The 71,914-nt window shown below is 37.3% G+C and overlaps 6 protein-coding genes and 1 long non-coding RNA gene across 7 annotated transcripts; 6 read left to right on the top strand and 1 right to left on the bottom strand.

Moving 5' to 3' along the window:
* Window positions 1-2,270: 2,270 nt before the first annotated feature.
* On the top strand, window positions 2,271-6,292 carry LOC147760543 (C-reactive protein 1.4-like). The gene is made up of 3 exons (XM_087018817.1): window positions 2,271-2,358; window positions 5,063-5,452; window positions 5,752-6,292. The coding sequence occupies exons 1-3, from the start codon at window positions 2,271-2,273 to the stop codon at window positions 5,976-5,978; spliced, it is 705 nt and encodes a 234-aa protein (XP_086874943.1). The 3' UTR covers window positions 5,979-6,292.
* A 5,250-nt stretch (window positions 6,293-11,542) lies between these two features.
* LOC147760542 (neuronal pentraxin-2-like) lies at window positions 11,543-13,608 on the top strand. The gene is made up of 3 exons (XM_087018816.1): window positions 11,543-11,558; window positions 12,208-12,600; window positions 13,382-13,608. Exons 1-3 carry the CDS (start codon window positions 11,543-11,545, stop codon window positions 13,606-13,608), a joined length of 636 nt encoding a protein of 211 aa, XP_086874942.1.
* An 8,538-nt stretch (window positions 13,609-22,146) lies between these two features.
* LOC147760541 (neuronal pentraxin-1-like) lies at window positions 22,147-27,853 on the top strand. The gene is made up of 3 exons (XM_086994602.1): window positions 22,147-22,287; window positions 26,276-26,665; window positions 27,339-27,853. The coding sequence occupies exons 1-3, from the start codon at window positions 22,218-22,220 to the stop codon at window positions 27,563-27,565; spliced, it is 687 nt and encodes a 228-aa protein (XP_086850728.1). The 5' UTR covers window positions 22,147-22,217; the 3' UTR covers window positions 27,566-27,853.
* A 4,625-nt stretch (window positions 27,854-32,478) lies between these two features.
* LOC147760540 (neuronal pentraxin-1-like) lies at window positions 32,479-35,908 on the top strand. The gene is made up of 3 exons (XM_087018815.1): window positions 32,479-32,527; window positions 34,632-35,021; window positions 35,682-35,908. The coding sequence occupies exons 1-3, from the start codon at window positions 32,479-32,481 to the stop codon at window positions 35,906-35,908; spliced, it is 666 nt and encodes a 221-aa protein (XP_086874941.1).
* Window positions 35,909-39,356: 3,448 nt separating this feature from the next.
* Window positions 39,357-46,133, top strand: LOC106155005 (pentraxin-4-like). Its single transcript, XM_086994452.1, has 3 exons — window positions 39,357-39,489; window positions 45,055-45,444; window positions 45,649-46,133. The coding sequence occupies exons 1-3, from the start codon at window positions 39,420-39,422 to the stop codon at window positions 45,873-45,875; spliced, it is 687 nt and encodes a 228-aa protein (XP_086850578.1). The 5' UTR covers window positions 39,357-39,419; the 3' UTR covers window positions 45,876-46,133.
* Window positions 46,134-50,655: 4,522 nt separating this feature from the next.
* LOC147760539 (uncharacterized) lies at window positions 50,656-58,252 on the top strand. Its single transcript, XM_086994210.1, has 2 exons — window positions 50,656-50,973; window positions 51,228-58,252. Exons 1-2 carry the CDS (start codon window positions 50,658-50,660, stop codon window positions 56,528-56,530), a joined length of 5,619 nt encoding a protein of 1,872 aa, XP_086850336.1. The 5' UTR covers window positions 50,656-50,657; the 3' UTR covers window positions 56,531-58,252.
* Window positions 58,253-58,390: 138 nt separating this feature from the next.
* LOC106157905 (uncharacterized) lies at window positions 58,391-60,800 on the bottom strand. Its single transcript, XR_015330821.1, has 3 exons — window positions 60,612-60,800; window positions 59,503-59,546; window positions 58,391-59,252 (listed from the first exon to the last, which is right to left on the bottom strand). It is a non-coding gene; the product is annotated as an uncharacterized LOC106157905 (long non-coding RNA).
* Between the last annotated feature and the right edge of the window lie 11,114 nt (window positions 60,801-71,914).

Here is a 71,914-nt window from a genome sequence, read left to right as displayed (position 1 = left end):
ATGTGGCTGTCTTCAAGCCTATATGACAAACTGAATGTTATGTTACGTTTAGGCATTAAGCACGACCCACTGGCATTGTCAAATCTAAAACAGTAGAATGTTACACGTGGTCGACTAAAAAAGATAACAGCCTTGAGTTTTTCAATACCAAATATGTACTCCACACCATTGTAGTTGCAACTCGGCCCGACCACCGCCAAGTTATATAAGTCACTGTAACCAGTAAGGATTTTTCCAAAGAACAGACAACTTTCTCCACCCAGTCCTTGCAGCATAAAAGAGGGTGGTATCAAATAGAGAAAATTGCTTTCCAAACTGACCGTCGAATTTGAGAAAAGATCGATATCATAGCGAACTAAGGGTGCAGGGGTTACAGTTCGAAAAACCGAAATGTGGTTACTGAGGTTTGTACAAGACGTGTCCAGGCTGCCGTTAGCGTTTCTTGAAGATTGGCATACTGTTCCGGGGGTATGGCGTGTTACAAAAGACGTGTAGCGGGCAACGAACACCCATGGCGTAGGGCCCGTTGTGTGCCTTTCCTCAGTTAAGTTAAAAAATGCATTCCAACCTATTGTGCTAATGGAACCATTTTTCAGAGGTATATGAGTGTCAGTTGGATACAAAATTATCCTGGATCCTGGGGGTCCTTCGTATACCTGCAATGTATACGGTACAGATATGTTTGAAGAAATGCTTGAATACATTTCCCAGAGCAGTGAAATCTGATCACCACCTGGAGCACTGATATGGACGTGATATTCCACTTTACTATCGCACTGCGTCGAAATTAGCCCAGTTTTTGGATGAAACTCGCCTTGGCGTGAAGACAAAAATGTAGGTAGTTGAACCTGATGACATTCTGAAAATACAACCTGATATTCGATGTGAAATTTGGTCCGTTCTGCAAAACCATAATTTTTGAAAAATTCCAAGCAGAACTTATTTCCGGGTAAGGTGAGTTCCGTTGAGTTGAGATATGTCATAACTCCACAAAAATCACCGTAGAGACGAGAGTCATTACATGAGCCGATAGATATAGAAAGATAATCGAACAAACAAAGTAGTATGAAATAGTTAAATCTTAACCTTAACCCACTGCCCTTAGAAGTAGTTATCTCCCATCTCATGAGTATTTCATAAGAACCTTGGCCAAAATTTGGACTATGAATAACACCGCATATCCCAGTAATGTCCAGATGGATTGTTCCACCCTCTATACGTCCATACGTTTGTTTCTCACACACGTCCCAAGCACATTGTTCAATTAACTTCCACGCTTTATAATTCGTCAACGCCGGTAATTGCAACACAGAAATCTTCAAGCATTCGCGAATTAATGAACGCGCATTAGACGCTGTTAAGTGAGCAATGCCATCACTGACACCACATACAGAGAAAAGCGTGAAAACTGAAAGGAACATGCACCACGTCTTTTTGATTCCCATCGCCAAGTCTCAAATCGACTGCCGCCTAAGTAGTGCTGCACGCATCTGACACGCGCGAAAAAGCGCCGCTCTTTATCTTTTGTAATCAACAAATGGTCGCCATGCAATCTAATGATGGTTCTTTTATTGATTCAGCTACATTAAAATTAAAAAGAATGAGACAAATGTGTCAAAAGAGAGGAAAGTCATTAATAGTGTAGTGGATATGTGTGTATTATGGCTGTTTTAGAAGACGCTGTTTCGCTGCCGTACCGGTCTGACTTAACAGAGAGTCCCCCATGATAAGATAAAGAGTCCTGTTTCCAAATTTCCACAGGTAACCCTCTGCCGAATTTTAACCCACTTACCACAGGCTAACCCTAACCTGTATTATTAAATGGAGGTTGGGCTCGCTGTCCGGTGTGACGGACCCTCAGGTTCGTCACACCGGTGTTAGTTAATTTTTTTCTTCTTTTAATCTTGTTCCCAAGTACGCTTTTATTATTCCTAAAGTATGACAAATGAATAAAAAGTGAACACGCAGTATTTCAAACAATTGAAAAATAAAGTTTTGCTAAGTAAAAGGAGCCAGTAGTATGATACAACATGTCGACAATGTTTAATGACTTATTTTTGTTTTAATTTTGAGAGGACAAAATCGCCACTCTCTGCTCCAAGGGAACTGATATACCACTACTGTTACGGTTACATATTTCATGAAATGCTTTTCCTAATACCAGCATCTTTCAAAGGTCGATTGCCGATAAAATGTACAGTTTGGAGCAGTTAGTACATTCAAATGTTTCATCATATAGGAACAAAGCGCTGACGTGCATTTCGTCCACTATGACTAAGAGACGACACAACGTCACCCTGAGCGTCGGAGATAACCTGAAAACCAACCTTTACTATGGCATGTCCTTGCCGTCTAGAGGTTTGTTTCAAGTTATCTCTAATGCTCTACCAGCATTTTAACTGTATTTTTTGGGGTAAAGTATATGGCTTGAAGTGATCACATTTGTACACTGTTTTTTTCTCTTTTTTTAATCTAATCGGATTTGGCTGCTAAACAACCTGAATATGATTGGCAATATGACGCCTTTCGGGAAGATGTGAAATTTATTGAATCACACCAATACATATCATCAATACAATATAATAAAAAAGGGAGAGTTCACTTCTTATATACCGCACTACTGATGAGTCTCCGTGCAGTTGACGGACGCCTGGTCATTTTGACCCTGGTACAGTCTGGGTGTTGACTCTACTGCCTCCCTGGGGAGGTTATGGCCCAGCATGACGTATGAAGCGTTGAAAGCTATCAAACGAAAATATCTTTCTCTGCCAGACCATGAACGTTATCCCTGCTTCAGCACCTAAGTGATGAGAGCCAAGCACAACAGGTACCGTTTATGATAATTAAAATTATGATCTTTATAAGCTCTAGATTATTTTTACAAAGGTTTATGACCACACATAAGTAGCTTAATGAAATATGTAAAAAATAATGTATATACTTACATATAAATTATAATATACAGGCATTAACACCTGATGAATTTACACAGATGAAAACAGAGCTACATGACACATAAGCATTGCTATTTATATTAATATCTGATTTATTATGCTTTTCTCTCATTAGAAGGTAACGTATTGTTATTATTAGCCAATCTTGCTGGATGTTTTATTGTACCATTGTGTCATACGGTTTTAGTTGGTTTTACCTAAAAAGAGTAGTATGTCCCTAGGCAGAGTAGAACCCATGTTCTCCAGCTTCAAAAAACGGATTTCTTCTCGAGTTTATCCAAATTTTAATAGTGAGGACCTCTGTTAGGTTGTTATTCTAATTCCTGGAGGTAAAACCTCGCCTTTTCCAAAACCCTATATCCGCCTTTATGAATAGAATGCCTTCTACTTACCAGTTATCATTTAGGTCTAAAGTAAAATTATAGTTGAATATATTAATAAGCAGGCAGAATACTTTAATACCATGGTATACCGCTTGTAGGGTGGTGGTGGTGGTTAGCTATTTCTTCCCTTAATTACAGGATTTTGACAAAAATAACTTAGTACTTTTATTAAAAAAGACATATTTAGAATAGTGACAAGTTATTGCAAGGAAGTCCACTAGGTATCCAAGCAGGCTGCTTCATGTGTTTAGCAGCTCCACGCGTTTAGCTTTGCGATCATATACCGGTGAAACTAAACACATAGCTAAACGCGTAACACTGCTAAACATGTCTAGCATTTTCTTCTGTGAGAATCATGGCTTTTCTAAACTTGTGTTATATTTGTTTAAAAGCAAAACACTGTTTTTACAGTGTAGATTTAATGAGACCCTAGAACTGAAATACTTGAGGTCATCTTGACGCAAAAAAATCTACATACCTCCAACACAGCCATAGACGCATAAGAAATACATCACCAATGATACCAAAGGACATTACAGTGAACAGGGCGGAGTAAATTGCTTGTGAAAAACGGAAAAACATGGTTCCCTGATGAAATGAGACAAAAGAAAAAATGACGACAACAAATTTGAATATGATTTTTTAAAAAATAAATTGTACTGGAGGGGATTGGGGGTTACTTGTCACCTGCAACCCCTCGTAGTCTACGACCCCACATTATTGAAATAATTCTACTTCCTATAGACCAGAGTGGATACGCAGGTGTAAAATATCTTAAGGGGTATTCTGCATGTCATATTGAATTTTACTTCAACAGCCACGACCTTAGCAAAGATGGTATGTATGATATAACTCAATTTACATAAGGTTATCCCTTCATGTTATCGAGAATCTAATATCCAACAACATATAAGGAGATACCAACTGTCCTTTTCCTTTCAGAGCGCCACCACCATGTTTGGACAAACTCTACTTGTAGCGTTGGTTTTGACATTTTGTTTCTACAGAGAAACGGGTAGGTAAGAGTGGAACTGGTTGGAAAACATTTGGCGTTTTTTTTTTTTTTTTTTTAATATTTAGAATAATTTTAGACAAACGATTTAGGACTATTTTTCACCCATAAATTAAGCAGTGGTAGTCCAATTAAATGAAATGTTAATTTGCTTTATGTCAGGTTAATATATAGATAATGTTTGAGATCAATACTTATATATTTGTATGGAATACTATTGATTTTTATGACACGAATCAGAACAAAATATTGGTCTTAAACTCGTTACAGACAGCTGACTGAAATATTTTGTTGATTTTGTACTTTGGCTAGTTACCAGGGTCTAAATTTTGTTAGTAGCAACGTTCTTGACCATATGGACAGTAATCAACAGAAAGTTAAGAATCCTCTTTCATGTGACATAGAATTTCTATGTCACAGTGTGCGTGTGTTCGTTTGCTCAAAATTCCGACATTTGGTCTTTTACGTAAATGCGTATTATCCGGGGCTGACTGTCACTAATGCCACCAGTTTAGGTGCTGAATGCTTAAAGTACATCTGAAATGGATCAAGATTCAAAATTGTGAAGAATGCAATATAAAAAAAAAAACATTTGCGTTAATTTGTAAATGGTTGGACAATTTATAGAATAGTTTTTTATCATTCATTCAATCACTGCGCATTTTTGTCTACTTTTTGTCTTGCTTAAATTATTATATGTGTTAAATTTGTAGCTGGCCGTAGGGTACTACACTTCCCAGAGCCAGCTAACACGTTGTCTCGGTCACTGCTGGAGACAACTACCCCCGATTTGGAAGCTTTCACTGCCTGCGCCTGGATCAAAACTATCCGTACCACAAGCGGCCCCATTCTCTCCTACGGCTCTAAACGCCATCCCCGGAGTATTGAGATATCATACAGTCCTCATGGTCATGGGTACTCTGTCATTTTAAATGGGATCAGCATGTTGGGTGGGTATTACGGTGGCGAAGCGCCTCTACCAGCGGACGGAAAGTGGCATCACATGTGTGTCATGTGGAGCGGTGTCAAGAGAAAGATAGATATCCATAGGGATGGTCTCCACACGTTGAGATTTCCTGTGAATGTATCGCACATAACTGGAGGTAAGGCCAGAGATATGACATCTGAAAAATAAAGACTTACTGAAGACCTTATTTTCACTATGAGTACAACATCAACAATTGGTTTTGATTGATATAAGCGGTTTAATTCTTTCAACCACGTTTATTCGAATGATTAAACACTGTCCTGAAGGTCATGACTAAATATTATTATGTTTTAACGTCTTTAACACTAATTCATTGCAGCAAAAAATATTTCTATTTGATTCAAGTTGAAACATTGGCTGACAAAGTGAAATGACAAGTCAAATGAAAATTATCTTTTCATTTTATAATTTCAGGTGGTGATTGGGTTGTTGGACACACCCATTTGGAGGCAATGTCTGATGGGTATCCTAAATATCCGTCATTCGTTGGATTTGTCGGAGATATCAATGTCTGGAACAGGGAGATGGTGGACATTCCCGGCCTGGCCGTATGCGCCAATGGTAACGAGGGTAGTCTCATATCCTGGGATACTGTCACCAAGACTAACTTCAAGGTCGCCACATATGCTGCGCATTGTTAATGTTTCACTACATGCGTCACTTTGTTTTGAGGCAGAAAAAATGCGGAATAGAGAGGATGTCCTAATTTTGCGGAAAGTATGACATAAATTAACTCTGCAATATTACACTATGACCATTTACCGTATCACGTCAAGATCATGTGGCTGTCACGTGATTATACATCTTTTAGGAAAACCCAAAAACCAAGTGCTTCTCTTTCTCGTGCACCTTAATGCTGAACTGTGAACTGAACTTGTTATCAATCTGTACTTTAGGCTAAGCCGTATTGTAGAGGCAAGCAATAAATATGTTTTTCTCGCATTGGAGCCTTTTTTGCATACACAAGATTACAAGGACCAATGTACCTTGGTATGTATACACTATTACGCAAGGAATAAAATTGCAAAAACCAAAAACCAGACGGAAGGTAAATTATTTCTACAATTTGATATAATGAAACAATTGCAACTAGTATTCCCTGTAATCGCCATAAAATGCATTGCATTTTTACACATTGTTATTTTATTAAATTCAATTTTAGAGTATATGCTGAATAAGTACTTCAAATGAAGCAGAGCTTATGATAACTTCATTAATATGCATGAGTTAAAAAACATAACAACAGCCCAAATAGCTATGAAAAAAACTTTTTTTAAAATTTAAAATGAAATTCGGTGGTATAAAACAGTTTTAATGAATGATAACGAATAATAAACTTGTTTTCAAAGTAACTTAAAATGTCAATCTCAAATTACCATTCATTTCACAAACTCTTAATTTTATAGAGTTCTCTTGCACGCAATAGCTTGTGGTCTATGTGAGGGTTCAACCTGCCCCGAGCAAGGTGTCTTTTTTAAAGGTTGACAGCAGTTTTTGGTACTTAAATGGACTACGATTAGACATTTCTGTGAAATTTGAAACAATTACCTTTCATTTGATGTTTTATTGGAACACAAACCAATGAAAATAAGAATTAAAAACCCTTTAACATACTTACTTTTAAATGCAGAAATCTTTTGTTTAGACTCGCCGCTTCAGTGAAACCTTTTTTTTCTTTACTCTTTTTTGGCGTCGTTGGATAGATCACTTTACAAGATGTGATAATTGTTTTTTTGTTTGTTTTTTTTACCTCGTAGTTATATTTTCATTAATTGACAAGGGGATTACTTAACCCCGGGGTCCAACTAGCCCCGGTCTCCAGTAAGTTAATTTTCATATATACGTGTACAGTATAACACAAATTACACATTTAAGTAAACGAAGAAAGTAAACTTTGATGAAATAAGTAGAAAATGGCTTTGCGTCAATAGGTTAAACTAAGAGCACAACTAAAGGTATGGAAATTAAGATGTAGTGATATATTCAAAATTGTTCTGTGAAGCCGTAAACCGAAAGATTTTAAACACGTGGGGTAGGGAGCCCCCCCCCCCCCCCCCCCCCCCCCACTCCCCAAAGCCGCAGCAAATAACTTTGACAACCTGTTGGAACAACTTCGCTTTCCTATGAAATATCTCCATTTTGCATGCATATACATTTTGCACAATATAAAACCTACACCGTGTTTGTAACTAAGCCAACGACAGGGTATTTAGACGCACATTTGATAAATTGCTATGTGATCTCCCATAGTCTGCTTTATGAAAATTTCAAAAGCACCCTGCTACCGAGGGAATGAAAATTTATGTTCTTACCAGTTTTTGGACACTTCACATGGCTGCACAGTCCCATTTGCTAAATTACAGAAACACATTTTAAATTAAATAAGTTATCGCGTATTTCTTCACGCCCTTCAGCATGCGTGATTTATCTGAGAGACGAGATCCCAGTAAGGGAAAACTTTATAATGCTCTCCCGGTTAATGGATGCTTCTTAAGGGGTTTAGGTCTATTGCATCCTTCCAAAATGGTTTCGATGCCTTTTGTTTCATAACGATGATGAAATGGTATCATTATTGTATATCTTAAACACATGTTCCAATAGGTTGTTTTTCTCAGTCGGTTGTTTCAACTAAATTTGACATTTTCATTGAGATATTCGAATGAATATCATTTCAAATGCATCAAAAAAAAAAGTCATGAATTTATCCTTTAAAGGGTTGTAATCTATAAGATGTTGTTTCAAAACGTATTTGACTTGCTGGGCGTCGCATTAATGGAGAAGGACAACATTGCATTGCAAATCCAGTTTACACTCTTCCATGTAAACAGGAATCATTGTATTCGTCGCAAAGGCTGATCAGTGCCTTTCTAAATGATTTCTAGTCGAAATTTGACTTTCTAAAATCCATCTTAAGTTCTTAAACATTAATAACAAGCAGAACGGTTTAACGGTATCTTTGTCAACTAATGAAAGATTAGCACGGAGTTTTCTCGACTATTCTTCACTTCAAAACCACAGTTAGAAGTAGCGAGTTGGTATTGAAAGGTCGGACTCGGGGTTTCTGACGCCGTCCAGTGGCACACAGAAATGTCGAGGAGATAAAAGAACTCAACCTTGCATGTAATCAGACGCCATTCTCGAAAAATATCCAATTCACTCAGAAGCATTGATAGCCGAACGCACATGTGTGCCTATAGTCCATTTTTTTGTCAAAACTCATGAGGGGGTAAATACATGTATGACAGTAATGAAAGCTTATGTTATGTTATATCTACTTTTCTCACGACTGCTTATTTCTCTACGAATTATCTGCCATGGACCACTGTTATATATATTCTTGTCATTATTGGTAGTCAACCATATAGTAACACTTGGCACAGGCAAATAACAACATGAATCATTTAAACTAGACTGATGGTTTTATGATCTCTGACAGGAAGTCACTGAAGAGTCTCAGTTTTGATGAATGTTTCCTTTTCATTGTTCGTTTGGAGAAATGCTGAGGAGAACTGATATCGATGTGTTTTTAATAATAATGCAGGGAGTGGTGCACCATTTATCTGTGGTGGTAACCAAACGAATCCAGAAATGAAATATTGATTTTTTTTACCGTTGGCCCTTTTCATGATTTTTCCGTCACTACAAATCTCAACGGAGGCAAACTGACACGGAATTAAATTCAAAGTCAAAGTTGCATATGTATAATATATAGGCCCTATATAAATTTTCTGTTGGTTGGTTAAGGTGTTTAAACAATATGTTTGTACACATTATTCATCAATTTGCATGATGGTCTAAATTTTGTGTCATAACTACCTGTATATACACAATATTCGTATATTAATGGTCCTATATTTCTGTAGGATCCTGTTTGGCCTTAAATGGCGGAATTGATTGTCTCTTTCAAACAACAATAGAGACGCTGCTGCTGCTCATGCATCTTAACTGTGTTCTCATAACAACTGCTGTCAATCAGTGAACAATTTGAATCCCAAACATAAGTCACACCAAACGTCTGAAACTACATTTGTATGATTCACATACAGAGAAGCAGATTAAATGAGTTCAAAGCATGATTTGTATTCACACGCCTTTCTGACTACGTTAAGACTGATAATGCCCGCCGAATTGACGCCGGTGGCACCATTTGCGTTAAAAGTTAATGGTCTAACAGCATGTTTTACTGCATTTTTGTAAAAATTATATGATCTGAGATACACATGCACGTAAATCACGAACTGGTGTTTGGCTCATTTTTACATGAAAAAAATTTACATCTCTCGGCTATGGCGGCATAAAAAAGACACCGCCAAATACATTACAACTGATAATAATCACCACAATGCCTCCGATGGCGCCATTCATGTTAAAATTCAATTGTTTTACAGCATGTCAAACTGCACTTTATTGGAAAAACGTATTTGGTCAGAAGTGCCTTCATACATGTAAGTCGATGACATGAAGATCCCTGAGTCTTTTATTTCATCTTGGCACATGTACGTATCTCTATTTCGGACACAGGGGCATACCAAATACATGACCGAAGGACATTTCAGGTCGGTGGGCGGAGTAAATTGGTTTTGGAGCCCTGGTTGAAAAACGAAAAAAGAATGGTCCTCTGATGGTGTGAGATAAAGTAAAATGATAACACTTTATAAAAATTTGAATATCATTTTTCAAGATTACAAAATAAGATCGGGCGAGGGGGGAGTGGCGGTCCTCTATCCCTCTCAACTCCAGATTATAAAAAACACTGGCTGTTTTAACATCAGACGGCGAGATGTGCTTGACTTGCGTCGTTGACTTCCTCTTTCAGCGCAGTAACATGTGCAGCATCAAAAGGTATATTCCATAAGTTCTGAAAATACATTAAGAAAAGAACAATGCAATTCCATTATTGCCAGCGTAAAATATTGGGAGTATCATAAAATGTACAAAGTCCCAAAGTTATTTTTTTTCGTTCGTTAACTTTACATTCCTGACATTATGCCATAGTTTGACATTTTTTTCCTTTCATATTGCCAATAGAAGCAGTTAAATTGTGACCTTTGCCGTTACTATAATAAACAATGTAAAGAACAGTCAGGAGAGCGAGAGTGATAAAGATTAAGTCTAAATTAACCTTATGACCAGCAATAGAGGTTTTTCTATTGTCTCAAAGGTATTGTCTCTTTTATTATAGACTTTTTGAAACAAATTCTATAAACGTCAATTACACCATCAATCATCTAAGTGGCATGAAATAAAATCAAGGGACATCTTATAGACAAGAAAGGAACGTAAATATAAGTAAGGCACAAGTTACTGACAGTATGAATCGACGGCATTAAATTTTGTTACATTGTCATCGATTATACTCAAGACGTCACTTAAAAAATGTGAAATATCGTTGTCAGTCATTTTTGTCAATTAGTTCATTTTTGATGCCAGACACATGCCACATCAGTTTGTATGACGCATGGTTACACGTACAACTTATATAAAAAAGATATTACCAGAAAGCTTCGTTCCACTATCACAAAGCAAGGTATTAGACCAGATGCATAACACTCACTTACATGCATTAAAAATTTGGGAACTTTATAGTTCATGTGGGTTTTTTTCGGGCCTCGTTCCTGGTTAAGCGTGAGATCAAACACCATTGACACATTCTATCTCTGTGTTTTTAAGATATTAGAGGAATGTTAAGAAATAATAAAAATACTACCTCCGATAGACCAGCATCGGTGCGCAGTAGCCAAAAATTGACCCTTAAATGTATTTTGTATGTCAATCGACACACACAAAGATGTTCTGTTGTACAGAACTCATTTTCATAAAGGTTATCTCATCTTGCCATCGAGAATCTATCACCATGCTTTATATAAGGTGATGCCAATGTATTCTTTCTGCAGAAACACCACCATGTTCGGACATACACTACTCGCAGCGTTAGTTCTGACATCTTTTCTTCAGAGAGGAACAGCTCCTCCAGGTAAGAGAGAGCGAGGGCAGGTGGCTTGGAACAGTGTTGACTTGCTGGCAGTATCTTGTTTCCGGATATTTGTGTTGTACGCTTTTTTTTTTGGCATTTGTTTTCTAGCATTTACGGAATCGAGAACGTCGGTAATTATAATAACAACGCTAACCTTTTCCATTTATTTCTGCGTTTGGTGCCTTAGCAAGGAAGGACTTAAGGGAGAGTTTTTAAATGCTTTTTATGAGCATGGCATGGGCGTGGAGTAATACTCAGTGATATTTCAACGGACAAAAAAGGGCAAATCACTCCAGAAACCCGGAGGGGGGAGGGTGTCTTGATTTAATTTACCACAACAAACTGCTATATACTAGATCCAATATCTACATTACCTCGGCAGTAAGGCCCTGGTACCCCTGTATACATTGGTCGTGGTGGCTGTTGTCACATTTGAATGCCATATATCTACTGTGGGTTGATGACTTAAAGCATTCATTCTTTTATTTCGATATCTTTATCACCTATTTGACACTCACATAAGGTATATACTGCGATATCTCCATGGGGCATCTTTACCTTTGAACAAGCTGCGGGTCTGTGTGAGTTGTACATGTAGATGGTACATGTAGTATGTACATTTTTGCTCGTCGCTTGCTTATTTTAATAGTGTTAAAACACTGTCTCTGCTGGTATAAATGCTAGATACTGAATATATTCATCTGAAATTGGTTCCAAATTCACCGTTTTGAGGAATACAATTAAACCCACTGTGTTAATTTATATATGAAACACATGCACAATCTTATTGTACAGTTTACCATTTTAAGGACGCGCGGGTGTTACATTTTTTGTAGAATTATTGAACATTTCTGTCTTTCTCTTCAACAATCATACCCCATGTGTTAAACTTGCAGTTTGCCTAAGGGTACTACACTTCCCAGAGCCAGCTACTACGTTGTCTTGGTCACTACTGGAGACAACTACCCCCGATTTGGAAGCTTTCACCGCCTGTGCCTGGATCAAAACCATCCGTACCACAAGCGGCCCCATTCTCTCCTACGGCTCTAAACGCCACCCCCGGAGTATTGAGATTTCCTACAGTCCTCATGGCCATGGGTACTCTGTCATTTTAAATGGGATCAGCGTGTTGGGTGGGTATTATTACCATGGCGAAGCGCCACTACCGTCTGACGGATATTGGCACCATTTGTGCGTGATGTGGAGTGGCAGCAGAAGAGAAGTGAACATCTACAGGGATGGCCTCCACGCACTGAGGTTTCCTGCCAATGTAACGCACATAGCTGGAGGTAAGGGTAAAAACATGGTTCATTGAAAGCTATATGGTGTTACCTCTAGGGTTTGAATTTTGCTACAAGTAAATTTTCGATAATTTATTTCAACGTGAAATGATATTATTGGTCCAACTCCTTCAACGAGGTTAATCCTAATTTTATCATGAGTCATGTTGAAATAACAATCGTACACTGCTGCAAATTATATTATGGAACTTAAATACTTCCATTTATATACGGGGCAACAGAAAGTGTATTACTCCCTCTCTCTCGCTCTCTCTTTCGGCTCCGAGGTTTATTTGCTAGGTCCCTGCAGGCTGGCACGTGTGGTAGACGGGGGGACCATTTGGGGTTATTCGGTATCACTTTCAAGCGGGGTCCGAGGATCAGTTGGTTCAGTTGAGAAGTTCCGCGGATCAATTATGGGTGACCCCACTAAGAGCCAGCGGCGTCGCGTGTGGAGACAGGGGAACTATTACGGGATTAGCGGTCTTGCTTTCATTTAGGGTCCGCCATATTTGATCAATAGAGATAAATAAATCAGATAGATCATCTGTTTTGAATGAGCTCTAAGTGGGGCGGGGAGACCAGCAAGGGAATAATAGACATTGCTTTTAAGCGATCCGTATTTCTGTTCTTCTTAATGCGCTCTATGACTTATGTTATTACGTCTTAATATTCTTTACACGAAATATTGCAGCAGGTTATACTAAACTTCAAAATTTCACATCGTGTCATTGGTAAACAAAATAATGTGCCATTTGATCATTGTTTTTTTTTCATTCTGTAATTTCAGGTGGTGATTGGGTTGTTGGACACACCCATATAGAGGCAATGCCCGATGCTTATCCTAAATACCAATCATTCGTTGGATTAGTCGGCGGCATCAATGTCTGGAACAAGGAATTTGTGGACATCCCCGGCATGTCCGTATGTGCCACTACCAACCAAGGGAGTCTCGTTTCCTGGGAAACTGTCACCAAGCTGAATTTCCAGGTGTCGACTTACGAGTCGAATTGTTAATGCTTTACCACAACTTCACTTTGTTTATTTGAGAGAGATACATTAGCAGAATGAGGAAGATTTCTTTCTGTTAAAATCATTACATGGATCTTTTACAGTAAGAAATACAACGCTATTACCTTTGAAGGCATCATGTGTTTAATATCATTTGGCCGCCACTCAAAGTGCTTTCTTCTATTGTTTAACAATTACTTTGAATGTTTAACTTAAATGCTGAATGTATAATGAGCTGGTAATCAAATGTACAACAGTGTCTCAGTCTCAGCCTTTCTAAAGAGGGAGCCAATAAGAAGCGTTTTTCATGTAATGATGTTTTTTATCGCGCACTGACCGCGTATCAGATAAATTTTTACCAATACACTATAATGCAAACGGTAAAACACTGCAAATAAGATGCAAATAAAATCATTTCTACAAATTTATATATATAGCAGAACAATTGCATTAAGGACATGTTTATGTACAACTGGTACAGTTCACATAAAATACAATTGGCTGCGTTTAAAGAGCTGCTCAACATTTTGTCTGTATTTTTTATTTTTAATTTGTTTTTTATTATCACGTGCATCTACAGGGGTGTAGGGCAGCTGCTGAGGTAGCCTTAAACGAGGTTGTCAGCATTGTGCGACGTCACACTAGACTAGAAAACCTCAAAGAACCCGTGTAAGGTCGGGTTTCACTTTCAGCGACAAAGGTGAAACTCGTGAAAGTGACGTAAAAAGTATAGTCTTGGAAAAAGAACCACAGAAAATTAACAGCCAGCAGGGTGCACACGTACTGTTGTGCAATGAACTGCAAAAATACAGAAATTATTTAAAACAATTTACAAATGTTTGCATTATATTCCTACTTTTTGTGCCACTCAAACCATATATACGTATTTTAATGGATCATGTGATACCTGCTGAACTTGAAATGACCTTTGGCCTTTTGTATTTTGTATTGTTGTGACGCGATCGTGGTTATGTCTAACAATGTTACTTTCTTCACGAGAATCTTCTGAGGAAACCCTTGTAAGAGCACACATCAACTAAATGAAGGCTACGAGAGCTAAAAAGAGCATGCATATTTTTCGAGGAGCCCGTTTTACACGTTATTTACCTGTATGTACACATTCGGCAATTAGCGTAAATAATTATAATAATAATCACCATCATAAACAGCTTTTAAACCCGTAAGTCACCAAAAAGAAAAGACCACGCAGGTTACTGGAAGATATTCAAACAACTACCCCGGGACGTACTGCATTTAAGCCTACTTAAAGCGGCACCTATTGGGGTGAACTTTGTGGACGCTTGCTTTTGCGTCCTGATTGAATATACCATATCCTCCAAATAACTTTCCCAGTCATTTTGGTGTTCATTGACGAGTTTGCTTAATCTGGTCTTTAGCGCCTGGTTTGTCCTCTCATCAAGGCCGTTGGTCTGAGGATGGTAGGCGCTTGTCACAGACCTCTCTATGCTGAGGGAGCGGCAAACCTCTGTATTTACTTCGGCCACAAACTCTCTCCCTTGGTCTGAAAGGAGCCTTTTTGGTGCTCCCCACCTGACAATTCAAAATGAAATCGCATTAAAACCAACCAAAAACATGATTATTAGAAGGACAATTCCAATAGAGCAATAATAAAATAGGACTTAGTATTCAGAATTAAACACCACTGAAAGTTGTATTGCAAAAGTGACTTGCAAAATCTCTACATCAATCACTTATTGACTACACATATTGTTCCTGCTTCATATAAGTTATCATCTAAAATTATTTGGGCAATTGTGATTAAAACAAGGCTTCAAAAAAGCATAAACGTTACCTGCATACAAACGTTCTTATGTGGAGTGCAACTCCGGCTGCAGAGTTCCCTGGCAGAGGATAAAAGTCAACAAATTTCGTGAAATAATCCGAAAAGGTGAGTACATATTTGTTCTTGTTTATGGTTGTAGGCAGAGGCCCTAAATAATATAAAATATAACAAAGACAGTCTTTATCTACAAAGCAAAATAAAAGTCGTGACAAAGTTCTTACTTTGGTATTTGGAGGTAACCAGATGCAACAATTTAAAGATTGGACGTTACCAACATTTGTTCAGATGCTCTAATAAACCACTGACATTACATGACATACATATTGATTATTGATACATTTAATACATTTACTCTATGTAGCACACTGGTAAAGATCAATGCATTGAATAAACACTGACTGAAAACTTGAATGATCCCTTGAAATCCCCAACCCTAATACAGTATATTCCTTTCTGAGAGAAAAAACTAATTTCTGCCAACTTCAAAGCAATAGATACTATACCTATGAGATCCATCCCAACTAATTCCAGAGGCTCACTGACTGATATGGGCTTAAGCTCTGGTCTCTGAGTCTTTATCTTACTTTGTCTTTGGCATGCATCACACGCTTCAATCTGCAGCAAAAAGATCAATTTTACTGACATATATCAATTGTGATCCTTCCTATTATTTTGCAAAAATAATAAAATTACAAGTACACTGAAACCTCCTAAACTACTACAAATTAGTTACTGATACTACATGGGCACTATCTGAATTGTTTACAAACACACTGTCTCTGGAGTGAATATAATAATAAGAAAATTCTTTAAAGCAAAAAGCGAATGTTTAAGTTGGAATATACATGTGTATTAAGTACAATTAGTTGATATGGCTTCTTTTGATCAGAATAGTATCTGGTAATACATACATATTAAGAAATGTACCTGAAGATCTTTATATAGAAGAGCTTAAAACAAAGTGTGCCTATTTTGCTCAGACATACTTACATATTCTTTTACATCCTGTGTCATCTTGTACCATGTAAACTTTTCCCTGATTTTTGCTAAGGTGGCATTGATCCCACTATGGCCGCCCATAGGGGAAGAATGGTATTCTCTCAAAATATCTTTAATTTCCTCTACATCCAAAATAACTCTGTCTGATGCCTGGTTTGTCACCTTTGTCAACATGATAAAGGTCTCCAGAAGGGAAACAAGTTAATTATACAGACTTGACATTTAATATGGAATATTTTTTCCAAATTATTTTTCATCGGTTTTTTTCATATTTTCATGACTGATAAATGAAAATAAGGATTAAAATCGTGTTTTTATAACTTTTATCTATCTCTTTGATGTCATTGTGACATCAGTTCATTAATTGAATTCGCCAGTGAAGCAAACAAAAATGCATTGCCTATTTTAAGTCGTACGACAACCATTGAAAGCGATATTTTGGATCTCCATATTTTCGAAATTATCGTCTTTAAAAGAGTTTTGCGCCCCCCAAAGGACCCTCATGTTAGTGTCTTGTCACAGCAACGGTTACTGTTACACCTGACCTCATCTGGCTGCTACCAGAGCTTTCAAGTGACAAGGCATTCCTTAGGATAGGTTTTTAGAGTTTAATATGGAAAAAAATTCCAGGCAACGGTCAAAACCTGTCCAATTTGGTTCAGTTTTGTTGTAGGACATGTAGGCCGTTAATTCGGAGAGTAATAACCTACCCATGTATTGTCTATGTGGTTCAAATATGGCGATTTTGATGACCAATGTATCTGCTCATTCCCTTGGTTCTGTAAGAAATCTGCCATTAAAAGTGCGCTGTGTGAACCGGCACTCTCATCGTGCAACCTAAAATTGTTCCTAAGTTCCCCCCTATCAAATGATAGTCAAGTGGTTCCCAGATTATCCCTTTATTTGATCTGGTTCAGGTTTTCGTCGATGACTATCATTGGTGTTTTGGCACCAATGTGGTATTCACCCCAAATACTGACGCTGTCAATGACCCTAGTCACTTTAGAAGCGGCACACGCCTTGTCGTAGGCCTCTGCAGGATGTCTGTAAACTTTGTTTTAACCAGTTAAGCGGTACAGGTGAAATCTGACCTCAATAAAGAAAGCCACGCGGTTTCAGTGTTCTACCCAGAAACGGTCATGGTCCTCAATTCATTAGAGAAACAGACGACGCTGTTCTGCTGTTTACAGTGGCTTCCTCAGAGGTCGTTTGGTTTTCTAACCTGCTAAAACCAGTTTGATATTCGCTAAGAGCCTTGAAAAACGCGTTCTGGTCACAATTTGCCCTCATTCTGAACGGACTGGGTGGGTTTTGTTTAGTTGCAGCAGCATATCCTGAAGGACGGTGAATCCTGTGCCCTGGTGGTAAGATGTCGATACATTGGGCGTGGTCTCTGTGTAGGTACATCAGTCTGGGCATAACTTCATAAAACTGTGCAGACTATTCCATTTGACACAATAATCTGTCTGGCAATGTCTGTTTTTTTCGCGCCATTCTGGCACAGATTAACATTTCTGTAAAACATTGTTTGACTCATTTTACGCACTGCAAAACTGACCGCTTACATGCAAAATTTCAAATTCTTCTATGCAGTAGTTGCCGACATATGGATACTTTTTTGACAGAACCATGCTTTGCCAAAGCCAAGCTTTGACCAACCTAAAGGAGCACTACCCAATTAAATCACCGCATATTACACAATGCAGCAGTGCAACAGACTTGGTAGTCAGTTAATTGGTAGCGACACACCTGACTTCACACTTCTCCAGTCAGATATCTTATATGAGATCTGAGTTTTATGAAAAAAAGAACGCATTTTTACCTAGGCATACCTTTCAAACTGAAATATTCCATATTAAATGTCAAGTCTGTATGTATTCCCGTACATCAAATACGCAAGGAATTTAGAACGTATATTCATTGTTTACTACAAAATATAAAGAATCCTGCAAAGGCACAAAAGCCATTCAACCATCTATCTTGGATAATAATTGGATAATAATGGTTTACCAGCCAGAGTGATATCTTTTATAGATATTGTGTCACACATGATGATGCACTGTAAGGGTGAGGTAAGGAGCATATCATGAATCAGAATTGACTTAGATGGAAAATATGATTTCTTTGCTAGACATCTGGACTCATTTTAAAAACCAATCAGATGTGCCAAACTACAACTACTGACCTTCATCATCTAAAACATGAGTCTGTGCTCTTTCTCTTGTTTTCCTTAATTCTTTACGGTCTTCCAAAAAGTCTATCGCTCTCCCGTACTGTATGTACCGCTTCACTCCCCTCATAAATGTAATAAAGTTGTCATTTTTGTAGCCACGCTGGAAAATATACAAAGATACAAATAAAAAACATTAAGTCACAAATAAAAAACATTTCTCGATCATTATGCCTTCTGCAGAAAAAGAGGGACCATAACTTCCATCCAATTAGGTTTTAAATTTGAATGTTCACCAATAGTGTGGCTCCTAGTTTATACTCATATGATAACAAATTTACATCCAAATATTTCAATTTACAACAATAACAAAGAAGTTGCTACACAAACATGCATATAGTCTTAGGAACATCAAAATAAATACTGCACCCTGTAGACATTTTCCCTCTCTGAAAGCTGCTGGGCAATATGAGGAAAAGGAGTTTTTCTTCCTTTTCAAAACCATCATGCTTATAGTGTCAGTCATCTTGATTAGGCTGGTTAAAAAGTAAGTGAAAGTTATCAGATAATAATGCTGCAATAAGACATCTTATGAACAATCAACTGTAACTGGTGATGTTATCTCCTGATAAGATCTAAGCTTATGCTGTACCTGAGAGTTGTCATGTCATTGTTCTCATAATGTCAGACCAAAACCGACAGGTGATTAGCTCTGAGCTTAAGCCAAAAATGACATTTTAACTGAGTCAAAGTGACACAAACATGTACCTTTAATCAAATCAATTCTTCAAGATATTTGAACTGAAAAAGTTCCTGTGTTGCTTGTGTTTTTGCTCATTTTTTACGGTTAGCCTAGAAGTTTGGCACTTTCTTTCAATAATCTGATCGTTTGTTATACGTTTTAGGCAAGTCAAGCTGATGCGGATGTAATTATCAATGTATGATTTTTGAGCTTTGTTAATTACTTGTATTCAGAACGATGATTTAGTAAACACTTAGTTGATATTGTGTAATCAGCATATATGTTGGTTCATATGACTTAAGAACTTTAGAGCGATCAATGATGTGAAGAACATTGAAGTGTGTAACAATTTTGTTGTAATTTTGTCCTCTTACAAATAAATGCATTTTATTGAAGAACACCAAGTGTTCTAGATTACTATCAGAATAGCACGTGTTCTAAATTCCTTTTAGAACACATCTTAGTGTTCTCAAAAAGTAACATTTGAACACGTAAAAAGTGTTCTGAATTTACATGTAACTGTGTTCTAAACAAAACACAAAAAAGAACATAAAATGTGTTCTATATTTCACCAAGTAAGACGGATTTCTACGAGAGAGCAAACATGCGTTTTTATAATTATGGTTCGTGTTTGGATACATTAAAATGAGATGCACTTGACGATTGGTCTCATCAAGATCACTAGATATGCCAGTTCATTATAAATAGTGTGGGACACAGTTATAATTGTACCTACTCTTACTTCTCGTCTTGAGAGGCACCGTCATGCTGGGATATTCAGTTCTTTCAGCGCTAGTCTTGACTTCTTGTATTGTTAGTCGAGCGTTTACTCTTTGGTCAGGTGGAACAGGTATGGTTTTTATATGTTGCTTTTCAGTTCTGACAAAAACTCCATTTAAAGTTATTGGGAATATTTAAGAAATGTGTGCATTGGCATGGTGCAATTTAAATCGGTATTGACTCTTCTACCTATCGATATGTAAGTGGATAACAATTTGCTTAAATGTACATGTACCTTATGCCTCTCCGTTTCGTTCTGGTGTCAGTAAGTGCGAGTAATTTTGATATATATTATATTTATATACGTACTTTGAAATATATTAGAAAGCAGACTTCACAAGAAGCTTGAAGTATGATTCATTAGAGAAATAGAGTGTGTGCTTGGGTACAAGGTATGTTAAAGTGGTATCTTCACCAGCAAAATATCCATTTGACATTTATTTATTTAGTATATTATGCTTGTACTTATTATTCTTTGGGTATATTTAGCTGTAAACCATCATCAATTTTGTACGTATATTCTGTACATCGTAAAGACAAGTATGTTTTTGTGTTTTTAAGTTATTTTGTCTTGCCTTGCTATCATAGGAACAATTATTTGATAGGGGGCGCTTTGTTCGTAGAAGTGGTGAGCACATTGGTGCCACTAGTTCCTGTATCAATCAAACACAGGTATATTGATGATCATGTTATATCTGCTGATCTTGAAATGACCTTTGACCTTTTTAAAGAACAAGTCGCTGTTCAGGTAATGATTTGCACAAGCTATGCGATTCACAGTCAGTGTTCTTTTACGTTTTAGATTTGGAGTTGGGATATAATAGCAGTTTTTCCCTGAAGAAACGCACGTGTCTCAGGAAAAATAAATAGCCCTTATAACTGCATAGACAATTGCACAAATTACTTTATGTGCCTTTTTTTATGAAGTTATTTATTGATTATTCCAATTTGTCACTAGTCATTGACACAAAGATGGTTTGAATATTATTTACGTGTCATACGTCGATATGTCAAATTAGTATCTAAAAAGCTGTCAAGTCAGTAACAACAACACTTAGGCTTCATTCACATGCAATGTCTATTTTCTAAATTCTATTTTCTATTCGCGGTATGTCTTATGATCACGGTCTGTGCCCTGAATATCCCGCGGCGTAATTACTGGCAGCGCGAGCCAGTTACTATAAGTTACTATAAGTAACTGGCTCGAGCTGCCAGTAATTACGCGGCGGGATATTCAGGGCACAGATCGTGATCATAACATAGCGCGAATAGAAAATAGATTTTTAGAAAATAGACATTCCATGTGAACGAAGCCTTATTTTAGTCTTAAAAAGTTAAAAAAATATAATTTAAAAGGAGGAACTAATCCATTTATAACGGTTCGAAATATAACTTCAAAATATAATTTATATTTTAAGGGATATTTGAAATGCATTAAAAAATACATGAGCAACATTAATGAGAACGTGAGACCGATGAGAAAAACATTTCATTACAATCCAGTGCTCAGACAGCGTGCAAAAATACATTTTTGAGATAATTTTGGGGCTGTTACTGCTTCTGTAGAGACATCAGTACAATTAATCTTTTGAGCAATATTTAAAAAATAGTAATGTAGGTCTAGTCTGCAACTTATGACTTGACATTGAATCTACAGGGGGTGACAAAATTATTGCACCAGCTGTGATCATTATTTTTATATCCATTCGCACTATAAAGTGACTCAAGGATTGGTCTTATCCAAAGTATCTTAAGAACCTGCAGCAACATACCTCCCAAAAGATAACTGCACATTTAGCAGTCCATGCCCAAGAGGGTGGTGGCCATAATGACTTCACGCTGCTATCCTAAGGTTATTACTAACATAATAATATGCGTTTCGTAAGGGCAAAGCACAGCTCTGTAAACATGTTGTTAAGGGAACTAACTTGGCATAAATACTGTGCAATAAAATACCAACTGAAAAACCTAGGAAATCCAGCAGTTGTTAAACTTCAAGCGAAATGATGCAATACATTTGTAACCCCACTGTAGTAGAGCGATCCCAGTGTCATATCATCACACATAAATACGTAGATCAGTGCAAGCTACGTGTGCTTTGACCGACGTCGGTTTTGATCATGACTGGGTATTCACTCTGTGGAACGTTGGTCTTGGCTGCTTGTGTTGCTTTTTCATCAGCTTATCCAGGTTAGTACTGGGAAGTTTCTATTTGTGGAATAGACACTGAGAATGTTGTTTTCTTGAATTTATAGTGGTTCGCACCAGGCATTGTTTGGTACTCGTATATCTAACTGCATTGTTCTATCCCTCTAAATCTGAGTATTATGAAATAGGCAGTTGCAGTTCAATTTTCCTTAGGAAATGTATTCGATATAAGTTTACTCTGTTGAAGGGAGAAATGTGGCGGTTACTATACGACACACACCCAGTAACGGTAAACAATTGTAAGGTGGGGCAACTAAAGTTTGTAAATTTGTTCAGTTAAGGACCATTTCCTTTTGATTTGGGCAACGTGGTTCTCGCTGCCTGTTGACACAGATGTATACTATCACTGAACTTTCAAAAGATGGCCCTATGCCAGAAAAGTTTCTCAACGCAATATAGAAAATAAGTCCATCTGGATGTGTTATATATACTATAGTCTTAAGAGATTCATTTCTTTCGTCCAAAAGAGAACGAGACAAAAGATGTTAAAATACCTGAATGTGCGAAGATTTTCAGCTGCTCATTGCTGCAGTATCCCTCAGTGTATGGGCGGCGGTTTATACAAAAATTCAAAACACGATTAGTCGTCGTCGTTATCAGATCAGTCGGCAAAATACGACTAGTAGTCGTCAAAACGCAACTAGTAGAAGCCAAAACTCGATTTGACGCTAGATGGCGCTCATGTCAATGGTCTTGGCCACCATTGTAACGACTTCACAGTCAATACCGCGACAAGCTGACACTGACAATTAAGTGCTTAATTTGTGATTGACATATTGAGGAGAGTTGACAGATGTTGTACTTTTGTAGGCTAGTATGTGATTGATACAATACGAGTTGCAGAGCTGTACGTCAAATAAATACAGGGGTACGAGTACAATGTCCGGATGGCCGGATGGCCTTGTGGTTAGAGTGTCCGCCTCCGGAACGGGAGGACGTGGGTTCAAATCCCGTCCGGGGACATACCAGTCCTTTATAAACGGTACCTGCTGTCTCCCCGCTTGGCACTCAGCACTTAGGGGTTGAAGCAGGGGCCTGGTCAGGCAGTGCAGAAATGTTATATTACATATGAGCGCCTAATATGGCAGCCGAGCTGTATGCTTCCCAGGGAGGTGAGACCGTCTAAGGAGTGCACCAGTGCAAAAAATGACCAGGCTTCCTTGTCTTAAATATTCATATATGTAATTGTATAACTTCAACCTTCGGGTTGCCATTCTCCAATAAAGATTATTATATTATATTATTATGTCGAGCCGCAGGCGAGTTTTGTACTGCTACTACACTGCCCTTGCGATATTTTACTCTTACTTGTTAGGGGCCCTTGTGGTCACTAAGTCCTGTGTTGGGCGATGGAGGGCAAGGCTGAACACGCCTAACAGCTCCCCTCGACCTAAGTCAGCCCTAGCCGCTTCGTGCAGCAGCAGCAGCAGCACCAACACCACTCCCACCACCAGCAGCAGATTAGATACTGAGAAGCCCCTCCCCCCCCCCCCAAAAAAAAAAAAAAAAATAAATAAATAAATAAATACTCTTTCTCCCCCATCAGTGGCGGATTTAGTGTGGGGGTCTGACCCCCCCCCCCTCGGTTTCTGAAAAATATATCACGCCAATATTACCCTCTTGAAATTAGAATTTTGACTAGCTAAATAAATCATAGTTCTTAACCGTACCAAAGGCACTGTTTGCTCTTTAAAACACCAAAGATATTCGGGCCCCAAACTCCACACCAGTGGGCGACGATCGGCTTCACATCGTCCCTCCCCCCCCCTCCCCCCAATTCAAATAATCTTGGATTTTTTTAATATTGTGACGAATCTTTAGACCTTTATATGTCCATCTGACATGATATTCCACATAAATGATCACACTAATACACCTTTTACACCGGGGTAGGCGAAGGTGTTAACACTTAGGACGAGGGGAGCTGGGGGGGGGGGGTCTGGGACGTCCAACACAGGACTAAGTGACCACAAGGGCCCCTAACATGTATGAGTAAAATATCGCAAGTGCAGTGTAGTAGCCAGAGGCCGTGGTTTAAGCCAGATACAACACTCGCCTGCAGCTCGACAATACACTCGTAATATATTTCACGTACAGCTCTGCGACTCGTATTGTATCTATCACATACTAGCCTACTATAGTACAACATCTGTCAACTTTCCTCAATCTGTCAATCACAAATTAAGCACTTGTCAGATTTTCGCTGTATTGACTGTGAAGTCGGCACAAGGGTGGCCAAGACCATTGACATAAGCGCCATCTAGCGTCAAATCGAGTTTTGGTTTCTACTAGTTGCGTTTTGACGACTACTAGTCGTAGTATTTTGCCGACTGATCTGATAACGACGACGACTAATCGTGTTTTGAATTCGACGAATCTGATAACGACGACGACTAATCGTGTTTTGAATTCGACGAATCTGATAACGACGACGACTAATCGTGTTTTAAATTTTTTATAAACCGCCGCCCATATTAGTGCTATTGTTTGACCACGAAGATCTTGTGCAGTGAAAATGACAATCTTAAACGCAGAATCATGGAAAATATCTCTAGCAGGAAATCTACAGTGACAGTGAGCCGTGATGGAGGAGGGGGAGGGGGGACACAGGCCAGGCCAGTCTATAATATTATTTTGACCACAACTCCACCTAGTGGTAAGGAGGAAGACTGCAGCAAAGAGTAGTTTAATATATGTGCACTTAAAGGTATTTTAACATATTTTGCCTCGTTCTCTTTTGGACGAAAAAAAAAACTGAATCTCTTAAGAATATATTTCTGAACGCAGTTTTGGTCCTCTCTTTTAAAACAGTTGGGCTTTTCGCGCAGTAAAATACAATATTACTTATTGTGACTGGAAAAAATAGTCATTTGTAATTGCAATCCATTACCGTCACTTTTTACATGCAATATTCGCCCCACTATACCTTTCCTTCACATGAACCAATCGTAATCTGCTTTGACCCAAGAAAATTAAGTAATAGTCACCTTAATGATATACTGAGCGCGTTTTAGTAGAAAAGGAAATAGTTTATGTACGCAAGCACACACAGTAATTTTATGCAATATCAGCTATGAAATAAGTATTTAATTTTTTTAGTGTTAACAGAAAAGCTGGGGATCCCAGCAAACATCGTGCAATCACTCATTAAGTACATTAACTCTATCAGTGGATCATAATGTAGCGGGTAAAGCGGTGCAGATGGTTATCTGTGACTGAAAACACAAATGTCTAACGGTCAGAAAAACACCATACATTACAACAATTTAAAAATAAATATACAAATAAATAGGTAAATAAGAAAAAAGACACATCGGATTTTTGCCAAACACGCGACGAATAGTGTCTAGAACTACCGGTATATAGTCAAAGCCGTTGTTCAAACTAGTTGAGGAATGGAAAACTTGTGAATATTTTAATTAGAAGTTTTTAAAAAGGTGATCCCTGAAATGCAAGTAATGGCGCATTCATTTATAATTTGAAAACGGCAGCGCAACTTGCTTAGAGAAAGATTGAAATATACCCTCCCCATCGCCTCATTAAATTTGGATGCTTGAAAAGGAAAAAAAGAATAAGTGCTATAATTTTACTTTATAACGAGAAAGAATAAAGGTATCACTGAACTATCATTAACATGCTGACGATATATGGGTGTATTTTCAGGCAGTAACAAAAAGACAATTTTTCCTCCGTTACAAAAATAACACCAACAAAACAACCGCATTCAGGACACACAACGTTTTGCATTTTTTGAGTGGAGATTTTGAAACGACATCATTCATCATAACCATTCTCATAGTAGACACAAAACATCGTTAACATGACAAAATATGACGTCAAATCAGTCTTTTGATGTCCAACTGTAATTCACTGACGTATTTAATAGAATGTCAGCTTTTGTTTTAATTTTTAAAACCTACTTTTCGTTATTGAGATTAATACAATTCATATTGTGCATTTTTCTTTTCAGGTGGCGGTCGTGTTCTTCACTTTCCTGCACCACAAAATGTCCTCCGCTGGTCACACCTGCAGGCAACAACGCCAAATATGGACGCTTTCACGATCTGTGTTTGGATTAAGACCATCCGGACTACAAGTGGCCCTATCTTATCCTACGGTTCAGAACGCTATCCTCGTAGTATAGAGCTTGCCTACAGTCCTACCGGTCACGGATACTCCGTGATTTTGAATGGCGTCCGAGTCCTGAACGGGGTCCCTCATGCCGAAGCGCCCCTACCGGCCGATGGGAACTGGCACCATATGTGCGTCACGTGGAGTAGTGACGAGGGGGAGATGAATATCTATAGGGATGGTCTCCACGCGCTGAGTCGCCCTGTGAATTCTTCTTACATACCCGGTGGTAAGAGATATAAAGTGACATAAAATCGCACTATTCCTTAATCTTATATGGCGAGAAAAGACAAAATAGGAATATGATAAAAGTACTAATAGGATTTATAAAAGCTAATGCTCCTGGTTTCTTTACAATTTCTCATCAATCTTTTGTCCCTAGATTGTTTCATATAAAAGTCAAATGCTGATGACTGACCTTTAATTTAAAACTTTAAAAGTCAGAAGTTGATGTTCCTAATAGAAATTTGCAGGAGGTTCTTATTATAACATCTATGTATTATCGTTCATTTGAATTTCTACCAGCTACAATCTGCCAGTTATCTTTGTAAATGAGACACTATGCACAGCTATTGAGTGTTCATTTTTCAGAAGTCGATAAAATTGGACAATAAATAAAAGATAAGACATATTCCCCAGTAAACACGGAGCGTTAGCATAGCATAACCATAAACTATTTGGTTATATAAATGTTACACTTTCTTTATTATTATTCATTTTTTGCTGTCTTCTCATTTTAAGCTCGTTCGTTTATTTAATTGTTCATTCTCTTTTTAAAACATATTTACCTTATAATTTCCTTGTCCGTATATCTAAGCACGTAACTATGTCCGCTATATGGCTTTCCATTCATTGTGCCAGGTTCGACGACATATTTTGATTATTTTTGATTATTTTTCCAGGTGGCGACTGGATCGTGGGTCACACCCATACCGAAGCTAGACCCGGGGGGTATGTGAAGCGGCCTACGTTTGTCGGGTTCGTGGGCGGCGTCAACGTCTGGGACAGGGTCAAGGTCGACATCCCCGGCATGGCAATATGTGCCAATACTATGGAGGGGAGTCTCGTGTCGTGGGATACTGTCACCAAGTTAAATTTCAAGGTCGCAACATACGAGGAGCATTGTTGAATTTTGCCCAGTTTTCTAAAATATGCCGTCTGATTTTTACATTTTAAGAATCCATTAGTATAGTTCAGGGTCTCAGAATTAGTCCGGTGTGACTAAAGGCATTTCATTTCTCATTTTTAGTTACCTTTTTCTTGAATATCTTTGCATGCAATATGGGGATGGCGCCCTCTTTGAAGCAATCTTTAAGCAGCAACTACACTTTGTTTCCTCATTACAAATATTACTTTTATTATGAACAGATGTCAAGTGTTCAATAAAGATATACAGAAAGTGACAAGATCAATTAAATTGTGTTCATAGTTTTGTTTTGTTTTGGACAGTCGTTTTTACATTAAAATAAATATTTAAATAGATTTAATACTATATGTACTAGTCATCCCGTATTTAAAGCGACATCCTATGGTCTATCCTGAATATGGCTGTGCATTATCCAGAGCAATAAACATAGCAATCGGAGACCCTATATGAGACACATTTGGTGTAACAGATGGCACAAAAAGCTTAGTTGCTATGCCATTGACAAAGAGCTACAGACAACAGCATTCCTTTTCTTTTTTTTTAGCGTTTAGAAGCACCATCATGTTTTTTATACATGTACACTACTAGCAGGATTGGTTTGGCGTACAGGTTTTGGCAGTGGAACAGAGTTAACAAGGAAATATATGAACGTCTTTTCTCTAACAGGGTTATGGCATGATCCACATTAATTTGCTTTTGTAGATGTATAGTTTCTGGCTTAGCCTTTAAACATACAGGTACGTGTAATCCACCTTTTTCTCTATGACGATGAACGCTTTACAAAATTTTTATTTCGGAAAGAACTCCATTTGAATAAAAAAAATCTTAAGAGCTATTCTGCGTGTGATACTGAATTTCCGTGTTCAAACAATGGAGTTAATGCAAAAAAGATTAAATAGTACAATTAAATTCAGCATTAAGTTAATGGATGTGCGCCATCAAAATCCATTACCCAGGGCAATGACATTTCAGCCGGTACCAAATGTTTTCTTGAAAAGTATCAGGGAGTAATCAGAAAACAGAATGCCCATTGCGTTTGGCGTCAGATCCTCAAAGAAATAATAAAAGTTGTGCCACTCCACAGTATCACGTTACTTTAATTGCGTTACATGTTTTTGAATGTTGCTCTTCAAATATGATAATAACTCCATCCACTTTTATTTGCTTAAAAACGTGGTTGTCAGCACTGTGTGACGACACACTAGGCTAGAAAACGGCTAAGAGAGCTAAAAAGAGCATACATATTTTTTCGAGGAGCCATCTTTTCTGCATTTAAACCTACATATAGCGACACCTATTGGAAAAATTGCATACTAATCTTAACTAAATCCTACAAGCTGATATACAAATGTTTGAATTCTACCAACCATATACTTTACACAATCAATTATTGTTAAGTTTAAAGTTTTCATTGGCAAATTATAATATTTTCTCTAATTAAGAAAGCATGGTGTTAAAAAGGCAATTGCTTCGTTACGTTAGTTCTTAAAGGTTCCTCGACTATTTGTACAAAATGATATTGTCCCCTTTTATTTTGGAGATAATTTTCAGTATTTCAATAGGTATCGGCATGTCAATGGTTTCAGGCCGTATCAATGTATTAAAGGGTAACACTGATTTTATCTTAAAAGCGATATTATTATATTATGATATTATACATACATTGTATTATCATAAAATTTAATGTCATTATTATTTTTATTATCAAGGATAATTTCAATCCTTTATCTGATAGTTTGTTCAAATATCTGTTTATGTATTATTTATCTATCTATTAAGCATTTATTAATATATGAAATACCATTAATTTATTGACCCTTTCAATGATACATTTTTATCAGTTTGTCCTTTATTTATATATGAAATAATTTTGGTTTCATCACTGACAGCCTAAAATGTTCTGAATATATGGAGTATATCTATAAAAGCATGCACACGGTTGTATTATTTTCGTCAAATAAAATATGCCAAACCACCTTCATCAGACGTCGTTTATGTATATCAGAGTTTAATTTGCTCTGTCGTTGAATATTGTCCTGTGTGGCATCCCGGTGTCACGAAACACAGAGTCCCCCCAGAGGTGTAGTGGCTACCTTTGTGTAGGCCAGCTGGTAGTGGTCAACGGAAACCTTAACGCAGAGCAACGCACCCAACTCCTGGAAATTCGGTCGAAAATATCTCTTGTGATATTTCAGTATAATAATGTTACTTCACGTACAGCCAACGCAACAGTAGGCTAGTAATATGTGAACCACATCCAGATCCCGAATGGCCAGCGCAATCCTTTGATTGACAGTTAAGGCGTTCAAACATTTTTGCAACCATTTTGTACCAATTTGCAATGTACCCTGCTTAAGTGCCATTAGCCCCTTTATCAATCAAACACAAGTTTATTGATAGTGAAGTGACATCTGCCGATCTGAAATAACCTTAGACCTTATTAGTGAAAAAAATCACTGTTAAGGTAAATGATTGGTACAAGTCATGCAGTTCTCAACAAGTGTTCTTTACAAGTTTAAGATTTAAAGTTGACAAAGTGGATTTTTCGATTAAAAGACGCACGTGAGAATATAATATAACTTATTTAAGTTAGTTCTAAAAGTTCTAAATAAAAATGTGCCAATCCCTTTTTCTGCCCTTTTATTTCGAAGATATATTTTGATAACTTTTGACTAAGAGTCTACATGTTTATTCTGATATAGCTCTCTAAAGTTTATCAATACCAAAATATGTGAATGTCATATACCTTAAATAAGGGTGTGACCTGAAAAGCATCTATTCAATTCGCTCGTTTTACAACTTGGTTCTGGTGTATGTGACTGGTGTTGGTTCACCAGCGTTTTAACATTAAAATGTCCTTACACTACTACCCATGAGTTAATCGTGCTGCAGAGGGATTAGTACGAGAAAGAAAACATGCATTTTTATAATTATGGTTCGTGGTGGGATACATTAAAAAAAGATTCACTTGACGATTGATCTCATCAAGATCACTAGATATGTCAGTTCATTATAAATAGTGTGGGACACAGTTATAATTGTACCTACTCTTACTTCTCGTCTTGAGAGGCACCGTCATGCTGGGATATTCAGTTCTTTCAGCGCTAGTCTTGACCTCTTGTATTGTTAGTCCAGCGCTTACTACAGGTATGGTTTTTATTTGTTGCTTTTCAATTCTTACAAAAACTCCATTTAAAGTTATTGGAAATATTTCAGAAATTTGTGCATTGGCATGATGCAATTTAAATCGGAGGTATTCACCATGCGGTATTGACTCTTCTACCTATCGAAATGTAAGTGGATAGCAATTTGCTTATATGTACCCTTCTTTTTCGTTCTGGTTTCAGTAAGTGCGAGTAATTTTGATGTATTGTAGAAAACGTATTTATATTATTTCATACTACTTTGAAATATATTACAAAAGCAGACTGCACATGAAGCTTGGAGTATGATTCATTAGCAAAATAGAGTGTGTGCCTGGGTACAAGGTCTGTTAAAGTGGTGTCTTCACTAGCAAAATATCCATTTGACATTTATTTATTTAGTATTTTATGCTTGCATTTATTATTCTTTGGGTAAATTTGGCTGTAAACCATCACCATATTTGTACGTATATTCTGTACATCGTAAAAACAATTTCGTTTTTGTGTTTTTAAGTTATTTTGTCTTGCTATCATAGGAACAATTATTTGATAGGGGGCGCTTTGTTCGTAGAAGTGGTGAGCACATTGGTGCCACTAGTTCTTGTATCAATCAAACATGTAGATGACCGTGTGATATCTACTGATATTGAAATGACCTTGGAACTTTTTAGACAACAAGTCGCTGTCCAGGTATTTGGTTTGCCCAAGACATGCAATTAACAGCCAGTGTTATTTTACGTTTTGGATTTGGAATTGGGAAATTCGTTTTTTTTTTTCTGAGGAAGCGCACGCGTCTCAGGAAAAATAAATAGCTGTTTAAACCGCAAATACAATTGCACAAATGACCTTTTGTGCCTTATTATGAAGATATTCAATTTGTCACTTATTATGACACAAAGACGTTTTAAATCTTATTTATCTATCATACGTCAGCATTTCAAATTGGTATTTGAAAAGCTATTTTAGTCTTTAAAAGTCCAACTGAAAATATAATTCAAAAGGAGGAGCCAATTAATTTATAAAGTTTCAAAATATAACTTCAAAATACAATTCATATTTTAAGGGATGTTTAAAATGCAATACATGGACACCGGTAATGATATTGAGGCCGATGAGAAAAACATTCCATTACAATCCAATGTTCAGACAGCGTACAATAATTCATTTTTTGAGATAATTTTGGGACCGTTACTGATTCCTTAGAGATATCAGTACAATGATTCTTTTGAGCAGTGTTTCAAAAAAAGTAATGTAGGTCCAGTCTTCAACTAATGACTTGAAATAGAATCTACAGAGGGGTGACAAAATAATTGCCCCAGCTGTGATCATTATTTTTATATCCATTCGCACTATAAAGGGACTCAAGGATTGGTCTTAAGAACCTGCAGCAACATACCTCCCAAAAGATAACTGTACATTTAGCAGTCCATGCCCACAAGGGTGGTGGCCATAATGACTTCACGCTGCTATCCTACAGAAGGTTAATACTAACAAACATAATAACATGTGCTTCGTAAGGGCAAAGCACTGCTCTGTAAAAATGTTGCTAAGGGAACTAACTTGGCATAAATACGGTGCAATAAAATACCAATTGAAAAACCTAGGAAATCCAGCAGTTGTTAAACTTCAAGTGAAATGATGCAATACATTTGGAACCCCACTGTAGTAGAGCGATCTAAGTGTCATATCATCGCACATAAATACGTAGGTCACTGCTGCCTAGGTGTGTTTTGACAGGCGTCGGTTTTGACCATGACGTTGGTCTTGGCTGCTTGTGTTGCTTTTTCATCAGCTTATCCAGGTTAGTATGGGTCTATTTGAGGAATAGCCAATGAGAATGTTCTTTTCTCGAATTTATAGTGGTCATTGTTTTGATACTCGTATATCTAATTGCATTGTTCTATCCCTCTGAATCTGGATATCCTGAAATTTTCCTTAGGAAACACATGTATTCGACATAAGTTTACTTTGTTGAAAGGAGAAATGTGGCATTTACTACACGACCCAAGCCTAATAACGGTAAAAATTGTAGGGTGGGGCAATGACAATTAAGAGCCATTTCCTTTTGGTTTGTGGAACATGATTCTTGCTGCCTGCTGACACAGATCTACACTATTACTGAACTTTCAAAAGGTGGCCCTATACCAGAAAAGTTTCTCAACGCAAGTAAGAAAATAAGTTCATCAACGCAAGTTAGAAAAGAAGTTAATAAAGTCTTTACAGATTTTTTTCATCCAAAAGAGAACGAGGGAAAATATGTTAAAATACCTGGACGAAAAAAACTAAACCTCTTAAGAATATATTTCTGTACGCAGTTTTGGTCCTCTCTTTTAAAACAGTTTGGCTTTTCGCGTAGTAAAGTACAATATAACTTATTGTTAGTCGAAAAAATTGTCATTCTGAATCGCAATCCATTATCTGTCACTTTTACCATGCAATATTCGCCCCACTAAACCTTTCCTTCACATGAACCAATCGTCATCTGCTTTGACCCAAGAAAATTAAGTAATAGTCACCTTAATGAAATACTGAGCGCATTTTAGCAGAAAAGGAAATAGTTTATGTTTTAATTCCATTTAAAGGTTTACGCAATCACACACAGTAATGGTGATATAATAACAGTGTTATGCAATACCAGCTATGAAGTTCCATGTTTCACCGGAGATGAATGAAATTAGTATTTTAAAATTCTGTAAATGTTACAGACATGCTGAAACTGTCGGTCCGATCGGTCACGACCGGCAAAATTTGTCTGGGCCGGTAAAAAATTGGACAAGAGTTTTAAGAGCCGCAATTTTGAATTTACAGTCATCATTCGACATAAATTATATAAGACCCAAAGCGTTTTTTCCCTTCCATTTCAAACCTATCACATTCACAAAGAAGGGAAAAAACGTAAGCTACCCTAATCATACTAGTAGTATATGTCTCAAACCAACAGAGTGATTTTCAGTCCGACAAAAATCCATTCGGTCCCGCAAATTTTTCATTATTGCCGGTCCAAATGTCCGACCATTCTGAATAGTTATCAGCGTGTCTATGTTAACAGAAAAGCTGGGGGTCCCGGCAAACAGCGTGCAATCACACATTAAGTACATTAATTCTATCAGTGGATCATAATATAGCGGGTAAAGCGGTCCAGATGGTTATCTTGAGTGTCTGAAAACGCAAATGTACAACGGTCAGCAAAACACCATACATTACCACAATTTAAAAATAAATAAATAAATAAATAAAAACGATTTTTTGCCAAACACGTGACGAATAGTGTCAAGAACTACCGGTATATCGTCAATAAAAGCCGTTATTCAAACTAGTTCAGGAATGGAAAACGTGTGAATATTAAGTTCTTAAAAAGGTGATCCCTGAAATGCAAGTAATGGCGCATTCATGTTAATATACCCTCCCCATCGCCTTTTAAATTTGGATGCTTGAATGTTGTATAGGCTATTAGCGATAATACAAATACATGCAAACGGACAAAAAAAAAAAAGAAAAAAAAAACATAATAACTACTATAATTTCACTTTATAACGAGAAAGAAAAAAGGAACTATTGAAATAACATTAACATGCTGCCCATATATGGTTAAATTTAAGGCAGTAACAAAAAGACAATTTTGCACCGTTACAAAAATACCAACAACAAAATAGCCGCATTCCGGGCACACAACCTTCTGCATTTTATGAGTAGAGATTTTGAAACGACATCGTTCACCATAACCATTCTCATAGTAGACACTAAACATCGTTAACATGACAAAATATGACGTCATTTCAGTATTTTGATGTTCAACCATATTTCACATGCATACTGAATAAATTGCCAGCTTTTGTTTTAATTTTTAAAACTCTACTCTTTGTTATTGAGATTATTAAAATTCATTTGTACATTTTTTCTTTCAGGTGGCGGTCGTGTTCTTTACTTTCCTGCACCACAAAATGTCCTCCGCTGGTCACACCTGCAGGCAACAACGCCCAATATGGACGCTTTTACGCTCTGTATTTGGATTAAGAGCATAAGGACCACAAGCGGCCCTGTTTTGTCCTACGGTTCAGAACGTTATCCTCGCAGTATAGAGCTTGCCTACAGTCCTACCGGTCACGGATACTCCGTGATTTTGAATGGCGTCCGAGTCCTGAACGGGGGCCCTCATGCCGAAGCGCCCCTACCGGCCGATGGGAACTGGCACCACTGGTGCGTCATGTGGAGTAGTGACGAGGGAGAGATGAATATCTACAGGGATGGTCTCCACGCGCTGAGTCGCCCTGTGAATGCTTCTTACATACCCGGTGGTAAGAGATATGAAGTGACATAAAAACGCACTAGCCCTTAATCTTATATAGCGAGGAAACACTAATAGGATTTATAAAAGCTAATGCTCCTGGTTTCTTTTCAATTTCTCATCAATCTTTTGTCCCTAGATTGTTTCATATAAAAGTCAAATGCTGATGATTAACCTTTAATTTAAAAATTAAAAAGACAAAAGGTGATGTTCCAAATTGAAATTCCCAGGAAGTTCTTATTATAACATCTACGGTATGTATTATCGTTGATTTGAATTTCTACCAGCTACAGTACAATCTGCCAATCTCTTTGTAAATGAAACATTCTTCACAACTATTGAGTGTTCACTTTTGAGAAGTCGATAAAATTGAACAATAAATAAAAAATAAGACATATTCCCCAGCAAACACGGAGAGTTAGCATAGCATAACAATAAAATATTTGGTTATATAAATGTTATACTTTCTTTATTATTATTATTCATTTTTTGCTGTGTTTCCTTTTAAGCACGTTCGTTTATTTAATTGTTCATTCTCTTTTTAAAACATATTTATCTTATAATTTCCTTGTCCGTATATCTAAGCACGTAGCTATATCCGCTACGTGGTTTTCTATTTACTGTACCAATTTTGATGACATATTTTGATTAACATTGATTATTTTTCCAGGTGGCGACTGGATCGTGGGTCACACCCATACCGAAGCACGGGAAGGGGGGTATGTGAAGCGCCCTTCGTTTGTCGGGTTCGTGGGCGGTATCAACGTCTGGGACCATGATAAAGTCGACATTCCCGGTCTGGCAATATGTGCCAATAGTAACGAGGGGAGTCTCGTGTCGTGGGATACTGTCACCAAGTTAAATTTCAAGGTCGCAACATACGAGGAGCATTGTTAAATTTTACACAGTTTTCTAAACTATGTCGTCTGTTTTTTATATTTTAAGAATTCAAGGGTCTCAGAATTAGAATATTGTGACTAAAGTCATTTGTTTCAAAACTCATTTTACTTATCTTTTTCTTGGATATCTTTGCATGCAATATGGAGGTAATGCCCTCTATGACTCAAACTTAAAACAGCAACATCACTTTGTTCTTCTCCGCATAAATATTACTTTTATTATGAACAGATGTCAAGTGTTCAATAAAGAAATACAGGAAGTGACAAGATCATTGATCATTGTGTTCTTAGTTTTGTTTCATTTTTGGACAGTCGTTTTTACATAAAAATAACTGAATATTTCAAAAGATTAAGTGCTATGTTTAAAAGTCGCCCCATATCTTAGTATGGCTGAACTTAATCCACAGTAATAAATGTATCAACCGAATTTTCGTGTTCAAATAATGGAGTCAATACAAAAATAGATTAAATATTACAATTAAATACTGCATTAAGTTAATGAATACGCACCATCAAAATCCATTACCTACATGTAGGGTAATGACATTTCAGCCGTTACCAAATGTTTTCTTGAAAAGCATCAGGGAGCGGTCAGAATACAGAATCCCCAAGTTTGGCTTCAGATCCTCAAAGAAAGAGTAAAAGCTGTGCCACTCCGCAGTATTGGGTCCAGACAAGGATCGGTTTCAGATCCTAAAAGAAATACTTGAGTTTGCGTAACTTTAAGTTGCGTTACATGTCTCTGAATGTTCCTCCTCCAATTTGATAATAACTTCATTCACTCTATTTGTTTCATTATTACAGGTATATCATTTCATTTGGTTTGAATCTAAGTTATTTTAATTACATTAAAATGTAAATGCATCGCCCAATTGAAATGTGGAAAAATTAACCCCATATGCTTTGTCGTGAGGCATATCAAGGCTGCACGCAAGGCTTTAGGCTAAGATCACAGAGAATGACTGCTTTGTTTAATCTGAAAAGCCAAATTTCGAAATTTTTATTCAGGTTAAGTATTTGTTAAAGGACAACTCCAAAAGGCAGCCGCGAATCATATATTCGGAAATTCTGTTTTCAAAAGAAGATTTATATTCAAACGGTTATTCAAAATACATTAATTCTGATATCACTCAAACTGGGACATGGACACACCTTTAACACTATATTGCAATGGTCATACAGCATGTAAAACTGCCTTTTGTGAAATAAATTGCTCACATCGAGACAAAAATACCATGATGTCCACTAAACAGGGGTATTTTAGATAAAAGTTATGCTATAAATACAATGTCTCTCTGTCCTAAAACCATTAAAAAGACACCAAAGTACCACATATATGTACATAAAATAACAGCTAACGGTATTCTGCATGCGATAGAGAGTTTACTTTTCAAAAATGTAGTATTGATTATGATATTATATCAGATACGCTGCAGTTAACATCTTAGTAAAATTTGTGACATATTATATCCCTGATCTATTTTCCATCATCATCATATACAAATGGGCATTTAAACAGTTTTTCGATACCATCGGAGACATATTACAAAATGTACGTAAAGCTTGGCCTTAGGCTATAAAAGGGATAGCAAATGTTTAGAGTCAGACTGCAGTATACTGGAATCTTCTTCCCAGTTTCAGTAAGAGACGCAATCATGTTTGGTCGTTCACTGCTTGCAGCGTTGGCTTTGACATTCTGCATCAGCTGTGGAGACGCGGCCCCAGGTAAATACATGTACCTTGTATGTGAATGTCACCCCTTTGGTAGGGTTTGTTTACATTTATTGGTCTCTATTTATCTTCCTGATTGACTAAAGTGTGGATGGCTAACGTATTTCCATCATTATTAATTATATGTGCCGTGCCGTTGCAGAAAAACTTGAAGGCAAAATATATTTTATGTTCGTTATGTTTCATTTTGAGACACATTACAAAAATAAAATGCACATGAACAAGTTTGGTCTTGGATGACCAGAGAAAGAGGTCTCATTTAGAGCCATAGATTGCATAATCTGGTCAACTTGATCAATTTGTCTTGACATGCGCTACCATGTGGATTTCCCAATGGATAACTTGCATCTACCTTTTTGTACATTAATAAGTTTCTGTTCATACGCAATGCAATATTTCGTGATTTGTCCTCTTAGATAAAACCAGACAGACAAAAACAAAATAAAATCTAATAACACTAAAACGGGGATGTCAATAACATCATTGGCTGTATAAGCAGTACAATTCAGAAACAGCAAACTATGTAAAACATTTTTTGTGATAAAAAGGGAGATAACCACCAAAATACCGGTCCAATGGCACGGTTCCATTTCATATACCCCGTTTCACGCTAAATTAAAACCAAATGATTTCCCTGTACTCAAAAAGACGAGGACTTCAAAAGAATTTACCGAGGTTTTCTAGTGATGTGGGATTCACAAAAGATGACTGGGACGATGTAGCCTAGGGCGTTTAGTGTAAGTGGAGTGAGTTTGAGTGTGATTTGTCTGCTGTCATCACGTGATCTAACAAGTTTAAATTAAAACCAGAGGTCATTTATTATTTATAGTGTTGAAACAAAATATTCAGTTCGAGATAAAGTCGATAAAGTAAATCAGTCAACGTTCTCAGCCTTCTTGGTCTTTATGTCATGAAGGAATAATTGATAGGTGGCGTTGCATTCAAGGTGGTGGCCTTTTTTTCTTTTCTTTTTTTGTGTTTATTAGTCTTATAGCCCGTTAATAATCGTCACTTGGAAGGTTAAAGCAGGCGTGCAAATATGTTTGTACCTTTTGTTCCATTAAAACTTTTATCCACAAAATACACGTATATTGATGCCCATGTGCTATCTGCCAATCTTGAAATGGCCTTTGACCTTTCTTTAATGTTCAAGTTAATGTACGAGCGTTTGATTTGTGCGAGTCATGCAATTTTCAGCCCATGTTCTTTTCCAAGTAGATGTTTTCCTCTTGAAAAGCGTGGTGCTGAAAAAGCCTAGTGCTTCAGTACTTTAGCTTCTTTTAGTTCCTGAGAGTCTTTTGATAATCTCAGTATTAAAACAGGCATCGACACAAAGGTGGTTTTAGACGTATTATTTATTCATATATTAAAATTAATGCGTTTTGTCATATTTAATTATACGTTCATTTATTAATTTGCAATATTTTAATGAATATTTTAACAGATTTATTCATTGCGTTTAGTAATATATTTCTACATTCAGTGGATTCATTGAATGGTAGAGCTACATGTACAGTGCAATTACCTTTTTACATTCAATGCTATCTCAGACTGTTACATGTTATAGGAACTTACTGCGGAATTGAAAAATGAACCGCGGCGCAAAAAGTGACATGTCTTCCCTTTAGCTGCCACAAATATTGTACCCTTCTCAATCAATCAGGGACAGAGATAAAGCAGGCGATGTTATCTCTCGATGTTACAACAAAACAAAGAGTTTTATAGTGCGCTTTTTTCACATTTTGCGTTGTGCAGTGATCCAACGCGAGGACGACACCATGCTGCGGGGAATACCGTTTGTCCTGATCCTGGGTTTGTGTATATTCCCCCAGTGTCTTTGTATGCCAGGTAAGAGGGGGGGGGGGTCTTTATCACCGATCAACGCTTACATAAAAGGAGCGTGCTTAAACGTTTTAGTGTGGCATTTTTAAAAATATAAGAGTCGTCGGTTGGACTCCAAGTAAGATGCAGTGCGGTTTTTTTTTTAAGTTTGACCACACCGGAACGTATGGTCTTCCAGTAGAACCTAACTACACTTGAAACTTGTACTATCTGGATCTATCTAACTCAGCGAATCGCATTCAGTGCAAGCGAACTTTGAAGATGCAAGGAGGTAATTAACGATAGTGAATTTCCCCTAGTTACAGCTGATAACACTGAAAGCACTTTAGCAAGAAGCTTCGCAGAAATAGATAGCTCCGGCTAATACGATGGGTTTATGGGAACGCAGTCTTAGATTCATACATATCTGGATATTGAAATAATGCTTCCATGTCCGACTCTGTTAACAACGTCTGGTGTCTATCAGTACTTATGACCATGATGATAATGATAAGGAGTATACGAGTTCGAGGTCCATTTAGATGCTCAGGGCAGGGACTTTTCTGGACTGTTGTGTTTAAGGTAGATCGGTCGTTACGTAATTTGACGATTTGCGCAATTTCAGCGCATCGTCAATCGTCTCTAACGACACTTCGGTCTGTTTTATCAATTTGAGGGAATAAAACAGTTATCTATAAGATAAACACACATTATCAACTTGTATGTAACTCTGTATGATCGATACAGATTTTCAACAACGTTTGTCGACTATGATTCCATACGACAACTGTAGCACGTTCATAGACTTGCCCTTCAAGAAATCGTCGGAATAGCTCCTTCTCCAATTTGATTTGGCACTAGAAAATGTATGACAGCTAAAGCTCACAAATTATGCAGTAGGTGCTATATCATGTAAAGAATAAGTGTTGTAAATTCCAATCAAAGCGGCTGCGTACATTTTGAGGTAGAACGCCCTGAATGTGCTGCATACCGTAGCTTAGATTTCGACGAAAACCGGAAGTGCGTCGTAACGCCACTCATTTAGACCATAGAAGTAGAGAAAATTTGGGCTGAGGAATATTTCGTAGCTTATACAAATGTTCAGAAAATGGCCATACAGCTTGAAGAAAATTCACTAATCAAAATTGAAACTGCGTTATATTATACAGAAAAATTGTGCACTTCTGACCTTGACTTGTCAGTGTAAACAAAGTGTACTGAACGCATCGAAAGCAAGCACGTGAATGCCGCATTTGATACTTTGTATCAGACGCTTCATTTTACTTGACAACACAGTGTTTACGATGTCACGTTCATGTTATATTCATTAATTAACAACAGCGACAACAATAAACTATTTTCATATGCATGAGTATTTCCCTTATTACTCTCTTCAATAATTTTGTTGTAAAGTTAATGGCTTACACCTCATCAGTATGACAAATCTGAAAATAGCTGAGTATACTCACTTTAACTGTTAAACATAATGAAATTTTTAAATGTACTTAGATGTCTCTCCACACACACACAAAACAAGAAATCATAAAAAATAACGATTTAGTAAAAACACCCATTTTCCCATTGATTTGAATGGGGACTTCCGACTGTTGCGTCACGCAGGGTGTAACGCACTTCAACTTGGCGTAGTTCTCTTATTTGGTCGGTGACCCCCAACTTTTTTGGCAAAATTAAAATCTACTTGGATGCCTCTTTACACAAAAAGTTTTTTAAAAAAATTCAAACGTCAGAAAGTCATAAAAAATAATGCTTTAGTGAAAAAACACCCATTTTCCCAGTGATTTGAATGGGGATTAGAGCGTCACGCAGGGTGTAATGCGCTTCAACTTGGCGTAGTTCTCTTATTTGGTCGGTGACCCCCAACTTTTTTGGCAAAATTAAAATCTACTTGGATGCCTCTTTACACAAAAAGTTTTTTAAAAAAATTCAAACGTCAGAAAGTCATAAAAAATAATGCTTTAGTGAAAAAACACCCATTTTCCCAGTGATTTGAATGGGGATTAGTGCGTCACGCAGGGTGTAATGCGCTTCAACTTGGCGTAGTTCTCTTATTTGGTCGGTGACCCCCAATTTTTTTTGCAAAATTTAAATGTACTTGGAAGCCTCTTTACACAAAAAGTTTTTTAAAAAAATTCAAACGTCAGAAAGTCATAAAAAATAATGCTTTAGTGAAAAAATACCCATTTTCCCATTGATTTGAATGGGGACTAGTGCGATATGCAGGGTGTAACATATCTGGGCGTAGTTCTCTTATTTGGTCGGTGACCCCCAATTTTTTTTGCAAATTTTTAATGTACTTGGGTGTCTCTTCAAACAAAAAAATTTTTAAAAAAATTCGAACGTTGGAACATGTAACGACCGATCTACCTTAAAGTCACTCTAGATAACCATCTTTAGCGCTTTGCCCGCTACATTTAGATCTACTGATAGAGCAAATGTATTTTGTATGTGATCGAGCGCTGTAAGTCAGGGGGGTATTTGTGAAACGCATTTTTTTGCTTGTTTGATTTTATGCACCAATGGACCCTTTTTGGCGAAAAAAAGAAACAGTTCTGAGTCCCTGAAGAAGGCAGCAAGCCGAAACCTCAGACATTGTACCAAACTCGATAGTACTTTATTGACACACTTAAATCTAATTTAATTATTTCTTGCATACAAGATATATACAAGATATGTTATGATGAATTTTCAGAATATTAAGTACACATTTTATTTCAAAGTTGCGACAGGCGCACGCAACGTTTGTTGACAGCGGCAGAGCTTAAGGTAAAATAAAGATTGTGTCCTTTTTATCTGGTAAAAATGTCGATGCAAGTCGAATGAGAGTTAGTACCAACGGTGTTTTAGTTTGTTGTTTTCTTGTTTGTGTGTGTGTGTGTGGGGGGGGGGGGGTTGCTTCACAGAGTATGGGGATTTTTATTGCGGTTTTTGTTGTTGGCATAATTTAAAGTATATGCATTAATTACATGAATGTCACATTAGCTGCTTTGCAAACATGTTATGTACAATGTCATTTGGACGTACAGTCCTTTCAGAAATAATTCGCATACAATTTTTATTTATTTATTTATTTTTATTGTATGCAGTGAAATAATAAAGTGCAGTAAAGAACTCAATTTTCAGGGGCATGGGTGATATTCTCACGCGAATTTACGTGAGGAATATGATGATGAATAAACAGAGGTACTGTACTTTTTGTCGCCGTTTGTCGTGTATGCAATAGATTAATCAGTAGCTGCACGTTGATTACCTTATAAAAAATCTGGCTGTTTTTTTTTTTTTTTTTTTTTTTTTTTTTTTTTTTTTTTTTTTTTGGTGTTATCCTAATAAACAAAATATTTTTTAAGAAGTTAACCATATTTAAGGTATTTTGATGTATTAAAGAAGCCACTATTTTCTCTATAACTATTCCATTAAAGATAAGTTTATGGAGCTCTGAACGGATTCTTAGTAACGCATGGACGGTTAGCAGTGATGCAAAGGTTTTATTTGGGTCGGGAGTAGTACTCAATAGTAGGGAAGGAGGATACGTAGAAATTGAGTATTTCTTAGTTTGATCGTGGCCTGCGTCTGTCTTTATGGGCTAAATTTTGGTAGGATAGATTGCAGTTGAGTTACACTTTGTGGACAGAAAAAAATGACACCAACATTCATGATCTGTCTCATTTATTCAATATAGCATTTACATGTAGATATGATACACCTAGTAAAATAAGTATACTATACATGTACAGTGACTACACTTACGTTATTCTTCTAGACTACATGAAGTTATATTTGTTTTTTTTCTATGATACACGTTTATACCAGATAAATCTGTATGTTCATTTAACAGCTACAGTATAAGTATACACAGTTAACCTCAGGTTGAGCAAAAAGCTTGTCCATTTCATCAGTTCGTGTTATACTACATGTAGTGTCAATCTACACGTCTTTGAATAATTTGAATAATTCAAGAAAGACAAGAAGAAAAGGAAAAAAAAAAGAATCAAGCAAAATTAAATTGATAAATAGATAAATTCAGAAATTTTGATCCACACAGATTATTTATAACACTGACTACAAACATTACAAACACTACTCCTTTGTGTAAGTGCTTACTACTTGATAGATTGTGTGGAGAATATCATGCGCCTTTTACACGAAAATAATGAATTACCTTGGCGACATATTTAAAGAAAAATGTCAAGTCACATCTTTGCTTATACACAGATAAGAGACTATGGACACGTTTACAGCGATATGAGGTCGAAACTTCTACTCGCTACTAATATTCATGAGTCATGCAATAAGGTTAAGTTCATTATAAAACGGTCAGTAAAAACCACACCTATGGTTTAAAGCTCACTGTCATTCCGGATACTATTCAGGTGCTGTAGAAAACAACGGAAATGTAATTGTGTCTTGAATATCATTTAAGATGAAAAGACGAAAATACATTTTTGTTAAACAAAAGAAAAATTGTTTTGTAGCACGAAAGAGCGATGGGTACGTTTTCTACATGATCTTTGTTCTGGTATTTATTTAAGACTTTGGGGCCGATGCCAATCACGAAATCGCTAGAATCCATTCATTCATCTAAAGAAAAGCAGTCGTCTATGGAAAAAATGAAGAAATGATTCCATTTTACTCTGAAAGATCATTTGGTGGGGAGAGATGGTTGGAGAGAAATGGCTGTTTATGGCTGCTATTTCTGTGCCGAACAATCAGCTGCTAAAGATTGTATTTTATTTTATAACTGTTGCCTCAACAATTTGATATCATTAGCACACCTATGATATCTGTGCTTTAATATTCTGATGCCGTCAGTTTGGGTACTGTCCGCTTAACTGTTATCACATACTGAGTGAATTATTCCAATTTTGTCACAGTTGTACATGTTTCTTTTTTATTTTGTTTAATTTTTTTCTTTTATTTTACGATAACATATAAGCCGAGGCGGAGAGAGAGAGAGAGAGAGAGAAAGAGAGAGAGAGAGAAAGAGAGAGACTGGAGAGCAAGCGAGAGAGAGATTTTCAGAAGTAGTAGTAGTAGTAGTAGTAGAAATCGTCTTTTGTTCGTTATACGACGTGATAACATAACCATTTAATATAAGGAGGTACAAAAGTAAAAAAAAAAAAAATTAAAAGAAAAAATACTAGACGTATATAGAGGCTTAATTACTATACCGTTAATGTTTGCATTATATACGCAGGCATGCATACATACATGTATACTGCAAGCACGTTTTATGCACAAAATCTATAACAACTAAATACATGTACATCTTTTATTATTATTTTTTCATAATTTTTTATTCATAACTGCCGTCTCGAGCTCGTTCGTAAAAGGAATCTGAATGAGATGAAATAACCGGTGACGTTTGTCTATAACTCTCTCTGTACTTAAGGCACTGAGCTACTGTAGACTACACTGTACATGTATATGCGTGTAGAAATGTATTCATACCATACTGGAAAATAAAATATTGAACAAAATAGAAGTGCTTGTTTCATATTTTACCTACATTATTGAGATTTCTACGACGAATTTAGTATTATTTTCTCGCTCTGAAGAAAAACATTTTACTTTCAGGTGGCAACCGCGTTCTCCACTTTCCTGCACCAGAGAACGTTCTCCGCTGGTCACACCTGCAGGCAACAACGCCCAATTTGGACGCTTTCACTATCTGCATCTGGATTAAAACCATCCGGACTACAAGTGGCCCTATCTTATCCTACGGTTCAGAACGCTATCCTCGTAGTATAGAGCTTGCCTACAGTCCTAATGGTCACGGATACTCCGTGGCATTGAATGGCGTCCGTGTGCTGAAAGGGGGCTCCTATGCCGAAGCGCCCCTACCGGCCGATGGGAACTGGCACCACTGGTGCGTCATGTGGAGTGGTGTCAAGAGAGAGATTAATATGTATAGGGATGGTATTCACGCGCTGAGTCGCCCTGTGAATGCTTCTTACATACCCGGTGGTAAGAGAGTGCTAAAGACATCAAAAAAAACATTATGGCTTAATATTAATTTTATAGAGCAAAATATTTCATATTGATTTGTTCTGCTTATTTGTTTGGCAATTTCTATGTTGTAAACTTATGTACCATGTCTATTATTTCATTTTTTATCAAAAAAGCGTTTTTTTATTATTTCACTTTTTCATCAATTTGAAACTGTTCCAGGCGGTGACTGGGTAGTCGGCCACACCCACTTTGAAGCAAGACCCGGGGGTTATGCGAAGCGCCCTTCATTTGTCGGATTCGTCGGCGGCGTCAACGTCTGGGACCATGATAAAGTCGACATCCCCGGCCTGGCAATATGTGCCAATACTAACGAGGGGAGTCTCATTTCTTGGGATACTGTCACCAAGAATAACTTTAAGGTCGCTACGTACCAGGAGCATTGTTAAAATGTCACCGCATTCAATGATTGTCTTTTATGTATCAGTCAATTAATAGTAAAATTAATTAAAAATAAAGATGCTAAATTAAGGGATTATGTGACTTAAGATATTTCCCAAAACATATTTTAGCGTATTTTCTAGGATACATTTATATCATGAATTTGTATTTCTATGGTGGAATTCACATTTATGATAAATCAATATTGCTCGCTCCTGTTAACGCGCCAGCCAAATGCTCAACAAAGAAATAAAAAAATCAACAATATCTATTGATCTATATTCGTAGTCATTTCGCAGCTGTGGATTAACCACTTGACAATAAATATATAAACAAATGAAAACATAAAATATGGGAATAAAAACAATCACAATTTTCAGTAATTTTCCAACTTTTCAGAACTGTCTACTCAGTCTGCATGCACAATACACACACGACAGACATATGAAGTTTGCAGAATATTCAGTTGCGAGATAATCAGCACCACGTCGTGTACAGGCGTGCACGTTAGGTCGGCAGTTTGTATTGGATTATTGTCTCAATGCTGAGATCGTTTACCATGCAAGCAAAATCAATATTACAATGGCAGTCCAGGGTGCTATGCAAAGCAAGTCATGTGACCCCTTCAAGTTTAAAGATATCTGATTCTCCTCCATTTTTACTCCTCCCTCCCCGCCCCCGACCCCCCTTCCTCCCGGAAAATTATATATATATATATATATATATATATATATACGTATATAGGTATTGCTATCAGGACAGCAAAATCCTTGGGATCTGCATTAACTGACAAAACTCACCTGCTTTTTTTGAGTTTTCATATTTGCCCCCCTCCCTGGTCCAAATTCTTAAATCCGTTATCGCAATGTCTCTACGATAACGGTAACCAAAAGTCAACAAAATATTTCATGTTTCATGCGCTTTCTGGATTGTACTGCAGTTAAGAATTAAAGTAAAGAATTAAAGCGAAATTAATCAATATAGAGGGTCAAGTATGCTTGAGAGGACCCCACCTGAAGAGGTGAGATCGATTATGGACTGGTTTTAAAGATCTATAAAAACAGATGTTAATAGTTAAGTTAGTTGATCCCAAGGATATCACAGTGGTAATTAAGGGAAGGTCGTTGAAATTTCTACATGAATACATTCCATGTTGTAAATGCTTGAAATGCTTATTGTGTGCCTTTAAAAACTTTGGCCCAAGGACAACTTTGCATTTTCTACAGACGGTGCATTTGTTTGTCTGAGCCCTGCATAGTGGATTCAATACTAGTACCATTTTGTCCGTTTGTGCTTTGTGAAAAACATCAACACCCTAGCAATGCCAATCAATATTCCTTTTGTACGTAACAGGCACAAAGAGTAAATAAAAAGGAAAACCGGTCCTTTTGTTGGTCTTTATAAAGAAATACTGTTTTCGTAACGCACAGGTACCCCTCTTAGTGTAAGGCACATGTTTTGTATGTGTTTTGCCAGGGTAATGTAAATAGGGTTAGCTTATTCACACACCTTTGCCTTAAAACCATGGAGTCACTGGTTGATTTAAGCCTTTCTTTACCTGGCAGTTTTTCAGTGCAAGGAGGCAAAACTGCGCGGTTAGTTGACACGAAAGTCGTGGGTTAGTCAACAGCGAAATGGTGCATCACCGTTTATACACGTTTCAAATATGCATGCATTTGTATGTACCTGTATGCCAATTAACTGTCTTGGTTGCCAGAGGATTTTGACAGGGGATTATGGGCATACATTATTGCATTATGATATACGCGTCAACTGCTAAATGAATGGAAGAGTAAATAACCGGCCCTTTTGTTGGTCTTTATGAAGAAATGCTGCTTTTGCAACGCACTAGAACCCCGCTTAGTGTAAACCCTTTTATGATTTTTGTCAGGGTAATATAAATAGGTTTAGCTTATTGAAACGTCTTTGCCGTGATACCATGGAGTCGGTGGATGATTAAAGCCTTTATTTACCTGGTAGTTTTTCAGTGCAAGAACGCAAAACTGCGCAGTTAGTTGACAGGTTAATCGAGTCCCAGAGAGGCAAGTTGGGGAGGAGAAAAAATTGGTTTCTAACTGTCTATGACTACAAGCACCTCACAACAGAGAGACTACCAGGTACAAATGAATTAGGCAGAGGTCACGATTGCTTTTTATGTACAGACACAGATGTGTCTGTACATATAGCCATCACCTGCGTCTGTCGTCGCCGTCGTCGCCGTCGTCGCCGTGCACTTTTACCGATAACACGATAAGTGGAAAACCATTTTACCTTTTGACTTGAAACTTGCAGAACTGATGAATATTCATAATACGCAGGTCAAGTTCGAAAATCAGCATGATCGGGTCACTTTTAGGGAATTTATGCTGTTTTTTCACTTTTTTCAGCATATATGCAGCACCGATAACACGATAAGTGGAAAACCATTTTACCTTTTGACTTGAAACTTACAGAACTGATGAATATTCATAATACGCAGGTCAAGTTCGAAAATCAGCATGATTGGGCCATTTTTATGGAATTTATGCTGTTTTTTCACTTTTTTCAGCATATATGCAGCACCGATAACACGATAAGTGGAAAACCATTTTACCTTTTGACTTGAAACTTACAGAACTGATGAATATTCATAATACGCAGGTCGAGTTCGAAAATCAGCATGATTGGGTCACTTTTAGGGAATTTATGCTGTTTTTTCACTTTTTTCAGCATATATGCAGCACCTATAACACGATAAGTATAAAACCATTTTACCTTTTGACTTGAAACTTACAGAACTGATGAATATTTATAATACGCAGGTCAAGTTCGAAAATCAGCATGATTTGGCCATTTTTAGGGAATTTATGCTGTTTTTTCACTATTTTCAATATAAATGGAACACTTATAACACAATATAAGAAAAACGGATTGGCCAATTGTAATTATACTCACAGGAGTGGTCAATCTTACTAAAACGCAGGATGAGTTCGAAAATCAGCATAATCGGGCCATTATTTTAGAAGTTATTCTGTTTTTTCACATGTCTTCAGATTCAATTATTAGGCATGTTAACAGTCTCATTTTTTAACTAATAAGATGCCTAAAAGTGTTTGTTTGATATTTCCTGCATCTTTACAACATTGTTAGTTGATTATGTAAAAAACATGGTAAACTTGTTATCATGTATTGTGTAATAAAGTGTCAAAAATGGAAATAAACTCATATCATTGCAGTTTGTCAGATTCAATCATCCACTATGTTCAGAATCTCAGAATGGAGGAAATTGGACATTTAACACTGTTCTATTGATAGTTTTCCCATCTCATCTATTTTCTTAGTTGGTCATATAAAAATGGCAGTAAAATGTTTATTTTGTTTTATGTTAAAAAAGTGTTAAACATGGAAAGAAACCCATTTCAGAACAGTGCTGTCTTGTTTACATTTTGGCATTTTCAAGGTGTGACTTTGAAGTTCCATGGGCCTGAAGACCTTTGCTAGTCACATTTTCTGAATATCTGTGATACAAATATTTTATAATTAAAAATTGATGGTCATTAAGCTGTTAAACATTATGTAATATTGCATCAAAATTTGAAGAAACCCCTTTTTTGGGCACTGCTTCCATGATGACCATTTAAGGAAAATCATGTCACTTACTGTTCTCAAACTTACAGGAAAGAAACCTGGGACTAAAATACAGCTTCAGTAGGCAATGCAGTCTGTTCGGTATTTTTTTTCTTTTTTTTTTGGCAGTTAAACAGTTTTTTGTGAAAATTTAATTTTTCACATATTGGCATTTACAAGGTGTGACTTTAAAGTTCCATGATCCTGAAGACTTTTGCTTGTCACATTTTCTGAATGTCCATGTTACTAATATTTTATTAATAACATTTGATTGTCATCATGCTGTTCAACATTATGTAATGTTGCATCAAAATTTGAAGAAACCCCTATTTTGGGCACTGCTCCTATGTTGACCATTTAAGGGAAATCATGTCACTTACTGTTCTCAAACTAACAGGAAAGAAACATGGGTCTAACATACAGCTTCAATAGGCAAATTGGTAAATTTTGTTTGGTAAATTTGTTTGGTAAATTTTTCTGGCAATTTAACAGTTTTTTGTGAAAATTTAATTTTTCACTTATTTGCATCTTTATTTTCTGTTTTTTTGTCTGTACATTTGACAGCTTTGCTGCCTTGTTTAAAATGCATGTTATTGTGAGAGAAACTGTGTCCAGGATAAAATATTTGCAAAATGGGCAAAAGTTTCACATAGACCTGAATGTAGATGTCTTACACATTGTTATATAGTTAACAACTTTAAAAATGGGATAACTATGCACATCATATTAAGACGTGCACTGACTATGTGGAAGGTATTTTGTCTTTGCAGAAATACATCTGATATATGTTTGGTGACTTCAAAAGGGGTGGGGAGGGGGTTAGTTAATCTCTATCCGAGAGCAATTCATGTACAGGTATTTTTTCAATTCAAAATCAAGTCATCTACAGGGAATTTTCATTCACTTTCACAGCACTCCTTTCTTAATGCCTAGCTCGTCGAAGGAGGTATCAGTGTATGAAGAAAACACTAATTATCATCGATATTATGTTTATATTTTATAAATACAGTATATATTTTAGTATTTTATTCCTGGGATCTGGAGGGGGTACTTTAATAGGTTTCTCAAAAAATGTATATAAATAATATGAGAGTAACTAAGTAAAATGCTATTTATCTAGTTGGAGTTGTATACAAAGAATTTGTAGGCAAGTCAGTAACTTTCTGTTTGTGGATTCCAGAGCCATGGCTTCCTGTCCAGTAACACTAGAGAACCAGATTAAGATACAGAAAAACTGGGAAGCTATATGCGATGACCTTGATGTTAAGATAATATCAAAAAAACTGATCACAGCTCACGTGATAACTCCAAGACAATGCGAAGACATACGTAATGAAGCAACGCACTTGAAACAAAACCAAAAGTTGTTGAATCTTCTGCTTAATGGGGACAACCAGAAATTTGATAATTTTGTCTCGTGTCTCGAGGAACATTACTCCTGGCTCAGGACTGGACTTGTAGACACTGTAGTGAAAGAGGAAGACAAACAAAGGGGAATAAGTAAATGGTTGTTTTTACACATTACATTGGAGTTAACGTAACGTTACCTCTACAAATTGCGTTGGACTGAAGATCTTTAGTCATCAAGATAATAGTTGCATTTCTGTTTTTTTCTTCAGCAGCAACGTCAACTTTTTAATCTAAGTTTCCTGTGTCTAGACAGTCATGTAATTTTAAACTAGGCAGATAGCTCCATCTAATTGTATTGTCAATGCTTTATATTAATTCAACAACCGGTTGCATTATATTTACAGGTTCTATTCTTGAGACATGTTGTCTTCCACAACAACCGAAGTGCTTTGTCGGACGCGATGGAGATATCCAAAAAATAACCAAGATTTTTTTCACTGATGGGCGTCGTCTTGCTATAATTAAAGCCTTTGGGGGACAAGGTAAGACCGCCCTGGCGACCGTAATAGGTCACACCTTCGTGTCAAAATGGGGAATACGTTCAGTCATGGCTGACATGAAGAATGTTTCATTCGCTGACGATATTCCCTTGTCCCTTCTTCATGCTTTAGAGTCTTCAGCAGGATTAAGCAGTGGCAAATCCAACATTGATCGTCTTATAACAAAAGCTTGCCAAGACATATCGTCGTATGGCCAAAAAATGCTTATTATTTTAGACAACTGTGAAAGCGCTCTTGGGGAAAGTACACAGAAACATTTCTATTCCATGCTACAGCGTTTGATTTCCTGCTGTAACAAAACCTACATTTTATGCACAACCCGGCATACGATTCAGTTACCCAATGAAGAAGCACCTATTCACAATCTTGGTTCTCTAACAGAGGATGAATCATGCGACGTGTTGCAGTCATTTTCACAACATCTGAGTCGTGAAGATGGCAATCAGCTGGCTGCAAAATGTGGCTTTGTCGCTTTGCTGCTTCATATTCTCGGCTACTTATTACGCCAAGGTCACAAGGCAATAGATATAATCGCGGAGCTGACTAAAAAAACAGTATTTGGCTTAAATCTTTCACACTTAACCCCCCAGTGCCTAAACCCCACAGCGTGTATTAATCTGACTTTTAAACAGTTGGACCTGGACATTCAAGAGACAATCCAAATACTTTCTCTTTTCCCTTCAAGCTTTAATGTTGATGATGCATTTGATCTCATCAATAAGAACCGAAGTGGTCTTACCATGTGGGATTGCCTCACATGTCTACAAACCCTCTGTGATGCTTCGTTTCTGGGGTATGATGCAGTAAGTGAGAAGTATACCATGCATGGTGTTATACAGGCATTTGCACACGAGCAGATTTCACACAAATATGGAGATCGTTTCAAGGAGATGTATATAGGATTTATGGAGCAAACTATCTATAAGATGTACGCTTTTGCTGAAATAGATCATGGTCGCGATGCATCCACAATATTTGAAAGACACAAGGATAATCTTCTGGCGTGTATTGGTATTTTTGAGTCAATGCAATCAGAATCAATGAAAGCCACATACAACATAATGAAAAAATTGGCTTTCAGCCTTCGGCAAACTGGCAGGTTCATTGATTCCCTTAACTGTTTCAAACTAGTACTAGAAACCATTGAAAAACACGTTGAACAAAGTGATCCTTCTGAGCTGGCATTCTTGTATTATAATATAGGCTATTTACAGGGCGAACTTGATGATTCGTTAGCATCTTGTGAGAATCTGCCTATTGCAGTAGCCATGTATGAGGCGCAAGAAGTGGGATGTAATTACAAGGATTATTGTAAATGCTGTTATTATTTAGCATGGCAGCTTAACACATTAGAAGGCAATAATGCAGTCTTCCTCCATTTACTGAACAACTGTTTGGACAAGGCTACTGTTCATAACGATTTTAGTCTGAAATACCTCGCACAGGCTGGAATTGCAGCAATAAAAGCCAGACAAGGAGACGAAGGAGGAGTTATGTCCACTTTGCATGACATGCTGAATGCAAGCCCTGTGTTAGATGGTAAAGAAGACGGAGTGGGTATGGATGCTTTGAATGATGCGGCCGAAGCTCTGTGTCACATTGACAAGGAAGAGGAATCTTTGTCATTATATAAACGGGCACTTGATGTAGCAGAGGACCGTTATGGTGAACACCCGGTAACTGCTTTAATTCTCACAAACCTGGGTATGGTAAACATGGCATCCGGTGATGTAAATAATGCAATGGATGCTCTTAAAAGAGCTGTAGATATGAGGGATAAGACACTGGGAGAATACCATGAACGGACGGCAATTACATTACATGTGCTTGCTTGTGCCAAGTCTGCACAGGGAAACCACGCAGAGGCCCTCAGTGCATACCAAAGGGCTCTACGTATAGAGGAACAAGTGCTGGGTGAAAGTGACAGTACAGCCAGTACGCTGCACAGCATAGGTCAGGAAATGATGGAGATGGGCAATGCAGACGGTGCTGTGGACGTCCTCAGGAGAGCTCTGGCTATAGAAGAGAATATACTGGGAGAATATCACGAACAGACAGCAGTCACAATACATGAATTAGCTCGTGCCATATCTGCACAGGGAAACCACGCAGAAGCCCTCAGTACATACCAAAGAGCTCTTCGTATAGAGGAACAAGTGGTTGGTGAAAGTGAAAGTACAGCGAATACGATGCACAGCATAGGCAAAAAAATGTTAGAGATGGGCAATGCAGACGGTGCCGTGGATGTCCTCAGGAGAGCTGTAGTTATGAAGGAGAATATTCTGGGAGAATATCACAAAAGTACAGCAGCCACAATATATAAATTAGCTGAAGCCATATCTGCACAGGGAAACCACGCAGAGGCCCTCAGTACATACCAAAGAGCTCTTTGTATATGGGAACAAGTGGTGGGTGAAAGTGAAAGTACAGCGATTACGATGTACAACATAGGCAAAAAAATTTTAGAGATGGGCAATGCAGACAGTGCCGTGGACGTCCTCAGGAGAGCTCTACTTATGAAAGAGAAGATACTGGGAGAATATCACAAAAACACAGCAGCCGCAATATATGAATTAGCTGAAGCCATATCTGCACAGGGAAACCACGCAGAAGCCCTCAGTACATACCAAAGAGCTCTACGTATAGAGGAACGAGTACTGGGTGAAAGTGAAAGTACAGCGATTACGATGCACAACATAGGCAAAAAAAATTTAAAGATGGACAATGCAGACGGTGCTGTGGACGCCTTCAAGAGAGCTTTGGATATGAAGGAGAAGATACTGGGAGAATATCACAAAAGCACAGCAGCCACAATATATGAATTAGCTGAAGCCATATCTGCACAGGGAAACCACGCAGAAGCCCTCAGTACATACCAAAGAGCTCTACGTATAGAGGAACAAGTGCTGGGTGAAAAAGAAAGTACAGCCAGTACACTGCACAGCATAGGTCAGGAAATGATGGAGATGGGCAATGCAGACGGTGCTGTGGACGTCCTCATGAGAGCTTTGGATATGAAGGAGAAGATACTGGGAGAATATCACAAAAGCACAGCAGCCACAGTATATGAATTAGCTGAAGCCATATCTGCACAGGGAAACCACGCAAAAGCCCTCAGTACATACCAAAGAGCTCTACGTATAGAGGAACAAGTGCTGGGTGAAAGTGAAAGTACAGCTATTACGATGCACAACATAGGCAAAAAAATGTTGGAGATGGGCAATGCAGACGGTGCTGTGGACGTCCTCAGGAGAGCTCTGGATATGAAGGAGAAGATACTAGGGGAATATCGCAAAACCACATCAGCCACAATAAAAAAAATAGCTGAAGCCAAATCTGCACAGGGAAACCACGCAGAAGCCCTCAGTATATACCAAAGAGCTCTACATATAGAGGAACAAGTGCTGGGTGAAAGTGAAAGTACAGCCAGTACACTGCACAGCATAGGTCAGGAAATGATGGAGATGGGCAATGCAGACGGTGCCGTGGATGTCCTCAAGAGAGCTTTGGATATGAAGGAGAAGATACTGGGAGAATATCACGAACAGACAGCAGTCACAATACATGAATTAGCTCGTGCCATATCTGCACAGGGAAACCACGCAGAAGCCCTCAGTACATACCAAAGAGCTCTACGTATAGAGGAACAAGTGCTGGGTGAAAGCGAAAGTACAATGATTACGATGCACAACATAGGCAAAAAAATGTTAGAGATGGGCAATGCAGATGGTGCTGCGGATGTCCTCAGGAGAGCTCTGGATATGAAGGAGACGATACTGGGAGAATATCACAAAAGCACATCAGCCACAATATATAAATTAGCTGAAGCCATATCTGCACAGGGAAACCACGCAGAAGCCCTCGGTACATACCAAAGAGCTCTACGTATAGAGGAACAAGTGCTGGGTGAAAGTGAAAGTACAGCCAGTACACTGCACAGCATAGGTCAGGAAATGATGGAGATGGGCAATGCAGACGGTGCTGTGGACGTCCTCAAGAGAGCTTTGGATATGAAGGAGAAGATACTGGGAGAATATCACAAAAGCACAGCAGCCACTATATATGAATTAGCTGAAGCCATATCTGCGCAGGGAAACCACGCAGAGGCCCTCAGTACATACCAAAGAGCTCTGCATATAAAGGAACAAGTGCTGGGTGAAAGTGAAAGTACAGCGATTACGATGCACAGCATAGGCAAAGAAATGTTGGAGATGGGCAATGCAGACGGTGCCGTAGATGTCCTCAGGAGAGCTCTGGTTATGAAGGAGAAGATACTGGGAGAATATCACAAAAGCACATCAGCCACAATATATAAATTAGCTGAAGCCATATCTGCACAGGGAAACCACGCAGAAGCCCTCGGTACATACCAAAGAGCTCTACGTATAGAGGAACAAGTGCTGGGTGAAAGTGAAAGTACAGCCAGTACACTGCACAGCATAGGTCAGGAAATGGTGGAGATGGGCAATGCAGACGGTGCTGTGGACGTCCTCAAGAGAGCTTTGGATATGAAGGAGAAGATACTGGGAGAATATCACAAAAGCACAGCAGCCACAGTATATGAATTAGCTGAAGCCATATCTGCACAGGGAAACCACGCAGAAGCCCTCAGTACATACCAAAGAGCTCTACGTATTGAGGACCAAGTGCTGGGTGAAAGTGAAAGTACAGCCAGTACACTGCACAGCATAGGTCAGGAAATGATGGAGATGGGCAATGCAGACGGTGCTGTGGACGTCCTCAAGAGAGCTTTGGATATGAAGGAGAAGATACTGGGAGAATATCACAAAAGCACAGCAGACACAGTATATGAATTAGCTGAAGCTATATCTGCACAGGGAAACCACGCAAAAGCCCTCAGTACATACCAAAGAGCTCTACGTATAGAGGAACAAGTGCTGGGTGAAAGTGAAAGTACAGCGATAACGATGCACAACATAGGCAAAAAAATGTTGGAGATGGGCAATGCAGACGGTGCCGTGGATGTCCTCAAGAGAGCTCTGGTCATAGAGAAAATGTTACTGGGAGAATATCACGAACAGACAGCAGATACAATACATGAATTAGTTCGTGCCATAGCTGCACAGGGAAACCATGCTGATGTTCTGAGTACATTTCAAAGGTCTTTACGTATACAGAACAAGTGATGGGGGAAAGCCAAAGTACAGCCTCGACATTACACAGCGTGGTTCAGGAAATGATATATCTAGGCAATGCAGACGGTGCAGTGGATGTACTGAGGAGAGCTCTAGCCATGAGTGAGAAGATACTGGGAGAAATGGACGAGCAGACAGCAACCACAATGAATGATATGACATGTGCCCTTTCTGTTCTGGGAAACCACGTAGAGGCCCTATGTACTTTTCAGAGAACTCTACTTACAGTTGAAAGAAGGAAGTGCTGGGTGAAAGTCTCAGAACAACCGATACACTACAATGAAATGTTCCTGATTGGGAATGTGGACGGTGCTCTGGAAATATTTAAAAGATGTCTTGCTATGAAGAAAAAGATACCGGGAGGAGGGCGCGAATGGATATCAACCACAAAACAAATGGTGCTACTTGCTCTTTTTATACAGGGAAAACTTGTAGAGGCCGTCAGAGGCAAACAGGGGCAGGTTTCAAATGAATGTCTAAGTACAGCACCAACGCTCGACGTCATATGTTGTGAAATGCTTGCGAAGATTCATGCAATGGTTATATATACTGTGGATATCCTTAGGATGCTGGTGTCTTTGTATTAAGAAAAAGTTGGGGAATACCATGAGTTTACAGCAACCAGATTACATAAATTAGCTTGTGCCCTATCTGCACATGGAAATCACGCAGAGGCTCTCAGTACTTTTCAAAGAGCTCTATGTATAAAGGAACTAGTGCTGGGTGAAAGTCGCAGTACAGCCGAAACACTACACTGTATAGGCCAAGAATTGAGTATGCTTGATAAAAAAGACGAAGCCATGACTGCTTTCATCAAGGCGATAGTTATGGGGATGAAAACTATTGGAATAATACCACAGCCGGGCAGCAGCCACCAAACAATACCAAGGTAGTGCACATAGGTTCTATGTGAAACTTTGAGGGGTCAATGGGGTCATTTGACCCCCCCCCCCCCGGAATTTTGGAACTGCATTTTATTGCGGGTACCCAGCCAATCATTATCTCCCCCTTCAATGACTTTGACCCCCGCCCCCGGAAAACTTTCTGCAGACGCCCATGGCTACATTTAGTGCTCGGTGCGGGGTTGGTTGATTTGACGAGAAGACTGGACAGTGCAGACAATGATGTCCTTATTAGAGGTTTGACTTTGGGGACATGTGCAGCTACAGGTGTTGCTCATTGCAGGGTTGGTGCTTGGACGAGAAGACTGGACAATGCAGAAAGAGGCGATGGTGTTCTTATTAGAGGTTTGACTGAGGCCATGATCTAAGTAAGGCCACACTTCAGTGGTGGTTGGAAGGGTATCACGTGATACGTCAAAAGATGCGCACGCACATCGGTCATTTGACGTTTTGCCGTCGAAGAGTGAACATCGAAAGTGAGCTCCCGGCGACGTCTTGCTGCGTCTTCGTCCAGTAACGGTCGCGCAACTGTGTGCGATGCATTGTTTATTGGGGCATTTGCGTAACGTTACGCCGACTTTGTTTCAATGAATTTGTATAAATGTATATAAATATAAATATGGATGCTACAAACCAATAATAAAACACTTGAAAAAATGTGCAATTTATGATCAACAAACCGACGAGTAGAGTTTTAAAATGTCACCGTGGCATAGGTATCACATCTCTGTCAGTGTATGCCTACTGTCCTATATACCTGTAGTGACTGTAGTTTGGGCAAAGTAAAATTTGCTGGTAGTGTTGATTTTTTATTGACTTTAATTTTTCTGTGTATTATTAATAATTTCTTGTTTGAATAAGAATAATAATCAACTCTAGAAATGAAAATAATAATTAAATTATGACAAGTTGATAATTCAGATAACTATAATGAAGGGCATGTGACAAATATTTTTTTTTTTTTTTTTTTTTTTTTTTTTTTGTGGAAAGTAAGCTTGACCAAAGTTTAAGGCAAAGAAAATGTAAAATGACAAAATTATCATAAACAAATGGAAGAACTTTGATATGATTATAAACTTTTTATTTCACATATTTCATAAAAACATAATTAACAGTATATTTAATTTCCTACATTTTTCTTATAAATTTTATAACTCATTTAAATATTCACAAAATATTGAAATAATATAATAATACTTTTTAAATGATTTAAAAGGGTGACAACCTACAAATAGCCTACATACATAGCACAGGCAAGACTGAAATCCTGATAGAATTCAGATTACTTTAAATTCGTCTTGGTCAGATTTTAATTTCACTTTTTTTAAAACTATAAAATATGCCTTGAATTTCAAGTTAGTTTGCCAGATGCGTACATTACTCAGAGTCAGAAATCATGGTAAATGCATATGATAAGAGACAGAAAATGTTATGTATTATCAACATTTACAAATCCTCATATCTGACAGAAATCACAATAAACAAAGTTTTTCCAAGATCTGCAGTATTTAATTTTCTCCAAGTTCATGAGACTTACTACTCACCTCTACTTAATTAATCAAAACTTAACTTACAAAAGATGAGGGGAATTCTCTATGTAGATAATACAATATTTGATATTGTGACAAACTACTAATTTAACATTTGATGACTGAGTAATTAAAAAACAATCATGTTTATTACAATGTCACACTCCATGAAGGAACACATTTTGGAAATAACAAACATCATTCCTGTTATCTCAGGTCTCTAATTTCAGCTACAATCCATAGGCGGTATCCCATTATGAGGTTATAAGCTGTTACCATTCTCTGAAATTAAAAAGCAGTAAATGTTTTATATTTTATATTATTATTTAACTGGATAAGGTTTCAACTTTTTAGATAACCTGTTACCATTATACTTAAATATGATTTCAATTTTTATGATAGTAGGATTAAAATGAACGTTTAGGCAAAACAAACACAGAACATGTTTTTGTCAATGTTAACGAAATAGATGAACTATGGAAACATAAGTCACAAGTTTACAACTATGGTATTCCAATGAATTACTTCTCACCTTTATAGTGCACAGCATTTCAAAAATAAAAATTGTAGTCCATGCTGAAAAAGAAATGAGACTTATCATCAGTATTTTACAAAAAAAAAAATTGTTTATTTGATATGTACTTGAGCCAATTACTGTATGTGGCATAAGAGAGGGCTATTATATGGAGCTACAGTTGAGATATAATAGGCTCTTGTACGTCATACGCAGTTAATGACAAGTAATTGTAACTGATTAATACCATGGCTAGCCCTTCAACAGTTGTAGGAATGTGCTTGTATAGTGATCAGATTGCACAAAATGCTTTAAAATACAGACAAGCATGTAAGTGATATACAAGTGCAATTATGCTATTGTTATAAATGCTGGCTGTGGGATAACCAAAACAGTACTTTGGCATGCAGTATATACAGCCTATAATTCCCAAGATCCTGAAGTGCCATTGGGTGCCATAGGCTCTTTTTGCTTACCAATATCTAAGCAACATTTCTGACAATTTTGAAAATAATTGTCCAATTGCTTTTTCAGATATTTGATTTGAAAGACGGGGTCTGCGTGATCCAAAATTCACTCAAACAAAAATGACCATAATTTGCCATGTTATACTGCATTGTCTATATATCCCAAGACCCAGGGGTGCTGTCAGTTGCAGGCCATATATTATGTAAAAAGGTACACGAAAAACGTCTGATTAAGATTTGGAAAAAAATCTACCGTTTACTTTTTCAGATATATGCTTTCTAATGAGGGAGTTTAACATTATAAAGACGCATTCCTACAAAAATGGTCTTAATTGGGTATGAAGGATTATACCGTCTATAACTCCAAAGATCCAGGGGTGCCATCTGGTGCCATCGGCACTTTTTGTCAACAAATAAATGAACAACATTACTGAGAAGTTTGAAAAAAATCGTCCTAGTGCTTTTCGAGATATTTCACTTGAAAGAAGGCTTGTGGTGTGAAAACTTCAGTTTACTATTGTCAAACTACATATGAAGCTATGCCTAGTTTAAAATGTCATAAAAATATAAACAGACCACACACTTGAAAATAACTTCACGTGAGTTAAGTTGAGATAATACTGATCGTTGTAAATAGTAAAATGCTTTTCAAATACCCACCAAATTTATGTGCATGCCTCCTAAATAAACGATCCTCCTCCGGTGCGTCGAACGTGCCATTTTGTTTACCTATAACGGAGTGTAAAATTCCTGCTTTTTTCATTGGCTCCCGAAAATCACGTGATACCCTTCCACCCACCACTGGCCACACTTTTTTATTTTTATGGATGACATCCTGCGCGCGCACCGATTTTCGTCTGTTCTAAAAAAAAATAATAATAAATAAATAAATAAATAAATAAATAAAAAACCAAGAAAGTCGGTTGTCGCAAACGTCGTTATTGAATTTGCCGGAAAACGCAATCGGCAATCCTCGGCAAATTCCGCAAGCTCCATACTGTCATTGTCGACTGCGGAGACATCCGAGTAGTTCCAATTGCGGAAAATGAGCTTTCTGCGCATGCGTATTATCGCCACGTGGAAATATGGTCGCTTTGCCGTCAAATACATCTCTAGCATTAATTTCAAAATACATGACAATTAAAGTCATAAAGAGAATGGTGGCCGTCGTTTTGGATTGGTTTGTCATTGATATTGGACATGGAGATATCAACCTTTTACAATTATACCAAAGGCTGGCCGCGGCCAGCGATCATCGCCCGGAAAATAGGCCCCCTACCAGTTTTTTTTTTTTTTTTTTTCTTTTTTTTTTTTTTTTTTTTGTAGCGAAAAAAGGGTCGACAAGAGCGTCGTGGTATTTGGTGGACTGAAAGTCGGACAGGCCACCCGATAGTTGGCTGCTACGTGTGAGTCGAAGTAGACAAAATGGCATCGACCGAAATTACCTTTTTTAGATTTGGTAGTAGGAAGCATAGGCCTATCTTTGCTTCATTTTTTAACAATTCTGTGAAGTGTTTACAATGCTTTAATTTTCTGAGAGTACAAATAAAGACACGCTGTTTATTTGATATTTGTTTTATTGATTGCTATACCAACAGAATGCATGAAATAACCTTAAATAGATTTGGTAATATGCAGCATATACAGACTTGACATTTAATATGGAATATTTTTTTCCAAGTAATTTTTTATCAGTTTTTTTCTATTTTGCTGACTGATAAATGAAAATAAGGATTAAAATCGTGTTTTAATAACTTTAAATTATCTCTTTGATGTCATTGTAACATCAATTCATTAATGGAATTCGCCAGAGAAGCAAACAAAAACACATTGCCCATTTTATGTCATACGACTTCCATTAAAAGAGATATTTTGGACCTCCATATTTTCCAAATTATCCTCTGTAAAAGAGTCAAACGCTCCACAAAAGACCCTCATGTCAGTTGCTATTCACAGTAATGGTCGCTGTTACACCTGGCCTCTTCTGGCTGTTGCCAGCGCTTTCAAGCGGCAAGGCATTCCTTGGGGTAGGTTTTTAGAGTTCAATCTGGAATAATATTCAAGACATCGGTCTAAAATTGGCCAATGTGGTCCAGTTTTGTTGTAGGACATGTAGGCAGTTGATTCGGTGAGTAACGGCCTACCGAAATATTGTCTATGTGGTTCAAATGTGGCGATTTTGATGACCAGGGTAGCTGCTCATTCCCTTGGTTCTTTTAGTTATCTGCTATTAAAAGTGCTCTGCGTGAGACGGCAACCTCACCGTGCAACCTAAAATTGTTCCTAAAGTGCCCCCTTTCAAATGATAGTCACGTGGTTCCGAGATTATTCCTTAATTTGATCTGGTTCAGGTTTTCGTCGATGACTACCATTGGTGTTTTGGCACCAATGTGGTATCCACTCCAAATACTGACGCTGCCAATCACCCTTGTCACTTTAGACTCTGCATATGCTTCGTCGTAGGCCTCTTCTGGATATCTGTAAACTCTGTTTTGACTTATTGGGCAGTACAGGTGAAATCTGACCTCAATAAAGAAAGCCACGCAGTTTCACTGTTCTACCCAGAAACGGTCATGGTCCCCAATTCATTAGAGAAACAGACGACGATGTTTTGCTGTTTACAGTGGGTGCCTCGGAGGTCGTTTGGTGTTCTTACCTGCTAAAACCAGTTTGGTGTTCGCTAAGGGCTTTAAAAAACGCACTTTGATGGCAATTTACCCCTCGTTCTGAACGGACTAGGTTTTTTTGTTTAGTTGCAGCAGCGTATCCCGAAATACAGTGGGTCCTTTACCCTGTAGGTAAGATTTTGATACATTGGAGGTGACTTCTGTGTAGGTACATCAGTCTGGGCATTACTCTTTAAAACTGTGGGGACCGTTACGTTTGGCGCTATGATCTGTCTGGTAATGTCTGTCTTTTTCGCGCTATTCTGCCATAGATTCACAAATTTGTAATGCAATACTTGACTCATCTTACGCACTGCAAAACTGGTAATGTGCAGTAGTTGCCGACATATGGATACTTTTTTGACAGAACCAAGCTTTGCCTAAGCCAATCTTTGACCAGCCCATAGGAACACTACCCAATTAAATCACTGCATATTACATAATGCAGCAGCGCAACAGACATGAAAGTCAGTTAATTGGTAGCGACACACCTGACTACACACTTCTCCATTCACAAATTTTATATGAGATCGGAGTTTTCTGAAAAAAGAACGCATTTTTACCTAGGTATACCTTCGAAACTGAAATATTCCATATTAAATGTCAAGTCTGTATATTCATGACTTTTTACCTTTCTACGAAGTAGGCCCTATTCACAATGCTTTAATATTTTGAGAGCATGGATAAAGACATGTTGTTAGTTTGATACGTGTTTCTGTGGTAAATTAGTGTTTCTTAGGCAGTTTTTTTTTGGGGGGGGACTGTTTTTTTTTCGCCCGCTCGCACCGATTTTGGGGTCCCCAGAGGATGTCATCCATAAAAATAAAAAAAAGTGTGGCCTAAGCCCAAAAGAGACTGTCTGCAGTATTGAGCGACACTCAAGACTAGAGAAGCTGAGAGAATCCTTTTGAATTGGGGTTAAGTTATGAGCGATTAAGGCGAAACTATAGGACGGAATGTAGCTTAGAAAATAATACACGTTCCCGTTGCGTGGCACGCAAAATATTCGCACTAGAAATTGGTCTAGATGCGCACTAGTTTTCAATATGCTGCAATTCAGCAGAATTTGAAAATCTTCTGGTAGACTTAAGTCGCTCTCGCAGTTAGCTCGCCAGTCTGCCATTTAATATATCTCTGACCCTTCTCTCATCACATTTCCACAAATCTTAACTTGATTTTACGCCAATTCGCAAGACAGGAATAGGCGGAATAGTCCCAAAACTGCGATTGAATCATTTTAGGAGCAAAGTGGCCACAAATTGTCACTGCATTTTCAAACGTGTTCTTAACTTAAAGTTTAGCCATGTTGCAATTGGATGCTTAAATATATACATAAAAATATGTTATGAAACATTTCATTCTAATTAAACTATAAGTCCTAAGGTTGCAGCTGTATTGATGACATTCATTTATTACACGTACGTATTTACCTAGGTAAGCACCGCATGCCACATTGTTTGATTTCTTTTGATGGCAAGATGGAAAAGAATTGGGTGTTATTTGATTTAATTTTTAATGAATCAGTAAAATAAAATAGGTTTGTTTTGTCAATTTTATTGAATCTGATAACTGCCACGCCCATATCACGTGTTTTGATTCTCGTGGCATCTTAAAAGACAACGTCTTTATTTATTAGAATTTTAACTCAGGCTATATTGAAAATTTACAATGAGAAGTTACTTATATTTTTATCTTTCCCCCCCCGCTATTGTAAGAATCGAGTATGCAAAGCATGATATACAAAAGGAATAAAATAAGGACGTATGAAGTGCTGATCAATACATTTCTCTTTTACTTTTTTTAATATGTTTCCTAAAGTTATGGGTCTTGTCAACGACACATTATTATTTTTAATATCTGACTATGATTTTTATAAAAACCACGGACTAAACACGGACGAAAAATTATGTAAAACTACTATGCTTGTGGGTATTTTTGGACCCAAATCAACTTTCGCTAATGACTGTGAAATATGCATAAATGATAAAACAACTTCAAAACTTAATAACGAATTCTTGTTTACATAAGCGTTAGGCACCAAAGTTCATGAGCAATTACAGTGGCGGATTTCAGGTGTCATGGGGGGTCCTGACCCCCTCCTTCGATTTCTGAAACACACACACACACACACACACACACACACACACACACTACTACACTACACTACATAGTTCAAGAAATGATAATGCTGGACAAAGAGAACGATGCTGTTATCCCTTTCTTCAGGGCGATATTGATGAGGTGGAAATCTTTGGAATACAGGTAATACCAGAACCGGACAGCAGCCAAATTATGTCATCTGACAAAGCCCTACCTACACGTGTAGTACATAAAAGTACTTTTTAGAGAATATTGATTTTTTAAATGGATTACTCTCCTTTCTTGCCACGTACATGTACAGCACTGCAATACTAGTAGGGCATGGTGACGAAATGAAAATTTGTGATTTAGTTTTGAATAAATAATTGGAAATGAATAGGTATTTTTGCCAGTCCCATTGTGGCATTTAGACAGCCTTAAGAATTAAAGCAACGTTTCCTGTACATCACAATATACATTACAACAGGCGAAATTCAAATATTATACAATTTTAATTTTACCGTGTTTATGTTGATATTCAATGAGTAAATAGAAGGAAAGGACAAATGCATTACGATGAGTACAGATTTCGACCAAGTAACTGCACCTTGAATTAGAAAAATACATTTAATATATTCACAATAACAAGTTACTTTGTACAGAGGGGTGACAAAAGCACTGCGTCATCTGTGTGAATAGCGTGCCATGTGACATGGCAAAAAGTGATTCCCAGTTTATTGCTCGCGTAAGCAGCGATGGATTTTAAACCACAAAGGCTGTCTTTGAATGTTTGGCACTCTATTAACTGTCAACTTGCTATCATGGTGATGGCAGGGGAGAACACACATGACGAAAGAAAAAAAAAAATATTACTCTGAGGGAGAAGGGTATACTAGTAGATGCCCCCCAGATGACCACCACTTATGGTATGTCTGAACAGACTGTGTACGGAATTTACAGAAGGATGGAGGACACTGGTATTGCTCTTATAGATCCACAAAGATGCAGCCGGAAGACTAGCGCCGGAGACGAATGCCTCTTTTACGCTGCCAGGGCTTCAGGGCTTCAAATCCCCTGCAGCGAAATAATATGTTGACAGTAGCAAAATAATTGTTAAAGAAAGCCCCTGACATATATTTTGTATATATCAGTGGAGGCGACATCACAGTTAGGTGCTGAGTTGCGTATATCCCTGTCTGCCTTACGCAATGCAAGTCAAGCATCTGAAGCAATGGGCTTAGATTTACTCCAGGTTCACCGATGAGGGATTACACAGAACTGATTTAACCACCCCCCTCCCGAGAGCTACTGCTGAGTCGCAGTTTAAGTGGCGAGTGGGAGTGGGGTAGTCACTTTATCTCAGATTGTTAAAGTGCACCAATTCCCACAGTACACGGTTGTTTTAAAGCTACCAATATATCTAACGTAACAACTTTGACATAATATTAAATAAATGAATAACATTTAATTGTTACCAAACTTGTCGAACACCATTTGTCGATACTTAAAAATACCTTCATTAAAATGAACTGTTGTAATTTATCTGTTGTAGTGAAATAATTTCAAGCTTTATGATTTAATTAACTGTCAACTGTATCATGGGCGTTGCATATGGAAGATACAGGTATCACCCAACTGTAAGAATTATTATATACTTATTCGTTTCACTTAATCGCATATAAATCATTTATTGTCTAATAACTCGCAACGAAAACACCAACCACCGTTTCCAATTCAAATCATTTATTTCGTTAACCCTTGCTATGAGCTGTTGTTTGCTTGGCTGCGTTACAGAATGCGTACACACCACGCACTGACTGTCTTTCACAAACTCTCCGACTATAACCATTTACAAACTTCTCTTATTTCCTCTACTTCTGCTATTTTCTTTCCCTTCTTTTCTTTTTCTTTCCTTTTTTTTATACACTTTTCAACCACCTTTTATATATTTCAATAAATTCTTTCGTTCCATATTTGAACTATTTCATTTTTATAAATATATTACCGAATGTGTAAATGCCCAGAATTTACTGTACATCAGAAACCACTATTTTCTAATGTCTTATCCCAACTACTATCTCTTCTTTTAATTGTTACCAATTTTGTACATTTTACACTGATCTATGTTTTCTTCATTAATCATAATTATTTCTAAGCACATACCCTTTAATACTCCAATTAACTTATTACAACTGTTCCATTTTGTGCCTTCTCTGATATAGTACTTTCTTGACCAAACTTCTATATCATTTAAAATATTCTTTGTTTTATATTTGCGATTTACTTGGACCTGACGCAGCAAGCTGAAAACAGCCTCGAATGAAATCTGCTCATCTCACATTTCCTTTTATACTATTGCGCAATGCACAATCTGCGCATGTCAAACTCCCCGCGCTATGAACTCATTTCCTCACCTGAATTGCTTCTCTAACACATTTTGCGTTGACTCTTTAAACGACAATAAATTCATTTGTCGTCAGGTGCCTTTTCGGTTCCACAACCAATAAACAAATTACACAGGTTTGTCGCAATAGTGTGATATGAGACGCACAAATATCTACCCATGATACAAATATTATCAGAAAAGCATTAACATACGCATGCGCACAGTCTCCACTAACTAGATAAACCAGCGCACCTGCCTTCACTTTAACCCTTGTACTTTAACCCATTGACACAATTATTGATAAGGCGTCAATACGGCTCTAAAGGGATGCCTGACATACTCAAACAATTTAAAAGGTAACTGCATAATACGCCATTTTAAGATGACCTTCCTTCTCGAAAAGTTGCACCCAAGGCGTTGAAGAAAAGAGTCCCAATCGAGTAGAGAACTAAAGAGAGGAAGAGAATGTGAGAAGACAGTAAAACGCAGACACTATCATTTGCACCATTGTCATACATACGCTGTAGGAGTCTAATGGTAAGGACAAACTTAATAATAAGTTCACATGTACAATGTTCGTGTAACTTATTAAAGAATGTCAGGGGTCCTAGACGTCCTATTTTCTCCTTGAAATACTCCAACTTAAATGTCAAGAAAGGCATTTTTATGTACAGACACAGATGTGTCTGTACATATAGCCATCATCTGCGTCTGTCGTCGCCGTCGCCGTCGTCGCCGTCGTCGCCGTCGCCGTGCACTTTTACCGATAATAACACGATAAGTGGAAAACCATTTTGCCTTTTGATTTGAAACTTGCAGAACTGATGAATATTCATAATACGCAGGTCAAGTTCGAAAATCAGCATTATCGGGTCACTTTTAGGGAATTTATGCTTTTTTTTCACTTTTTTCAACATATATGCAGCACCGATAACACGATAAGTGGAAAACCATTGTACCTTTCGACTTGAAACTTACAGAACTGATGAATAGTCATAATATGCAGGTCAAGTTCGAAAATCGGCATGATTGGGCCATTTTTAGGGAATTTATGCTGTTTTTTCACTTTTTCAGCATATATGCAGCACCGATAACACAGTAAGTGGAAAACCATTTTACCTTTTGGCTTGAAACTTACAGAACTGATGAAAATTCTTTATACGCAGGTCAAGTTCGAAAATCAGCATGATTGGGCCATTTTGAGGGAATTTATGCTGTTTTTTCACTTTTCAATATAAATGCAACACTGATAACACAATATAAGAAAGGCCAATTGGCATTATATTCACAGGAGTGGTCAATCTTACTAAAACGCAGGTTTAGTTCGAAAATCAGCATAACACAATATAAGGATTGGCCAATTGGCATTATATTCACAGGAGTGGTCAATCTTACTAAAACGCAGGTTTAGTTCGAAAATCAGCATAATCGGGCCATTATTTTAGAAGTTATACTGTTTTTTCACATTTCCTCAGATTCAATTTTTAGGCATGTTAACAGTCTCATTATTGAACTAATTAGATGCGTTAAAGTGTTTGTTTGATATTTCCTGCATCTTTAAAACATTGTTAGTTGATTATGTAAAAAACATGGTAAACTTGTTATCATGTATTGTGTAATAAAGTGTCAAAAATGGAAATAAACTCATATCATTGCAGTTTGTCAGATTCAATCATCCACTATGTTCAGAATCTCAGAATGGAGGAAATTGGACATTTAACACTGTTCTATTGATACTTTTCCCATCTCATCAATTTTCTTAGTTGGTCTTATAAAAATGGCAGTAAAATGTTTATTTTGTTTTATGTTAAAAAAGTGTTAAAAATGGAAATAAACCCATTTCAGGACAGTGCTGTCTTGTTTACATTTTGGCATTTTCAAGATGTGACTTTGAAGTTCCATGGGCCTGAAGACTTTTGTTTGTCATGTTTTCTGAATGTCCATGTTACTAATATTTTTTTAATAACATTTGATGGTTATTATGCTATTAAACATTATGTAACGTTGCATCAAAATTTGAAGAAACCCCTATTTAGGGCACTGCTTCTATGATGACCATTTAAGGGAAAACATGTCACTTGCTGTTCTCAAACTTACAAGAAAGAAACATGGGTCTAACATACAGCCTCAGTAGGCAATGCATACTGTTTGGTAAATTCCTCTGGCAGTTTTTTGTGAAAATTTAATTTTTCACTTATTGGCAATTTCAAGGTGCAACTTAGAACCTCCACGGGCTTGAAGACCCATACTAGTCACATTTTCTGAAAATCCATGACATGTATATTTTATTATTAAAAATTGATGGTCATTTTGCTGTTAAGCAGTATGTAATGTTGCATCAAAATAGAAGAAAACACAATTTTGGTGCTGCTGCCATGATGACCATTATGGGAAAACCGTGTTACTTATGATTGTATATATATATAAACTCAAAGATTAAAAGTTTGAATAGCAGCTTCTTTGGAATTATATTTACCTCTGCCAAGGAGGTTATATTTTCACCCCTGTTTGTCTGTCATCAACATAACTCAAAAAGTTATGTACCGATTTTGCTGAAATTTTCAGGAACTGTCAGAAGTGGGCCAAAGAGGACAATAATAATAATCAACAATTGCTGCCTTGTAGCTTTAAACCTACAGAACTGATAAATATTCATAATATGCAGGTCAAGTTCGAAAATCAGCATGATCTGGCCATTTTTTAAAAAATTACTTGTTTTTTCACTTTTTCAGCATATATGCAGCACCGATAACACAATAAGTGGAAAACCATTTTACCCTTTGGCTTGAAACTTACAAAACTGATGAAAATTCTTAATACGCAGGTCAAGTTCGAAAATCAGCATGATCGGGTCATTTTTAGGGAATTTATGCTGTTTTTTCACTTTTTTCTACATATATGCAGCACCGATAACACAATAAGTGGAAAACCATTTTACCTTTTGGCTTGAAACTTACAGAACTGATGAAAATTCTTAATACGCAGGTCAAGTTCAAAAATCAGCATGATCGGGTCACTTTTAGGGAATTTATGCTGTTTTTATTTCAATTTTTTCAGCATATATGCAGCACCAACAACACGATAAGTGGAAAAACCATTGTACCTTTTAGCTTTAAACTTACAGAACTGATAAATATTGATAATAAGCAAGTCAAGTTTGAAAATCAGCATGATCGGGTCATTTTTAGAGAATTTATGCGTTTTTTCCACTTTTTTCAGCATATATGCAGCACCGATAACACGATAAGTGAAAAACCATTTTACTTTTTGGCTTGAAACTTACAAAACTGATGAATATTCATAATACGCAGGTCAAGTTCGAAAATCAGCATGATCGGGCCATATTTGTGGAAGTTATGCTATTTTTTCATTTTTTTCAGCATAAATGCAACACCGATAACACGATAAGTGAAAAACCGTTTTACCTTTTGGCTTGAAACTTACAGAACTGATGAATATTCTTAATACGCAGGTCAAGTTCGAAAATCAGCATGATCGGGCCATATTTGTGGAAGTTATGCCATTTTTTCCTTTTTTTCAGCATAAATGCAACACCGATAACACTATAAGTGAAAAACGGTTTTACCTTTTGGCTTGAAACTTACAGAACTGATGAATATTCTTAATACGCAGGTCAAGTTCGAAAATCAGCATGATCGGACTATGTTTGTGGAAGTTATGCCATTTTTTCATTTTTTTCAGCATAAATGCAGCACCGATAACACGATAAGTGAAAAAATCGTTTTACTTTTTGGCTTATAAGTTACTGAAATGATGAATATTCATAATACACAGGTCAAGTTCGAAAATCAGTCTGATCGGGTCATTTTTATGGAAGTAATGCTGTTTTTTTCACTATTTCAGCATATTGCAACACCGATAACACATTTCAAGGAAAATCAATTGGCCAATCGTCTTGAAATTCACAGGGGTGATCGGATTTACTAAAATACAGATGAGGTTCGAAAATAAGCTTGATCGGTTCAGTTTTGGTGAAATTGTGCCTTTTTTTGTATATAAGTCTTTTGTTCCTCGGATTTAATTCTTAGGCATGTTAACAATCTCATTTGTGAACTAATTAGTAATGTAAAGGTGTTCTTTTGACATTTTCTGCATCTTAACAATATTGTTAGTTGATTATATAAAAATGATGGTAAACCTGTTATTGTGCATTTTGTAATTAGGTGTCAAAAATGGAAATAAACTCATATCTTTACAGTTTGTCAGATTCAATCATTCACCATGTTCAGAATCTCAGAATGAAACAAATTGGACATTTAAAATTGTTCTATTGATATTTTTCCTATGTCAACAACTTTCTTAGTTGATCATTTAAAAACGACAATAAATTGATTATTTTGATATATGTAAAAAAAGTGTTGAAAGTGGAAAGAAATTCATTTCAGTCTTGTGTACATTTTGGCATTTTGAAGTTGTGACTCTGAACTTCCATGGCCCTGAAGACCTTTCCATATCAAATTTTCTGAATATCCATGATACTTTTATTTTATTATTAAAAATTGATGGTCATTATGCTGTTAAGCATTATGTAATATTGCATCAAAATTGAAGACAACCCCATTTTAGACGATGCCTCCATAGTGACCATTAAAGGAAAACCAAGTCACTTACTCTTCTCAAACTTACAGAAATGTAGCATAGCACTAAATTATAGCTTCAGTTGGAAAACCTGTTATATCGGTTAACTTTCTTGGAAATTATATAGTTTTTTGTTACAATTAAAATTTTTACATATGGACATTTTCAAGGTGTGACTTAGTCTTTGAACTTCCATTGGCTTGAATACCATTGCTAGTCGCATCTTTTGAATA

Source organism: Lingula anatina, chromosome 8 (assembly GCF_051362555.1).
Source record: "Lingula anatina isolate TDL-2025a chromosome 8, LinAna3.0, whole genome shotgun sequence".
NCBI classification, from domain to species: Eukaryota; Metazoa; Brachiopoda; class Lingulata; order Lingulida; family Lingulidae; genus Lingula; species Lingula anatina.
This window is presented reverse-complemented; position numbering and strand designations above follow the sequence as displayed.

Coding starts and splice junctions, on each gene's coding strand:
- LOC147760543 (XM_087018817.1), top strand. CDS start 2,271: ATGACTAAGAGACGACACAACGTCACCCTGAGCGTCGGAGATAACCTG. Junction 2,359..5,062: donor CATGTCCTTGCCGTCTAGAG/GTTTGTTTCAAG, acceptor TTAAATTTGTAG/CTGGCCGTAGGGTACTACAC. Junction 5,453..5,751: donor TGTATCGCACATAACTGGAG/GTAAGGCCAGAG, acceptor TTATAATTTCAG/GTGGTGATTGGGTTGTTGGA.
- LOC147760542 (XM_087018816.1), top strand. Junction 12,601..13,381: donor TGTAACGCACATAGCTGGAG/GTAAGGGTAAAA, acceptor CTGTAATTTCAG/GTGGTGATTGGGTTGTTGGA.
- LOC147760541 (XM_086994602.1), top strand. CDS start 22,218: ATGACTGGGTATTCACTCTGTGGAACGTTGGTCTTGGCTGCTTGTGTT. Junction 22,288..26,275: donor TTTTTCATCAGCTTATCCAG/GTTAGTACTGGG, acceptor TTTTCTTTTCAG/GTGGCGGTCGTGTTCTTCAC. Junction 26,666..27,338: donor TTCTTCTTACATACCCGGTG/GTAAGAGATATA, acceptor TTATTTTTCCAG/GTGGCGACTGGATCGTGGGT.
- LOC147760540 (XM_087018815.1), top strand. CDS start 32,479: ATGACGTTGGTCTTGGCTGCTTGTGTTGCTTTTTCATCAGCTTATCCA. Junction 32,528..34,631: donor TTTTTCATCAGCTTATCCAG/GTTAGTATGGGT, acceptor TTTTTCTTTCAG/GTGGCGGTCGTGTTCTTTAC. Junction 35,022..35,681: donor TGCTTCTTACATACCCGGTG/GTAAGAGATATG, acceptor TTATTTTTCCAG/GTGGCGACTGGATCGTGGGT.
- LOC106155005 (XM_086994452.1), top strand. CDS start 39,420: ATGCTGCGGGGAATACCGTTTGTCCTGATCCTGGGTTTGTGTATATTC. Junction 39,490..45,054: donor CCAGTGTCTTTGTATGCCAG/GTAAGAGGGGGG, acceptor TTTTACTTTCAG/GTGGCAACCGCGTTCTCCAC. Junction 45,445..45,648: donor TGCTTCTTACATACCCGGTG/GTAAGAGAGTGC, acceptor AAACTGTTCCAG/GCGGTGACTGGGTAGTCGGC.
- LOC147760539 (XM_086994210.1), top strand. CDS start 50,658: ATGGCTTCCTGTCCAGTAACACTAGAGAACCAGATTAAGATACAGAAA. Junction 50,974..51,227: donor AGACAAACAAAGGGGAATAA/GTAAATGGTTGT, acceptor TTATATTTACAG/GTTCTATTCTTGAGACATGT.